At 37.3% G+C, this 66,525-nt stretch overlaps 3 protein-coding genes across 10 annotated transcripts; 2 read left to right on the top strand and 1 right to left on the bottom strand.

The window, feature by feature from the left end:
• Positions 1-21,816: 21,816 nt before the first annotated feature.
• Positions 21,817-23,772, bottom strand: LOC129361347 (ladderlectin-like). Of its 2 annotated transcripts, XM_055032149.1 has the most exons (8): positions 23,684-23,772; positions 23,509-23,599; positions 23,322-23,360; positions 23,205-23,240; positions 22,701-22,807; positions 22,482-22,616; positions 22,296-22,397; positions 21,817-22,071 (listed from the first exon to the last, which is right to left on the bottom strand). In XM_055032149.1, exons 2-7 carry the CDS (start codon positions 23,561-23,563, stop codon positions 22,311-22,313), a joined length of 459 nt encoding a protein of 152 aa, XP_054888124.1. In that variant the 5' UTR covers positions 23,564-23,599; positions 23,684-23,772; the 3' UTR covers positions 21,817-22,071; positions 22,296-22,310. The 2 variants fall into 2 exon arrangements, with proteins under 2 accessions (XP_054888124.1, XP_054888125.1); XM_055032150.1 differs by lacking the exon at positions 23,205-23,240.
• Positions 23,773-25,292: 1,520 nt separating this feature from the next.
• LOC129361337 (ladderlectin-like) lies at positions 25,293-27,307 on the top strand. Of its 2 annotated transcripts, XM_055032133.1 has the most exons (8): positions 25,293-25,403; positions 25,488-25,578; positions 25,730-25,768; positions 25,850-25,885; positions 26,294-26,400; positions 26,483-26,617; positions 26,702-26,804; positions 27,028-27,307. In XM_055032133.1, the coding sequence occupies exons 2-8, from the start codon at positions 25,524-25,526 to the stop codon at positions 27,093-27,095; spliced, it is 543 nt and encodes a 180-aa protein (XP_054888108.1). In that variant the 5' UTR covers positions 25,293-25,403; positions 25,488-25,523; the 3' UTR covers positions 27,096-27,307. The 2 variants fall into 2 exon arrangements, with proteins under 2 accessions (XP_054888108.1, XP_054888109.1); XM_055032134.1 differs by lacking the exon at positions 25,850-25,885 and having other exon boundaries at positions 25,294-25,403.
• Positions 27,308-30,064: 2,757 nt separating this feature from the next.
• LOC129361134 (alsin-like) lies at positions 30,065-58,854 on the top strand. Of its 6 annotated transcripts, none has more exons than XM_055031833.1 (42): positions 30,065-30,333; positions 31,758-31,961; positions 33,084-33,244; positions 33,587-33,796; positions 34,870-35,060; positions 35,139-35,171; positions 36,028-36,228; positions 36,538-36,662; positions 36,770-37,008; positions 37,099-37,186; positions 38,537-38,703; positions 40,173-40,329; positions 40,761-40,857; positions 41,069-41,146; positions 42,072-42,296; positions 43,255-43,426; positions 43,510-43,705; positions 44,570-44,635; positions 44,814-44,973; positions 45,115-45,246; positions 46,265-46,393; positions 46,556-46,579; positions 48,113-48,183; positions 49,415-49,468; positions 49,602-49,668; positions 49,765-49,946; positions 50,126-50,191; positions 50,628-50,726; positions 50,858-51,022; positions 51,185-51,296; positions 51,452-51,529; positions 51,607-51,737; positions 52,059-52,211; positions 53,050-53,164; positions 53,254-53,411; positions 54,217-54,318; positions 54,392-54,571; positions 55,214-55,259; positions 55,417-55,478; positions 56,272-56,421; positions 56,494-56,590; positions 57,359-58,854. In XM_055031833.1, exons 2-42 carry the CDS (start codon positions 31,942-31,944, stop codon positions 57,395-57,397), a joined length of 4,998 nt encoding a protein of 1,665 aa, XP_054887808.1. In that variant the 5' UTR covers positions 30,065-30,333; positions 31,758-31,941; the 3' UTR covers positions 57,398-58,854. The 6 variants fall into 6 exon arrangements, with proteins under 6 accessions (XP_054887808.1, XP_054887807.1, XP_054887811.1 ...); XM_055031832.1 differs by having other exon boundaries at positions 38,534-38,703; XM_055031836.1 differs by lacking the exon at positions 49,415-49,468 and having other exon boundaries at positions 30,066-30,333.
• The last annotated feature ends 7,671 nt before the right edge of the window (positions 58,855-66,525 follow it).

Here is a 66,525-nt window from a genome sequence, read left to right as displayed (position 1 = left end):
ATGATCAAATCTTCAAGTTGGATTTTAAAGGTACTAAACATTTGGCTACTTGGAAGCAAAATCCAAGGTGCAAAGTTTTGGATTTTGAGTTTTATTTTACGTACCCAAAAATGTCCATGTCGTATTCTCGGCACATTAAAGACTATGGACCATTAGAGTCTCCTCCTGCTGCTGTGCACAAAGTCTCTCTCTGTGTGTCTAGGAAATGCATAGGAAAAAATGAAGAAACCTGAAGAGATTCTAGTATTTTAAGCTGCAGATATGAACAGGCACCTCATGCAGTCGGGCGGTTAAGTGTTTCACTGCGAACAATCCAGCGCAGCACCCTTCATTATTGTGGGAATTGAGAGCAACAACAGGCAAAAGCAGCTGTAATTTAGTGTAGCAGCTTGATCAATCAGACCAAAGGACGACCCAGTGTGGGAGGGTGGGGTTGCATGGTGGCCCCTGCTGCATTTGGTCCTTTTCTGCCCTGAGTGGGATGAAAGGAGGTGGGGGTTTGGGCTGCAGTGGGGGGAAGGGACAGGAAGAAGAGAGAGGTCAAAGAGGGCAGGGGGAGAAGGAAAAGAAGTAGGAGGAGAGGTTCAGCCAAAAGGAGAGTTTCTGCTCTGAATCTGGTTAAAAAAAGACACCAGACATAAAAGTTATACAGATATTCGTTATTAAAACAAGACGTGGATTTGATTTTCATAGTTTTTTTTTGCAAGGTGATGTCATTTTTTAGCCAATTAGATCACATTCAAAGCTGTTTAACATATAAAACTAAATGAGATCTCTGACCAGCATGAATTTATCTTATATCTGATCCAGTTATTCCCATTTGGTATCAGTGCTGTAATGTGAAAGAACTACGTTATTAATCTTATCTCACTCACTCATTTCAAGCTCAGCGCTTCTGTTTGCAGAGCTGATCACAGCTGTATAACAATTAAAGGCTGGAGTTGGTGAAGATATTGAGCTGTCATGTCGCCACTCCACCCACCAATTCCTACCAACTTACTTTTTTTTATAGCTGTGAGAATTTTACTTCCAGGGCTTTGTGTCCTTTTTCTTTTCCTTCATGTTTGTCTGTTACATAAAATATCCATAAAATACATCAAATTTTGTGTTTGTAATATGATAAAATATGTAAAAAGTTCAAGATGTATGAATATTCAGATTATTGGTGTGGCTGGAACAATGAAGACTTTGGTTAAGTTATAGAGATTTGGGATTAGTTGCAGAAAAATTTGCATAATAGATCGGTCCACTATAGAATAATCAGTAGTAATGAAGTTGTAATGTTTCTCCAGACTGATGAATCTTTTTTTCACAGCTATTATGAAAGATAAAAATAGGAGGTGTTAAACTTTAGGAGCTAACCTAAAATTTAGCGCTAAATACCTGATATTAACTAGCAAATATCAGGTATTAGGAAATGTTTACATCTGACATCCAATCTCATTTTTTTATTTTTGTCTTAACCAAATGTACATAATTTTACTTATTTAATTAAAGAAGGAGGCAAAAACGCCTTCTAGTCAAAGGAAAAGGAATCCACCTAACGGTTGGATGTATCCCCTTTGGTTGAGATAACGTCAGAGAAACTGTTCTTATAGCCCTTCTGAAGACAGTCAGGAAACTTCTTATGTTCAGCTGTGAGATGTTTGATGTGTTTCTTTCATGTTCAGCTTTGACTCTTTCCATTTCTTTCCATTTCTTAATTCCCAGCCACTCTTTGTGGAGTTCATTAGTATTTTTTGGGTAACTCTTGTGTTGCAGGTCTTGTTCTTTAATGTCTTTTGCAGATGTTTCTCACATTTTTCTCAAGCACCCTCTGACACATGGTGGGAGTTGTGCTGGATTCTGAGGTGCTGAACTAGCCAAGCCCTGTTGCACCAACGCATTCCAAAGCCATGACACCTCCACCTCCGTGCTTCTCTTGGAATGTCTGCTGTCCAAATATTTTACTTTACAACTCCAAAGAGCATTATTCCAGATCTCCTGGTCTTTGCTTTTGTTCTAGCAGTCAAACCTTAATCTGGTTTTTGTGTTTTTTGTAGAGAGCAATGCCTAATTTAGAAAATCTTGATTACATTTTAGGGTTTTAGCTGGATGGACAGCCAGAGCTGGAAATGATGGCCTTTGTTTTCTCCACATAGAGATGACTGTCATTACAGTGGAATGGCTGATTTCAAATCTAGCAAGAGAATCAGTTCTCTTTGCTAGAATCAGTTCTCTTTGCTAGATTCATAAGCTGTTAATGTCTTCTTCCTAAAGGAGAAGTGAGCTCCCCAGACAGTTATTTTGATCACATCAGGTTCATGATAGAAAAAATCCTTATTTGGCATTTTGAAAGATTTTAAACCCCAGTTACTCTGGTGAGCCTCAACTGTAAAAGTGATGCATCAGTTTTTTTATGTTAATTATTAATTATTAAAGGTGAGCTGTTTTGATTCCTTGAACAGGTCGGGATATGTTTATGGGCAGAACAAAACATGTCCATTACATTTTTTTTGCACATAATGAGATTTTAATCTGCTAATTTCTGCTTATTTTGAGCTGTTCAAAGGCATTTTGTCACTTTGAATCCAAGTAAGCTGCTGCTGGCCACGCACCCCAACTCAACATTTACACTCACATGTGAAAATGGCTGCAAACAGATGAGCAATTATGCAACCGTACATCTTTGAAAAGCAGAAGTGGAGCCTCGTGCTCAACCAACAAGAATGCAGCAAGTGGTCTCCAAATTGTAAGTCAACAAAAAAAAAAAAACTTGTCTTTTCCAGCAGCCATTGTACAGCCCATACAGCAGTAAAACCAGGTGACCAAACGTACTAGAGCTCTGCGTGGGTTGCTAGGTATCGGGCAGGACTTCAGCACCAGCCGATTTGTGGTGATACATTCGAGAGATTTTTTTAAATCCAGACACCAAAAAAAAACATTAAACTTGCCGCCAAAAAACGACAGGGCAATTTTTAAAGCATTTGGATTGTTTTTAGACCCAAATAGAATTTTGTATAATAATACTTTAAAAATAAAAGGTATTTTTTTCTTTTGAATGTTAGGTTATATTACAAGAATTTCCCAGTATTACCATTATAATTGATATAAAACATTTATCTTCCTAAGCAGAAAGATAAAGAATGAGGCAGGTGACCTCATTCTTTCACATTCTTGTATTTATTAGTCCCTCCTTTCAATTTACTTTCAATTTACTTAGAGGTAATGTTTCCATGTTACAGCTATGCAGTGAATGTGGAGCCCCTAAATCTCCAGCAGGAAAGTCTGGGAAGCTTTACAGTAAACTAAACCGCGCCTGCAGCTTGGATTTCGTCCAACTTGAAATGCATCAATTTCCTGGATATTATAAACAGTCGCTTTAAGCTGTGCCATTTATTAAGAGCATACAATGTAAACCTATGTCAAACCAAAATCATGTTCCCAATCATCTTAACCGTTGAAGCTTTTCTGTGAAAAAAAATGTGTTTATGGAGAAGACAAATGTTTTGCTTTAGGAACCAGAAGAGCGAACACAGCCGACTTTTACGGCAATTGATTATAATTTAGCTCTGTAATGTGAGGATTTGTTGGAGCTCAGTGATAAATGATGACAAATCTTCCCAATGAAGCTGCCATGAGAGCCATTCCACATAAGCTTTATCCAAACACAGACTTTTGGCCACCGAGTGAGCAGCTGCAGCAGAGATTGTTGTGCTTCTGTCCCTGCCTCCTCTCGGCTTTCTGCGGCGTAAAACCCAGCAGTTAGCAGCCACACCGGGTCAAATGGGACGCACTCCATCACGACTAACTATAGCTGTTTGTTTGTGTGCGCTCATATGTTTGTGGATAGTGTCTGCAGCGGTCAAGGAGCTGTGGGCAGTTCCAGCGGGACTCCAGACAGTCGGTCACTGTTTGCTCTCAAGTCTGCAGCAGAGAGGAAAAGAGGGAGAGAAAGAAAAGAAATGGGTTAGGCCGGCAAGCGAGCTCAAAGCAGAACACGATGAGATGCATGCCGCCAAAAAGGATTCTGATGGTTTGGACCGTGCTTTTACTGCACTGGATTGTGACCACTATGTGAAGCATTTGAGCTGTCATGTGAAACCCAACACTGAACAACTATTTAAATGTTGAGCTGATGTGGAAAAACACAGTTTAGTTTGGTTAGGGAGATTTTCAGCTTACAGGACATGTTGGCTCACCAAGTTGGTCTAACCAGAATCTTAAGTGTTTCTGACAAACACTCTGAACGTTGATGATTCATAGATTCATAAGCAAAAGGTTTTATGACAATTGTAAAAAAGCAGCTACAGTTTCATATCCTCATGCTTTGTGTAGCAGCAGTTGCTCTTGTTTTAGGAAAAGACTAAAGTCATTTCCAAAGAGCTTGAATGTTAAGGTGGGTGTTCATGGGTTCACTACTGTAAACATGAAGTCATTCAGTGTGTGTTTATGTGCAAAATCTGTGGGTGTGGTACAAAGACATAATTTTGGGAGGTGTTTATACATTTTCAGTGTTATAAAACCTGTACGTCTCCTTGCTTTACTATCAGATGTAAGATTTTGGGAAGCTTAACGTTTGCTTTGCACATTTTGGCGCTGATGTCTGGCAACTGTTCAAGTAAAACAGAAAAATACGAACATTAGGGATCCTGGGTTATGCTGCCTTATAAGTTTTCACACTCCTTTTTTCTCATGTTAAAACTACAAACTTAAATGCATTTTATTAAGATTTTATGTGATTAAACCAACACATGGTGTCAGATTTCTTTAGAAAAGCATCTTAACTGTGGTGTCCATTTTTGTTCAAACAACTTTACTTCAGAAGTCTCTTAGTTGGTAAATAGTCAAATTGTGTCATTTATTTCAATCCAGGGGAAGAAATTGGAAAAAGTGTAGCAAACTCACCAAACTATGGATATAGACCTGGCTGCCAGTCAGGATAATTTGAAGGTTTTCAGTTTCACATTATGTTGGATTGTCAACACAAGACTTATTGTGGACTGTTTTATTGGAGCTCACTAATTGAACACTTGTGGATGTAAAATCAGTTTTTGTTCGAGATGGATCTAGGATGTCAATAATATGAGCCTGTGAACGATGAGTTAGACATCATTTTGTATTTCCGAGTGGTTTGACAAAAGCATTTACTGTGTCTATAGTTGTTATTGTATCTTCAATTGGAAAACATGATTGGAATCTTAGCTTTCCAATGATGTACATAGAAGGGGTATAGCAAAGTAAACATGCAACATTGTTATGTCTTCTGGACAGAGAAGAGCACCATCAATTAGGCATTCCATAGATTTGACATATTTGATGAAAGCCACTGTATTTTTTGGCTTTGTGGACAATATTTTGGACATTTCCAAAATCCCATAGTACCCATGATGATAGCAGTAAAATGCAATGGGACATCCAGCTGTGGTTGAACTGGGAAATCCCAACTTTCCAATGGCAAAAATCAAGTAGAATGCCCTTCAAAGTCAAATTTCCCAATGGGAAACTTGGAACAACTCCGACAAGAACCAGTTGTGACTCATATGGTGGAATTTACGTTTCAATATGGCCACTCTTCACATGAACAGTAGCAAAATGTGGCTTTGATTTGAGATTTATGAGTGTGTCACCAATGCAATTATAAAATGAACAAATTAAAAGTTTGTTTATTGAAAGTAAAGTGTAAAATTGCAAATAATGTTTATGGGTGTTGAAATCCTGACTTCTTAATTAGAAAGCTGCTAGGTCTGACGTCAAATCCAGCTCCAAATTCCTACTTTCCAGGCAACTGGAACGCACCATTAGTCAGAGTTGATGGAAGGATGGGTGGAGCTATTGAGAGTGAAATCCTGGAAGAAAACCATTTCTGCAAAAATTCTCAAAGTTCACTTTGAAGAAGGGAGATTACCCTAACAATGCAGCCAGTCAGGTGCAGCGAGTCAAATGCAGAGTGCAGCTGGATGTCTGCTGCCCAAATCATTAGGGTACGCTTGATTTATTCAACAGTGTTAGAAAGATCACATGTGAAGCTGCAGTACAGCAGAAATCCTCTGTCCTAACTGGCTTGCAGGCTTCACCTCATTATTGTGTTTAAATGGCCTGTAGTCCAGGCAGAAATCTAATTAAGAATCTGTGGTAAGCCTGGAAAATTGTTCACAGACGCTCACCATCAAATCTAAAGGAGATTGAGCCAATTTGTAAAGAACAGTCGACAAAATGTCACCATCTAGATGCTCAAAGCTGGTAGAAACATATCAGAGAAGCAACTGCAACTGCAGTCGCTGAAAAAATGGTTTTGAATGCAAATTATTCACTAATTTGGTGCCTTTTGAAGGCATTTATTTAGACAGGATTTTATTTAAGGGTATCATAGTATGATTTTTAAAATTCTTGGTGCATGAATCCATTTTGCAGAGCATTGCATTAAGATTCCACATCTGTGTTAAGAACTCAGTTTAAGTTGAGTGACTTCTCAATGTGTAACTAAATTAAAAACTTTCAGAGTTTCTAAAAAACTCAAAATGAACTCGGTAAGTTCTGCAGGCTAAAAACTCTTACTATAAAGAGAAACCACATTGAAGCAGCAGTCACAGTAACTACATGGTGGAAAACAGAAATAGATCACACAGCTGAAGGGGTTGTTCTGTGCTATAACATGGTGGAAACCCACTGGGCTGCTTGTGAACTGGGCTCCAGTTCAGAAGGTTAACTTGCAAAATGTGGATCCGTTCCACAGGATTAGATCGTATAGTTTGAGTTGTCTCTCACCTAGTTTCCTTGTGTTACTGTGAATGTGTCACGGGGAGGTGTGTGTGTGTGTGTGTGGATATGGAAAGCCAGAGGTATGTGTGGGACATGCTGCTGAGCGGTGGGGGAGGGGAGATCCCTGTAAGGAGTCAGCAGAGACGGCGAGCGAGAGAGAGGAATGTGGGCAGCTGGTTTGTGTCTGTCATTGCAACACAGAGAGTCTACAGTACTGAACTACATACACACACACCGTGATGAAAGAGCGATTTATTTGGACCTGCAGAGTGTGTGTTCGGGCCAGTAGGGCAGGCTCCAGGAAGCTCGGAGGCTGATATCTCAACTACTTCGACAAGAAGTCCAAATTGTCGACTTGCTAAGACCAGTACGTTACATTACAAAAATATGTTGTTGCACCTGGAAGAGGAGACGCAAACCAATTAAATATGGTCAAAGTTAGGAGGACCGAGGAACAGATTAACTTTGGTGACGCAAGTCAACTTGTGTCCAATTGTTCTCATTGGACTTTAAAAACATGAAGACATTAGTTTCCCCCAAAAAAATCTAGCTAATCTGTGTTTTTGTGTTAAAAAAATGTTCTAATTTGACAGAAAATCCTGGAAATAAATCATCATCAACAAAGCAAACACTGCACTAGTCTTTCTGTAGGGTATGTATGCATAATCTTTAGCAAATATTGTTTGCTAAAGATCAATGATGTTTTATTGTATATTAATCTTAACTTGTTTTTGCTATAACTGTTACTGGTGTATATATATTAAATAAAATAAACAATGCTCAGCCTGGCAGGACAGGAAGTAAAGCCTGATGGCCCGCCAGGCTTATTATACAATGGGGGAAACTGCTGATGATCAACCTGCTAAAGCTGCATTATGTTAAGATTATAACCTTGATTGGAATTATTATTGAAATCTCAAAGTAATTTAAAAACACCGTACAATGTTTTTAGGTCTTGCGGGAGGGACAGGAGAAGAACACTTCCAATTAGGTTTTCCACAAATCTGACATCTACAACTCTTTAAGAAAATGATATAATCTGACTCACAACAACAACAATCCTTTTTTGGATTAATGCAGTATTTTTAAGTTGATAAATCTAAACATTTGATCATTTAAATGTAATGGTTAAAGAACGGGATTCAAAATGTTTTGTTTATAGGCACAAAATGGAAGGAAGTTGATTTGAAACCCAAATAAACACGAGTGAACTGACAAAAACAACCATAAACAACCATTATGTCATTTTGGTTGCTAGCCACTTTACCACCTAACCACTTCGTACTTTTGCAATTTTGGTTGCTTTGTCCCATACTCTCTGTATCTGCTTTGATAGCTCGTGATTTAGATCCTTTTCTACTGTAATCCACTGTAAGAAAATATAAGATATGAATCACTCCAATAAATAATGTACATCAGCATAAAGTCAAATAAAGTGTTGGTTTGATTAAGATTTTAAATGTTTTGTAATTTAAACATATTTTATGTTTTGTTGTTCTTGTATATGTAAATTTTGCCTTCATCAAATTACGTGTCTACCAGGGAAATAAGTTTAATGTCAGCTGGTAATTATGGTTTGTTTTAAGGTACAAAATGAATGAAGATTGAGGATAAAAATGCGAGATTACAACATTTAGGGCAGTTAAATTTTGGTAGCAGCCATAACATTGTTTTAATCCAATCAAAATGAAACTTTTATTGGTTGGAACATTTATGGTTTGCCAGATAATGATCTGTGGACGTTAGCTAAAGTCATTCACCATTCCCTGATGGTTCTAGTTATCTGGATGGATGAAAAAAAATACTGCCGCTATTTTTTTAAATAAAATTAGCTTACGAGCAGACCATTAAAACCCATTTAAGATTTATACCTTTTGGTATTTGTTGCAGCACAAGCCCTGCTTTTACATATAAAGGGAGATAAATATCAGCAGGATAAAGGATCAGGATACATTTCCAACAAAATTTCCCTTTTGACCAAATAGTGCATTAAAGTGTGCAGGACATTATTACGTTAAGAGTAATGGGAAATAAACCCCTAAGCTTATTGTTTCCTGCTCTTTTAAACAATAGTGTCCATTTCCAAGCTGAATGATTTTATCTGATACTCACTGTCATTCTGTTCTCTGATCTTTGACCAACCGTCCATGTTAATAAGATACTCAAATACTGCTGGCCATTTCTGCCACAGATGTTACACTTTTAACAGCTGCTTATAATTTCACATTATTATGTACAGCTGCTCTCATTAGGATGTCCTGAAAGCTTCCAGTTGGCAGCAAACAGCCTGTAGGGCTCTACACTCCCCAGATTTCATTCTGTGTAAAGTGAAAATGATGTATTCATTTGTAAATATGTTCCTTTTTCACACCACAGGTTTCTTGTTTGAACAGGGCTTTTGACTCAAACATGGGAAATAAATCCAGTGCTATTGTCAGCAGCCATGTATTTACTTTACAGCGTTCACAAAAGAGCTGAGGCCTTGTCCAGTAATTCACCACCTCCCTGGTGAAATATCCTTTCAAAAAATGACTGTGAAACCGGATGGCATTACCTTCAGGCTGCCATCTGAAAAACTCTTTCATTATGAAGACATCCAGGACATTTGGGCCAATTTTCTCTATTTGTGATAGAACTATTAAAACCAGGCTGGCACAACAAGAGGATTTCAGATGTCTGCTTAAGCAAAACAAAATTTTGTAGGTTTTTATACTTCCATTTGTGTCTCAACTGCTTCTGAAAACAGCCCAAGTTTTGAGCCACAATTAGGGCATTCAGGCATCACTGAGCAACCCAAGCAGAACTCCAGCACATTTGGTCAGCTTGGGTTTTACTGCTCTATGCAATGGCTTCTGGAGAAGACAAATATTTTGTTGAGTTACCATCCGGAAACTACTAGCTGAACTCTGGTTGGTTGTACAGGAGGCTCTACTTCTTCTTTTCAATTGTACAGTTGTATAATTGCGCATCTGTTTGAAGACATTTTCATGGAATGTGAATGTTGAGTTGGGGGGCGTGGCCAGCAGCAGCTTTTTTGGATTTAAAGTGACAAGACGTCCTAAAACATCTCATTCTTAAAGGAGCTGACTAAAATCTTACTATCTAAGAATGATTTTGAACAAAACAATTTAATGAAAATATTTTGTGTAGCATACAGACCAATCCTAACATGATCAAGGAAGCAAAAAAGGTGACAGTGGTGTGTTTGCTGTGTTGCCTTACAGCCAGAAGCTCTTGGGTGTCAATCCTGTTTTGAGGTTTTCCTTTGTTTAGGTTTACATTTAGCAAAACTGATTTTTCTTTTTGTTGTTGTTGCTGCCCAACTGAACGCTGGTAAACTTCAGCACCTTGAACGAGCTCCGCTTAGGAATTTTTACAACACTACCTCCAACATTTGCTGAGACACATTCTTTAAAGCACAAATGCCAACTTCATGGCAACACTGTGGAGAAGTAAAGACATCTGCAAAATGAGAACTAGTTTACCTTTAAGGCATGAAAATGTACACAGTATCCGTCTTGTGGATGTTGGGCATCAAGCTAAAACACTTTTTGTCTCCTTATGTGGTGAAACATCATGTTGTGTTGAAACACATTCATCAGACAGAGGTGATGATTCAGTTAACTTGCTTTAGAGGTTGGGAGTAGTTACTGATCCTCAGCACAGAGCTCTGATATTGATACTGTGTACCAGATGGCAGGGATGTAAACAGTTTGTGCTCTGGGTGGCGTAGATCACTTCAGACCTGCCACACTGATGACAACATGTGTGGCAGCAAGCCGACGACGATCTGCCTTCTGTTGGTGGACTGAGCTGTAAAACCAGGGGGACAGTTTGTTGTTTTCAGAAGCATGCAACACCAACCTTTTCACAATTGTCCTACACAAATGTATTAGTGGCATTGTAGGTAGAACAAAAGGAATAAATGTCTGACTATAACTCTGGCATTTTTTTTAAATTGATCTCAGGCGTTTTCTAGAAAAAAGCAGAACAATTTTGAGCTTCAAAATGAGCTCCTAAAATTTTGAAATTAAAAGGAAAAAATTTACGGAAAATCTAGGATTTTTTTGTTTGAAAAGTCAAAGATTTTCAACTTTCGAAAATTTTCTGAATTTCAAAACTTTAAAATTTTTGACTTTTGAAACTTTTTCTGAAATATTTTTGAGAATAATTCAAAAAAGTGAATTTTTTTTCTAACAATTTTTTTACTTTTAAAATTCAGAAATTTCCAAGTTTTTTCTTGAAAATTTATGATCAATCTCAAAATTTCAGTTATTTGGTTGGGGGGCAAATTTTGTTGCAAACTTCAACTTTTGAAGCTTAGAAATTGTCTGGATTTTTCTAAAAAAAAATTCTGATTAAGCTAAAAAAAATAGTTTTTTTCATAGCAAATCTTTGACTTTTTAAGCTCACAAATTTCAAAATCTTTTTATGTCAAAATTTTTAGATTAACCCTTTTTTGTCTTACATGTCTCTAACGAGCCACTGCACAAGCAACATTGTGTTTCAGCAGAATTTTATGTGATCAAACAATCTCAAGTGGAACATCTGGGAGGTGGAAGAAAAATGTTTTTTTTTTGTTATTTTAATAATTAATGAAATAACATGTATCATTTAATATTTAATACAAACCTTTGATGCAATAAGAGCTCCATCCTTGGAGTATGTTTCTACCAACTTTGCTCATTTAGAGTTTGGACATTTGTGTTTATTTTGCACAACAGGCAAACTTCAGTCAGCCACAGATATTTAATTAAATTAGAGCAAGACTTTAACTAGACCTTTGAAACCATCTGTCTGTTTCAACGTCTTAAATGTTCTCTTCCAGGATTACCCAGCATTTAGTTTTATCTACCTTCCCATAAACTCTTCCCCGCAGCATAAAACCTTCACCACCATGTTTTATTGTTAAGCCCGCGTTTTCATTTAGTGTTAATTTTCTGCCAAAAAAAGTTGCATTTTGGTGTCATCCGATCACCACACCCTTTTCCACATTTGTTGTGTCCGCTGCATGGCTTGGGGCAAGCTGCAAACAGGAGGTCTTATGTCTTTATTTCAATAATGGCTTCCTTGGTACTTTTCCAAAAAAAAAGCCCAGTTGTCATGGCAACCAATTCTCTCACCTGAGCTATCAATCTCTTCAGGACGTCTAAAGTTTCCATGGGCCTCTTGGCTGCTTCTCTAATTGATGCTTTTCTTGTCCAACCTGCCAGTTTAGGTGGACGAACTTGTTTTGATAGCAGTTTTCTTCCAGTAGGGCCCTGAATTTATTGGGCCTGTCACAGTAAATCAATTAATTGCGTGATAAATTTCCATTTCTTTTGAAATCTGTAGATATTTCCTTTGTTTTGCTCTCATTTAAGATGAGCTGATGTTTCCCACACCATCTGACTGCAGTCATCTGAGTATATTTTACAGTGTTTATGTTAACGAACCGGTGCAGATCATCAGTGATGTGCATACTAAAGTTGAAGCTCTGCAGGGATTTGGTGTCTCCTGCTGTCCCTGTTGTCTAACCTCCTGTCTTTGGTCTTGCTGATGTTACTGTGGGGGAAATGGTTCACATTCAGAGTAGTTATATTTACTCTATTACATTCATTTGGGTAACTTTTTGGAAAGAAAATACTTTGTTACGCAGTACTTTTTACTTTTGCTTGAGTAATTTTATTATGAAGTATTTCTACTCTTATTTCTGGATTTTCTACCCATGAAAAGCAAACTTTGTTAAATTAAAACAATGAATCTAGCAAAGAGAACTGAGGCACACATTTGTGTTGAAGCTTAATGAGTTTTTCATTCAAAGAAACTCATTTGGAAAAAAAATATTTTTGCCTGATTTTGTTATTTTTTGTAAGTTATGTGAATTAGTCATTTTCGTCCTTACAACACCCAAATCTCCATTTAACTTTATATTTTGATCCATTTGATGAAGTAATTGTTTCATTGTAAGCTCTACACTTTATTCTTGTCTCTGTAGCATTTTGAGATTTCTTTGAAATATAAGGTGCGTTACAAATAAAATTCATTATTATTAATTTTTTAATATTAAAACAGTGATCATTGATCAGTTACTCAGTACTTTTCACCAAATATTTCTGCAGCTGGATGGCTGCTTTATTGCAGTAGTTCTACTCTTAGTTGAGTTTACTTTTTGGGAACTCGATCCACCTCTTCACTTTGAGTTCAAACCTCCTTATTTTTTCCTGTTTTGGTCAGGAAGTGAACAGCCCAGATCAAGAGAGAGGTGTCAACAGGATTGCTGGCTGTTGTGACTTCCTACAAATCTGCAGATCTGTCAGCATAAACAGCCGAGGAGTCTCATGCTGAACTGGTTTGTCTGGTTTAAGCAGCAGAATGGAAATGCGTCTTCCCTGAGGCAGGGAAGGAGAAACTCTCACAGCAGCAGCAGAAGCAGCAGCAGCAGCGTGTTAGCATAAAAGCTGCCTGAGCATGCAACTTCTCCTAACAACTGATACTATCTCAGTTCATTTTTCTGCTTGTGGAGGAATGCAAATCCCAAGCAGAAGAAAGGCTGAACTCTCAAAGGAAGGTGAAGGACTATTAGATTTCAGGTGATGAGACATTTCTGCCTCCTGTAGGAGAGACTGTTATGCTAATATTCCTACAAGAGAGCCCCATCCTATAAGTTTTACATAAACACACTAAAAAAAAGTTTTAGAGCTGCCACTACAAAAATGAAAATAAATATTTTCTATTGAAATTAACCACTTAAAATCAGACATGATGGCTTAAAATAATGTAATTATAGTTTATTTAGGTAAAAATTCAACATTGCATGATGAGCATATTTCACTGGAGTTTGGTGTTTGTTAGTTAGTTAGTTAGTTAGTTAGTTAGTTAGTTAGTTAGTTAGTTAGTTAGTTAGTTAGTTAGTTAGTGTCTGGAAAATTTGCAGAATGTAATGTAACAAATCAGAAGGCACTGTGCCTAAGAGTGATAAAAGTGATTCATTATGAGAAAATAAAAGTAAATAAAAAGCAAGCACATGAAAATATAATCTATGAATAATCTACAAAAGAGTGCAGAGAAAATTAAGATTTGAGTTTCTCAGTTACCGTTGTATGTAATGTACAATGGCTGCTGGAAAAGGCAAGACTTTATTGTTGACTTTCCATCATTGGCTGCATTCTTGTTGGTTGAACAGGAGTCTCCAATTCTGCTTTTCAAAGATGTACAATTGTATAGTTGCACATCTGTTTGTAGAAATTTTCATGTGCGAGAGTAAATGAATGTTAAAATGATTATCTAAGAGTGATTTTGTGGACTTGCTGGGGCGCATTTGAGTATTTTTTTGCTGCATAACGTGCATTTACATTTAATCCTCCATTTTCTGTCCTCTGAAATGTTCCATGTTTTATCCATATGTTGATATTTGTTCCTTTTAGTTTGAGTCCCAAAATCCTTAGAGTTTGAAGCCCTTTTCCAAACTGATTGATGCGCCTGACTTTGTTTCTCATCTGCGCTTAAATATTTTGAAATCAAATAAAAGAGAGAAAGGAAGTAAAGGAACGAGGAACAAAAACACTTAATTCTCTTTTTTCCATCCTTGATCCTGACTTAGCTGAGATTTCATATTTTTGAGAGTTTTTAAGGCAGCGTTTGATCCCTGTTTGCAATTTGCTGCACTGGTTTTACTGGTTACATTCTAACAGTGTGGATGCAGGAGAATGTGATGTGCCAGTGCATGTGGTTAAACAATGGCAAGAATGATGACCACATAAGATTACATCAAAGGAAAGCAATGTGAAATATCCCAAAAAAAAATGGACTTGGAGTTCTCTTTGTTAATCAGCTAGAAGGAAAATTCTGAAAACAAAAAGATGTGGCTGCAGAGGAGGTTTAAAGTGAGTTAAATGGTGGGGCAAATCCGTTATTTTCCCCAGTATACACAATGTCCTGGTGTTTTACTTACCCTCCCCCACAGAGCACACAAAAGTCTTTGAGGTGACGTGCTAATTGATGCAAAGTAATGGAAGAGGAGAACTCACAATGGCTGCCCCACTAAGCTTTACATAAACTTATTTCTCTGTTACGGCAACAAAACCTATGAAAAAGTATGTTCTCTTTTTTTTTTTGGTAATATTTAGTGTAACCAAACCGAGGAGAAATCCAGGGAGAAGTTTGACGAACAGGAGGAGGAGGGGAAGTAGGAGATGAAGAAGGGGTTGACCTCCTGTGGGTCTGGGGTCCCCACACCCAGCTGTGGTCGTCACCTCACACTGCAGGATACACACTCACACACACGCACACACACTCACCACAGCGATCGCTGCTCTGTGGGAGTTTGACCTGAGCCAGATGGCCACCACTCTCCACCTTTTATGACTCTCCTTTTTCCTGTCATGTTATCTCACTAAACTAAAATATTTCACACCTCAAAAAAAAAAAGAAGAAAAAGAAAAGAACCAAAGATTCAGAATACACTTTTCTGGATCCATGTCAAGACACCGCTAGTCTTTCATTGCAGTGTGAAGGAGGTGAGCAACACTAAATCAATTATCTATCAGTTAACATGCTGCTTTTATGGATGCCTGTGATTAACAGAGAGTAAATAAATCAAACATGTCAACTCCAGCAGCCAGGAGCAAAGTGGTGACTGACAGGGTTTTTTTTACAATTTGCCTAAGTTATATTGAGCTGGTCACAGTTTTAACTCATTTTATCAAAAATAGGAAGAAAGAACAGATTACAGTCATCTTCATCATTTTGTCTCATCAGAGGTGGATAGAGCAGCCAAAAATTATGCTCAAGTAAGAAAAGCAATAAAAAATGTTAAAAGTAGGGTTTAAAAAAATTATTCAAGTAAAAAAAAAAGTATTTGGTAAAAAAGGATATTCAAGTACTTCGTAAAATCTCATAAATTTTGTAGGGTTATGACCCGCAATCTCATGAAAGGTGCTGACATAAAATGGAAGGTTAAAGTTGACCTACCCCACCAATATTATGCCACCGAGGAGGTAACAAACCCATAACTACCATGACGTTACAGTGTAATGAAGCAATGGTACAAAACCAAAGCGAGCAGCTCCACCAGTGTATAATTTGGCAGTAAACAGATAAAAATTACATTAATTTTGACCACTCAAAGCGCTTTACACTAGAGTCACATTCACCCATTCGCACACACATTCATACACCGACCGGTAGGCAATTTGGGGTTAAGTGCCTTGCCCAGAGGCACATCAACATGTGGCAGGAGGAAGCTGGAATCGAACACACAACCTTCCGATTGCAAGACGACAACTCTGCCACACAACTGCAGTCGCCCACTGTATGCAAAATTCTAATCTATATTGTTAGAAATTTCAGGTATTTTTAATTACGTCTAGCTGACTTCTGTGTATAAATCCCTCAGAAAAGATTATAGTTGCTGATTTTTAAGATAATTTATTTATGTCGGTCAAGATTAGCATAATCTGATTCTAAATAGTCAAGCGATATTTATTAAACAGTCAAGTGACATTTATAAAGTCACTTAAGTCAGGTTTTTAAAAATCATAAGTGACAATTATTGATCCAGCTTTCGATTCTTTAGAGTTTCGATGACACCCGTTAGACAAAATCAAAATGCCACCAGTTTTTTGGTAGTTATGCCAGAAAGATTTTTTTTTTCTGTCCCACTATCACAAATGTAAACATATGGAGTTTGTTAAACTCTACAGGGACTAACCAGACCCAAGTGCTATTGAATAGATGAGGTTAAGTTTTTATGACCCGCAATCTCATGAAAGGTGCTGACATAAAATGGAAGGTTAAAGTTGACCTACCCCACCAATATTATGCCACCGAGGAGGTAACAAACCCATAACTACCATGACGTTACAGTGTAATGAAGCAATGGTACAAAACCAAAGAGAGCAGCTCCACCAGTGGAGTCCAGTGTATAATTTGGCAGTAAACAGATAAAAATTACATTAATTTGATTGATAATGTATTATTTTAGTGTTTAGACTAAACCTCCAGGGCCTCATAAAAAGCTACGGTGGGCCGGATCTGGCCCACGGGCCTCGAATTTGACACATGCGCACTAGATGATCCTCCACTAGACATGTGATCTGACAAATACTTTGATATTAATGCAGATAATAACATTAACAATGTGACATTTGTCATATAAATATTGCTGTTAGTTGTTATTCATTTATGTTTGTTCTGCAATCCCAACTTCATGCATCTAAAAGCTCACAATTTTGGCTACTTGAATGGTGTAAAATTAGAAAGTGTTTTCTTTTGTTCAATAAAAGGCATTCCAAAGCATATTGCCAAATTACGGCAGAACAATTCACCAAAGAAAAAGTCAGTATTCATCAGTTAATATATACAATTCAGGCTTAAATCCAATAGAAAACCTTTGAGGTGATTAGCTTTTTTAAGTACCTCGCCAATAAAAGTAAGAGGAAACATTAAATGAAGCACAAGTGTGCTAAACCTTTGGATTTAATAGCAATTTTCACAACTGCCATCCGATTTATTTAAATTTTGTAATTATTTTTCACTTAGTATTGCTCTGAGGAATAAACTCTGCTTTAAACCCCATGACAGCTGAACGTTTTCCACCAAGAAGTCAGTTAGTCACTGAGATGCACTAATTTAATTTATTTTATATGCTATTATTAGTTTAATTAAATATTTAGAGCAGATATTTGTTTGGTTTACTGAAGAGTAAACCAAACATGTGTTTAGTAAACACACAAATGTTTGTGTGTTTACTAAACACACAAACATCCTTAAAATACACAAACATTTACTAAGCCAGGAGCATGAGCCACAGCACACAAACCCACTTATTCTATAGATTTCCTACATGATACATAATTCAGATGCTTCTTAAAGCCATCTGACTTAAACTATTTAGTCTCAAATGAGTCTCTGGTATCCATATTTTTATTAATACATGCTATGCTCTCAAGGCTCCTCCATGAAAGGCAGCTTTTTGTGTTTTCTGGTGAGTGCGATCATGCCAAATTATCCAGTGCCTAAAATATTCTTTATCAAGCTCCAGACATGTGTTTTCAATGTTCTTTAAATATACTGCCTTTGCACACACATATTCTCACACAAAAACACACACGTGCAAGTATGATGCCAGATAGTTAAAAGAAAGCCCCTCCCTTTAGTCTGTGAGTCACAGTTCAGCATATCTCCATTTTGTTTTCTCAGTATTAGGTGTCAGAGAAATTTAACAGACATTTACTACGTTAAGTCATGAAGCTTATTTGCTAAAATATTAAACTATTACTGAAGATATTTTCACAAAGAATCAGAAAAGGCTTTACCAAACAGTCACAGTAATAATTCTTGGAACAGAATATTTGCACAACGTAAGATATCAAGCATCAATCATTCAAAAAACATGAATGAAGGACTTTTCCCTGAAGGAACGAATGTTCGTGTGAGCGCAGGACGCTGTGGTCAGTAAGCCACTCTTGCTGCGTCTCTGTGGCCTGGCTGTAACCCTGCATGGGCTTACCCACCCACACATGCACACACGCAGCCTCTGCAGCCTTGTAAACCCGGGTTGTGTTGTTTCCAGCAGCAGTAATATTTTACGAGAGCTTGGTAGGAGAAATACAGGCTGCTCAGGTCACGACATGAGGTTACAAGTGTGTCTGCTTTTGAGGGTTCTATCGAATTTGGGGTTTTGTTGTTGGTTTTCTTCAGATGCCAAGTTACTATATGTGCAAACATTTAAAGTTTGGCATACTCCAGATATTTTGTTTTTGAGAATGAGAGGCTTTATTGTATTCCTTTAAAACTGTTTTGAAAAGTTCTTCAGGCTTCATGAAGGAGAGAGAGGTTCAATGGGCAGATGAACAGCATCTGTAAGTCATGTCTTTGATAAAAAAAAATAAACACAGCACTTACAAGATGCATTGTTTTACTTAATTTATCATATTACATTAAATTAAATTAAACCTTTTATTTTAACCAGATTAAAACCCATTAAGATCAAGAATTTGACAAAAAAAGTGTTGTTGTAACACTAATAATGTAGAAACACAAGCACTGTTGACAAGATTTCCTTTCTTGTTCTTTGCATTTCTGTAGGCTAATAAAGCCTACAATGCTATTATTACAGATAGATAGCTTAGTTATGATACATGAAATATGTTAGATATTACTTTTAGCTAAATTAGCTAATAGCTAACTTAACATAAAATAGACATGTCAGCGATTAGCTGGTTTAGCTACAGGCTTATCGCTAACTTACCATATGTTATGGTAATTTTGATCTAGTATAAAGAGTGGTTCATTCTCTTTGTCCTCAGAAGTTGGATTTAATGAATTACCAGTGGAAAATATACTAAAACTACCAGATCTAGGACATAAAAACAGCTTTTGTATTTAAAATGGTGCTGCAGTAGCCAATATAAACTATGTACTGTAAGGACCTCTGATGGTTTGTGTCTCTCTAAACAAGAGGAACACACAGTGCTCTTTCTTGTATTTTAGCTTGTAAAGTTAAGAACAATGATTAATAGCTTGTATTGCTTGTAGCACCACTACAACATTTGGCAAATACAGCTGTTTTCTAAGATATTACCAAGACGTCTGTAACAGCTTTCGTGGTAGCTATTAGCCCTTAGCCGATTAGCCTATATTTAACTGACTGTACATGATAGCCATGAGATTGTAAGGAGTTAACAAATAACGAACGTCTGTCATTAGAAATTTCACCTATCTAGTTTTATTGGTGCTAAAAATCTCAAACTGTATTTTTCTTGATATTTCAGAAAATTCAACCAAACGAGGGCAAGGTTTACTAAGCCTTGATGATTCAACTTTTTAATGAAAGCCCTTGATAATGGTCAGGTGTTGGCAAAAGTGAGTGAAACTGGAGCCAAGTCTAAGGAAATCATTTAAAAAGTCCTAACCCTTTAGAGACATTATTATTAAATAACCTTAAATGGTTATAAAACACTCTTCTAACTTGGGATGGTGCAAGATTCTTGCACACTATGTCAGATTTTAGACAAATGGCAACCAATGCTATTAATGACTACATAATTTCCATCTGTTAATCTCACGCAGCCCTCAGTTTCATTCAAACTGAGTGGTTAAAACTTGTTCCAGACTTTTCTCCTGCTTATTTCTTTCCATTCTTCTCAACAGTGATGGTACATATTTATGAATTCAGGTCCTACACATTTATCAGGCTCAAAACACTCTAGTTTTAGAATCTACTGATCCAACTGGTTTGTACAAATATGATCAGCTCTCGATTTTTAGTTTACACTCAAAGACAATGTTAAAATTTGAGATGACCACACCCACCGTAACTGAAAGCATTCACGTTGAATATGAGATGACCTGGAAAAAAAGAAGTGAAATGAGATCCGATCAGTAGCTCCTGCCAGCAGCTGTGCTCTTTTAATGTTTAATGTTTGGATCCAACACAAGAAAAATATTAAATGTTCCTTGTCTGAAATACCAGCCGTTGCTAATTTTTTTTCCCTCTCTCTGTTTTAAGAGTTGTTGTAAAAGTCTGTGCCAAAACCTGCTGGATGCCTGTATGTAGAAAACACTAAAATTGCAAATAAGAGCAAATCACGAACATGGGTAAATAGAAAAAGAATGGGGAAAAACAAAATAAGAGACAGCCACCGTGTGTGGATGCAGGAGAGATTAACCTGTTTCTTCCTTAATGTTAAAAAAGTACTCAGTTAAGCATTTATTATAGCATAGGCTGTCTTTGTTAAAGTGCGTAAAATAAAGTATTTCAGCACACCACAAAATTTTAATGTTTGACAACATCCTGCATCATAACTCTATCGCTGCCATTGCAACAAACCAAACCGCCTGAAAACCGGCTAAAAACTGAACTTAATTGTCCTAATTATCTGATCCACAAAGTGCTGTAAGAGCAGTAAAACCCGAATGTTCATGTGAAGAATGACTTCAAACGATTGGACGTCAGATTAGCTCAAAGCCGATCTTCAGTAATCACAAGGTCATAAGGTCACGGCACCAGCTGTAACTCTTCTGTGTACGTCTCAGGTCCAGCAGGTCGACTTCACGACCCATTTAGGTTCTCTGTATTTATTCTAAAAAGAGGAAATCAAGTTGGAAATCAACTGTCCAGCAGCTTCTGCCCCATAGTTACTAATGGAAACAGAAAAAGGAAGAGGAGCTGTTAGCTACCATCAAGAGCAACGTTTAGAAAAACAACTTATTGACTAAATGAAATAAATTTAAAAAATAAATACATTTTGACAAACTTTACATCTGTATGATTATTAAAAGAAAGCCCTGTTACATGCAGCTTCCTCAGGAGAAATAAATGCACTTGGGTCATGTGACATCATCTAAGATGGTGGCCGTGCCACCAATGCTTGAGGTGTTTACAAGTCTGACGTGATATGCTATAGTAACATGGTAAAGTTCACAGTATTTCCATTGTTTAAACTTAATTAATCCCTCTGATAATTATATGTACTTTGCAACTCTGTGTGTTTTTGTCCTGAACCCACTAAGTTAGTGTGTCCTTAATGGTGGATCGAAAAACCATTGAAAAATTAACTTGATCACCAAATGGATTATTATAGAGCTGAAGGAATAATTTTGATTATTTTAAATAATACTGCAAAAGATTCTCTGCAGATGGTGGTTAACATTAATTAATTGGGCTTTCGTTATTGTTTTTCATTACAGTGGATCAGTTTATTTAACATTTCATAAATATATAAGATGTTTTGTTTATTTCACTTAATATTTCTTGTAAAAAAAAATGGAAACATTGGCATTAATTTTCATAAATTTTTTAAGTTAACTTGGTCATGCTGGTGGTTTATGAATCTTAAAAATGATAATACTCTTACTGAATCACGTCATTGGTAAAGTTATTTGTTTAAGATTTGAAATTAAAGGTTTTGGACTTGAGACTTCCACCTTTGGTCTTTAAGGTTTTCACCTGAGACTTGTGGATGGACTTAAGAGTTACCTGTGCCTAAACTCTGAAAGTTTTTGTCTTAATTTTACAGTTTTTGTACCTGCATACAAAACGTGTGTAAGTATTGATGGAAAAGCATCAATAAAGACAATTCAATGTTTTTTTTTAAATCTTTTTTTTTAATGCTCAAATTGTGTTACTACAATTAGTATTGTGTGTGCATACATTACCAAAAAGGATTTAGTTAAAGCACAATGATTTTGACATAAAATTATTAATGCAGATCAACAGAAACAAAACCAGATTTTCATTTGCTTGTTTGTTTCAACATCTTGGGGAGCCGTGGAGTCATCAGTCTCTCTTGACACATACATATGGGCGAGTGTTGGTACAGTGATAGGTCCTCCAGCACCCAGTTGCTGTGAAGACCAGAAGGAGATGTCAGAAAACCAAACAGCAGAAAAACTCTAAAATAATCATTAATGCCTTTTAAAACTAACAAACTGATGTTAGTTTTACAGTAAACTAAAACTGGCCTAAGACAATTGATCGATTATGACATAAAAGAATGTACATTATCAAAGTAAACTGAGTCCTTGAATCTTCTCAGAAACGGAAAATCGTCCTGCATAATTTAATTTACCGTCAAAATTTATTGTTACACAGCGGTGTCCGCTATAAGGCTGTCCAGAACACCAGTTTGCATCCAGAAATTGCTTCCATCACTCCACAACCAAACAGAGCTCTGGAAACAATAATATTACAGATGATATATTTTATTCAATAGTCTATTGAAAAAGCTACAAAAAGTATCTGTACTGATTGATACCTGTTGTGCATTAGTGCCTCCAATCCACGTCTCTACATTGGAACTTGTTGAATCGAGTATCAGCCTGTGGATGAACTGGTATTCCTCATAACTATGGATTGATGCAAGGTTTGCCTGCACGCCCAAGCAGTTTTTCTGCAGAAGACATAGAGGTAGTGTTTAGTATCAGATAACTAATAGTGTACAAGAAAATTGGTGATAAAAGGGACGGGAGATCACCTCAGCTTGAGCCCAAGTTGTATATGTTGAAAAGTACCGATAGCATCGACCGTTGAACAGAGACCAGCCCCAAGAACAAGACTGCACAGTCATGACCTGGGGGTCTCCTGACAACACACAGGAAAACTCTCTGGTCAACACAGAGGACCCAAAAAATTTACTCTTGTAAATATCTACTTCTATTTACCCTAACAGTGAAAGTAAAAAGTAGCCATGCAAGAAATTACTCCAGAAAGAGTCAGTCAATTTTCAAACAAAGATTTTTGAATGAAAAGAATGCACTCATTTGTCAAAACAACAACTGAAATAATAATAATGATAGAAATAATCTGATAACACCAGGCACTCTCATCTTTTATCTTAATCTATTGAAACATTTACATTATTATCACTACAATATGTTTTCTCAAATTGAATGAAATTATTGTAAGAATTCAGAATATGATGAGCGGTATTTATCGATAAATGTATCAATAAATTACAAACAAAATGTATCAGATTCACCATCTGGAACAGTTTCCATAGCCTGAGGCTGAAGGTCTTCATTGGAGAAAAATTCTGGTTTGTTAATATTTATAAAAATATATTTAGTTATATAAAAATATCTTAAGATTTACTGACCGGCATTTTCCAAGTGTCCATCTTGTCCTTCAGGAACAACTGTGAGTTTAACAAAGCTTTTAGTATCAAATTTACATTACTGTGTTTATCTTGTGTACCCAGCATTGTGAACAACTGAATAATATTCAGTGAAGCTGTTCTGAAATCAAATAGCATCTATCATTTCTTATATTGGAGACATACTTACCAGCAGCTTGGTTCAGAGCCAAGAAGGCAAAAAGAAGCAAAGTCAGAGTCTTCATTGTGGAAAAGATGCTGATTGAAAACTAAATCACCGTCTGCAAAGATAAAGAAAGTATGCATTCAGGAAATCACTGTGTAAATTAATAAATGGATATGCTGGTAAAGTGACTTCCAACAACCTGACAGCAGATGTATTTTCTCTTCTTCAGCTTGGTGTCTGTAGCCTTGGGTTTAGTGTTTAGAAGGATTGCAAACCATCTCTTATATACTGTTGCCTCTGGTTCCTCAACCAGGAACTTGGTACGCGTATTTAGACACATGTCCTTGGCACATTCTTATCTTTTAAATGCCCAGTGATAAAAGTTTACCAACTTAATGTGGTTTTGACTGTAAAATTCCTTGTCTCAATGTCCACCACCTAGTAATTATTCACTACATTTTCGATGATTTATGTTCATTTGTAACTATATTTCTGTTCCTGTGTACATAAAACATACGGAAGAGTCTGTGAAATTAAGTTTCTTTTCCCCTAATACTTTGGGTTTTACTTTGGTTTGTCAAAATTAATTAATTGGGCTTTAATTAATTTTGACAAATTAATTTTTTAATTTTGACAAATTAAAAAATTCATTTTCTTAATTAATGAGGTAAGAACATAAATTCTTACTTTTAAGAATTTATGTTGTTTTTGCATTGCTGTATTAAGTTTAATGAATACAGCAATGCATTAAACAAAATACAATAAATAACCACCTGCTCTTGACAGTTGGTGGCAAAAAGTCAAAGGTCTGAGTGACTGGAAATAAGTTTACTGTAAGTTCCACTTGAAAGCTACAATCAGGCCATAATCCACCTGCTCTTGGTGGTTATCTTTGCTCTTTCCAATCTTGTATAAGCTGCACCGCTCTATCCGGAATACTCCTCTCACTGAACAAGCAGCCGTTGAAGAGAGTAAATGAAGGTCATTTCATCAAACCTATAACCTGAAAACTATAATCTAATCAGACCATAATCTAAATGGTCATTCTTGCACCCTTGAATGGAGTCCAATTACACTGTCGGTCATAATTCAAAATAGTGCAAGGTCTGAGTGACTGGAAATAAGTTCACTGCAAGTTCCAGTTGAAAGCTACAATCTTACACAAGATTGGAAAGAGCAAAGATAACCACCAACTGTCAAGTGTTGTAAGGTTGCTTTTACAGTCTCTACTGTAATATCATTAGATTATGGCCTGATTAGATTGTAGCTTTCAAGTGGAACTTACAGTAAACTTATTTCCAGTCACTCAGACCTTTGACTTTTTGCCACCAACTGTCAAGAGCAGGTGGTTATTTATTGTATTTTGTTTAATGCATTGCTGTATTCATTAAACTTAATACAGCAATGCAAAAACAACATAAATTCTTAAAAGTAAGAATTTATGTTCTTACCTCATTAATTAAGAAAATGAATTTTTTAATTTGTCAAAATTAAAAAATTAATTTGTCAAAATTAATTAAAGCCCAATTAATTAATTTTGACAAACCAAAGTAAAACCCAAAGTATTAGGGGAAAAGAAACTTAATTTCACAGACTCTTCCGTATGTTTTATGTACACAGGAACAGAAATATAGTTACAAATGAACATAAATCATCGAAAATGTAGTGAATAATTACTAGGTGGTGGACATTGAGACAAGGAATTTTACAGTCAAAACCACATTAAGTTGGTAAACTTTTATCACTGGGCATTTAAAAGATAAGAATGTGCCAAGGACATGTGTCTAAATACGCGTACCAAGTTCCTGGTTGAGGAACCAGAGGCAACAGTATATAAGAGATGGTTTGCAATCCTTCTAAACACTAAACCCAAGGCTACAGACACCAAGCTGAAGAAGAGAAAATACATCTGCTGTCAGGTTGTTGGAAGTCACTTTACCAGCATATCCATTTATTAATTTACACAGTGATTTCCTGAATGCATACTTTCTTTATCTTTGCAGACGGTGATTTAGTTTTCAATCAGCATCTTTTCCACAATGAAGACTCTGACTTTGCTTCTTTTTGCCTTCTTGGCTCTGAACCAAGCTGCTGGTAAGTATGTCTCCAATATAAGAAATGATAGATGCTATTTGATTTCAGAACAGCTTCACTGAATATTATTCAGTTGTTCACAATGCTGGGTACAAACAAGATAACACACAGTAATGTAAATTTGATACTAAAAGCTTTGTTAAACTCACAGTTGTTCCTGAAGGACAAGATGGACACTTGGAAAATGCAGGTCAGTAAATCTTAAGATATTTTTATATAACTAAATATATTTTTATAAATATTAACAAACCAGAATTTTTCTCCAATGAAGACCTTCAGCCTCAGGCTATGGAAACTGTTCCAGATGGTGAATCTGATACATTTTGTTTGTAATTTATTGATACATTTATCGATAAATACCGCTCATCATATTCTGAATTTTACAATAATTTCAGTCAATTTGAGAAAACATATTGTAGTGATAATAATGTAAATGTTTCAATAGATTAAGATAAAAGATGAGAGTGCCTGGTGTTATCAGATTATTTCTATCATTATTATTATTTCAGTTGTTGTTTTGACAAATGAGTGCATTCTTTTCATTCAAAAATCTTTGTTTGAAAATTGACTGACTCTTTCTGGAGTAATTTCTTGCATGGCTACTTTTTACTTTCACTGTTAGGGTAAATAGAAGTAGATATATTTACAAGAGTAGATTTTTTGGGTCCTCTGCCCGGCTCTGTGTTGACCAGAGAGTTTTCCTGTGTGTTGTCAGGAGACCCCCAGGTCATGACTGTGCAGTCTTGTTCTTGGGGCTGGTCTCTGTTCAACGGTCGATGCTATCGGTACTTTTCAACATATACAACTTGGGCTCAAGCTGAGGTGATCCCGTCCCTTTTATCACCAATTTTCTTGTACACTATTAGTTATCTGATACTAAACACTACCTCTATGTCTTCTGCAGAAAAACTGCTTGGGCGTGCAGGCAAACCTTGCATCAATCCATAGTTATGAGGAATACCAGTTCATCCACAGGCTGATACTCGATTCAACAAGTTCCAATGTAGAGACGTGGATTGGAGGCACTAATGCACAACAGGTATCAATCAGTACAGATACTTTTTGTAGCTTTTTCAATAGACTATTGAATGAAATATATCATCTGTAATATTATTGTTTCCAGAGCTCTGTTTGGTTGTGGAGTGATGGAAGCAATTTTCTGGATGCAAACTGGTGTTCTGGACAGCCTTATAGCGGACACCGCTGTGTAACAATAAATTTTGACGGTAAATTAAATTATGCAGGACGATTTTCCGTTTCTGAGAAGATTCAAGGACTCAGTTTACTTTGATAATGTACATTCTTTTATGTCATAATCGATCAATTGTCTTAGGCCAGTTTTAGTTACTGTAAAACTAACATCAGTTTGTTAGTTTTAAAAGGCATTAATGATTATTTTAGAGTTTTTCTGCTGTTTGGTTTTCTGACATCTCCTTCTGGTGTTCACAGCAACTGGGTGCTGGAGGACCTATCACTGTACCAACACTCGTCCATATGTATGTGTCAAGAGAGACTGATGACTCCACGGCTCCCCAAGATGTTGAAACAAACAAGCAAATGAAAATCTGGTTTTGTTTCTGTTGATCTGCATTAATAATTTTATGTCAAAAACATTATGTTTTAATTAAATCCTCTTTGGCTTTGCTTTAAAATCTTTACATATACAGCTAATGCATGCAAACACCGTACTAAATGGAGTGACACAATTTGAGCAATAAAAAAAGATAAAAAAAAACATGATTGTTTTTATTTGAATTAGACTACTTGCTTTATTTTTTTTGCCTTTACAAAATGTTAAACTCAGATTTCAAACAAGATTATTTCATTTTCATCATATCATTCTTTTTGTGTAAAACATTTATTTTATCACTTAAATTATACATCAGTTTTCACAAACTTAAGTGTAGAATCAAGACAAAAACTAACAGAAATTACACTCAATTAACTCCTAACTCCATCCACCAAAATAACTGGTTATGAAGATATTAATTTAATTAAAAACCATATTTGAATAATTTCACAATTGGTGTTATTAATAGCATGAAGAACATTTTTAAGATTCATGAACTACTTCATTTATTGTTTGTTTCATTCCACTAGAATAACTATCAAGAGGAAATTAGCATTAAAAAAATTCTTAAATTTCGTAACACTGATGACACATTTTTGCAAGCAATGAATTTTGTGTTGGACGAAAAAATGCAGACTTTACGTAAGGACGTAAATAGTACCCAAAGTGGGTGGTGCGAAGTGCAGATGTGCCCGGACAGCTCCAGGTCCATCACTCCACAACCAAACAGAACTCTGGAAACAATAATATTACAGATTATACATGTCCAAAAATGTCCACACAATATAGCAGTCGGTGATGTATTGATGAACCGAGCAGTTATTTGAGACTTACACAGCCATATGCAAAAAAAAGATAAATTATGTTGTCACTTAAGTGTAATATTGCAAAATAATTTTCTGCTCTTCACTGCCCTTGCCACTTTCCCTGAACGCCCAGCCACAATTATGGTGGACCGCGAAGGATACATCGAACCCATCCTTCAAATCTGATGAAGAGAGGGAGGCATTTGAAGGAGTCTTCAAATTCAGACATCCTTCGTTGCCGTGCTATGATGTAATCAATATACAAATCTGTCCTTCGAAGGATGCAGTCCCTGAAATCAAACACGGCTATTGTTTACATCAGGAAAATTCATACATGTGCACAATGTTGAGATAAAAAGACACAAGCTGTGTCCAGACACTGCTTCAATTCCCACAAGTCTGAACTGGAAGTGATTTGCTCCATATGAGTAGGCAAGCACATGCTCAATGCATAATGGACCAACAAAACAAAACATATGGACTCTCTTGACCAGTGTGTGAGAGAAAGATGTTAGGATCAACTGGTATGAGTTCACAGAAGAGTGATGTCACTAAGTAGTCTTTTACCATTCGTAGCTGTGCTGCTGTGGTAGAACAGTTATGTTAACAGAATTAAACTGGATATGTAGATATTAATTTAGTGCAGTGAGCCACAGTAAAAGGAAAAATAACACATTTTACCTTCTGAAAACCAATGTGGCTGGTCCTAAAATAGTGGACTAGTCTTCATATTGGTAAAAATACAAACTGAGTGTCATTTTTAAAAAAATAAAAGAAACCAAAAGCATCTTTATCATAGTAACTAATCTTTATAACAGTCTATAAGACAAACCTCAAGAGTTAAGAAAAATTACTGATGATATTATGATTTATTATTTGTTGACAGACAAGATTTTTAGGACAAACGCCTATTTCCACAGAACAATTTGCAGGAGCATTACATCAGAGGATCACCATCTGAGGCATGACTCCAACCATCACATCTTTTCCCAGTGACTCTCTGTGGAAGTCATTTCTTTACACGTTCCTCAGTAAACTTTTAAACATATTCGCCTCGTTTGTCTTCACTTTGAAAAACATGTCGGTTAAATATCACCAATTACATTTGTCCTATTTAAGCAGATACTGTTATGCTTCCATAAATCTTGTCATTTTACCATTATCTCATCTATTCCAGCTTGACATTAAACCTGGAAAAAACAATGAACATCAAATACTTCCACTTCTATCCTTTGTTTTATTTTTCCAACCATCAATCATTTTGATAAAAATGATTTTAAAAATGCCTTAACTCTTATTCATTTAGTTTTGATTACCCATTCATTGAGTCAGATCTTTATAGTTTAGCATTGAATGACAAGTATATACAAGTATTTCCTTCTATTTCCTCCTGTTTAGAGTCACAAATATGTTGTGTCCTGTCTGGACGCTTTGCAGCTCAAATGAGTGAGACCTCTGCTGTTCAGATGCATGCATTGCCAGTCGATTGTGAAAAGCAAATAAATAATTCTCATGGATGATTATCTAATTTATTATTATACATGATACACTTTACAAAAAATCATTAAATGTTCAAAAATCTACTATTGGTATGGAAAATCTATATTTGTGGTTCAATTTCCAGGATAAAGTATAAAATTTTACAGCTGAAATGTATTTTTTTTATTACAAGTCATAAAAAATATCTAAAATATAACAAAATTGTTTTATCAGACTTTCAGGAATAAACCTTATTAAATTACACAGTATAAGAATTTCTAAACAATGTTTATCACAACACAGTAAGAGGTAAAATGGTAAAGTTTTGTTTATGATACTGAAATTAAAGGATAATTTTTAGGTGAAAAAAGTAGCATTAAATCATTTATTTATATATAATTGTTCATAAATCAAAAATGTGTAAATTAAGCTTTAAAAATAAGGCAGAAAACAAATTCAAAACTTTCTATTATAATTTTTATTTAAACTTTATATTCTTGCCTGGTCCAATGCATTAACATCACAGTTCCTGAAATTGAATCAGAGTATGCCCTCTTTAGTAGAATAGAATATCTGTACAACTGACGGCAGTAATAATGCCATCGGAGTGGGACCTCTTTCCAACACCATCGCTTTTCTGTCACAGTCTCATCAACGGCAGTTACAGGTGTGTCGTCACCGCGATGTTTGTCCCTGCGCGGATTCCATCGCACAGTTTTCCGTCCCTCCCAGCAACATCAAGTCTACTTCTGCTTTCTGAACTCCTGCAGTGATTTAATCACTGTAAACCCATTAGCTCGTCGTATCAGCGGTGCCAGTCACGCCGGAATAAAAGGACTTTCCGAAAGGCGCCGCGTCAAACAGCTTCTTCACGTCCAGCCGAGTTTGATGGAGTCGCTGGTAAGTTTAATTAGCTGGTTTAGCTTCGGTAGCTGCGCTAGCCGCTCAGTTTGAATCGCTATTCGACTGCACTGTATATTGACAGAAGCGGCTCACTTTCTGTGAGAGTAGAGAACAAGTGGACTGAAGGAGAAAATGTTTATTTCTGCTGTCAAGCCTTAATACGCATGTCTGTCAGCAAGTTCTGAGTGTGAATGACTTTACCAGTAAATAAATAAATCAAGCTGTTGTAATCAATCAGTGGTTTGTTTACGGAGCATCCTGCATGAAGATAGGAGAGAGGACGATCATAAATCTGTTCTCTGTGTAGAGTTTGGAAGGACAAAGACAGACTATTATTAATTCAGCAACTATTTACAAGCTATTGCAAGGAGGGTATTTAATGTATTTGGATTTTGCTAAAATAATAATAAAAATGATAAATCTGGTATGTAATTTAGTCCTCTTTACCTTTGCACTTAAAAAAGGTACACAAACTCCACCTTCAGTCAACATCAGTATCAAAACAAACTTCACAATAACTTTTAGTAGTGGGTTAGTCGGTACAGGAAAGTTTGACCATTTTGAAAACAACATGGCGGCATCATGCTGTGGGGATATGCTGTGTTCCAGTTGTACTCAGAACTGGGACATTCTGACGTCCCAGTCACCTGGAAAAATCACCTGCAAGTCAAATTTCCCACCAGGAACTGGGGAGCTACCCTGACTATCCCAGATATGTTTGTGTTTCAATATGGCTGCTCTTCAGATCAAAATAGTAAGATTTATTTGGAAGCATGGTTATTTTAGCAGACACATGTAAGGAAAATAAAATAAATGCTATATGTAGAGCCTGCAGCTCTAATTAAAATGGTTGCTTATGGAAAGTGAAACTGAAAAGTATGTTTGTAAGAAGTACTGCAAACAATGTCTATGTTGAAATTCCGACACGTTAAATAGTTGTGGAAAAGTGATCTTCTTCTGTTTGTTTAATTGCAGTTAGAAAGCAACTTTTTGGTACGTTGCTGCCATTTTAAGGTACCCGACCAAAAAATAACATTTTAAACTAGAAATTTTGTCAGTTTAGAAAACCTCCTGAATAATGAAGCATGGTGATGGCAGCATAATGCTGTGGGGATAGTTGTCTTTATTGGTGTCAGCTTTACAAGATACGAGGAATTTGGTGTTCACACACAGTGTCCATTCAGTTTGGTGGAGCTTTAGCTTTGTTGCTAAGAATTGTGGGTAAATATTTTAGCATTCAGATGTTCTAAGGTGGTTGACAATAACCCCAAAAGACTTGTGCGTCTTTTGCAAGGTGCTGAATATGATCCAGTAGAACCTCAAAAGTTATTGGTAGGGACTCTGTAAGCGAGATGTGTAAAAGTTAAAAACTAATTAATGATTTATTTTGACAGTGTCTTAATCTCTTATCTGTTGAGCAGAAGTTCAACAAACAAGAACTTGGATCCAAATGAGTAGAAGAGGCATCAACTCAGGACGGAGGAGGCTCCTCTCTTTATGTCAGCTGAATAGAATCAGAAGAGACAACAGATGAGTTTTGAATAAAATGTTCATAAATAAAACATATATTTATTTACGATGCTGGAGCTCTGAGAGCATGAAGTGATGGAGAAACAAGAAGGAAGGTGAGCAAACCATGACAATCTGTTTCCACTAGAAATCACCCTTTTTAAAATTTGGATGTTGGGCTTCAGTTTTAGTCTCATAGAGCTACTTTTAACTAGGTTTGTGTATTAATGTTGGTTCACAACAAACGCAAGCCTTTTGCTTCTATATTTCTGCCTGTTAAAGTGAAAAATATTGTATAATTAACAGGGCGTCAATGCAACCTTAAAAAGTGTTAAAATCATCGACCTAAAATTAAGACCTTAAAAAAAACTTTAATCCCTTATAGAAAACCTGTGTTGGTCTTAAATAAGATAACCACTGGTCTTAAATTTTGTTGTATTTTGTTTTACCTTGAACATTCTGTATAGTTAATTTTTCTTGTTGGACTTTTCTGGTAAATATTGTGTTCTCAAGGTGTTTGTAGAGGCAAACGCTAACTAGCTGTTAACATACTCTTGCTAGCTTGCTAGTCAATCATGACTAAATATAAATTTATCGCCAGTTGGCCAATGTTCTGTGTAAAAAAACTTGGCAGTACTACTGTATAAAATATAATCTTTTTGTACATTTCCCGATAATCTATGAAATGTTTTGCATTTATTTTACAGAGAAATTAAATGTTTTATGCTATGACTAGTAACATGTTTGATATTTTCATTTTAAACAGGCTTTTTGCTATATTTTATTCTTAGACATAATATTAGTTTATCCCTTGAGTTTAGTAGCTTCTAAATTAAGCTTAAAATCCTTAAGAGAGTTTAAAGTTATTTTCTCTTTCAGCTAAAATGATCAACATGGCTCAGTTTTTTTTTTTTTGCAATATATTGAGAATAATTAATACATTTCTTGTTTACAGGACTGTGTTTTATGTTTACTAGGATTCAGAAGTATAGCGACCGTTTGAGTTTTAAATCCGTTTTCTCTTTCAAGTGTGTTAGCATGTCTGGGCGTGCAGATCCCATATAAGCCTTTGTAACTTTAGGGATGAACGAGATGGTATGCAACCTCTCGCTTCAATCTTTTCACTTTCTGATGGCTTTCTCTTTCTTTTTGCCTGTCTTTTATTTAATAACCAACTGCGACATTTGTTCTAACTTGCGTTTGTGCTCAGTTAAATGTTGTTGTTTCTGTGCTGGCAGCCCTGCGGATCAGAGAGGCCTCCAGCCTCCAGACAGAGGCCTCCTCCATGTCTGGCCTTCAGGGGGAGGAACCCAGCAGCTCTGCCCAGAGACAGTGCTGCTGTCCAGGCCTGTAATGCACGTCTCCCTGGGGGAAAACCACGGCATCCTCCTGGCACAGGGTGCGTTTTTAATGTTTACTTTACTACTTAGGGACTCGTCTTGGAGTGCTGCCAAGATCTTGTTTTTGATTTCTAACAAGCTTTTTGGACACTTGAGAACGGCGAGACTTAACATCAATACAGTGTAAAGCTGATCTGGATGGATTATTATTATTATTTTTTTAGATGACTGGAATAAGTTTTAGTTGACAATTATTTCCGTAATTGATTAATCACGATTAGTCACAAACTCGATTAATTCGATGAATCATTTCAGTCGTGAAAGCAGCTCGTATAAATTGTGCATTGTGTTGAACCAGTTGCTCCTCTGTTCTGCAGTGACCAGATTGGTGTTTTTTCCAGGGGGTCTGGTGTTCTCGTTCGGGGAGCTTTCCTGGAGGGGGGTGAGCGTCCCGGTGTCGGCTCCGGTGCTGGAGGCCTCTCTGCTGGGGAGGACGCTGGTCCATGTGGCCGCTGGGGGCTTCCACTGCGCCGCGATAAGCGAGCAGGGCGGCGTTTACATGTGGGGGGAGAACACTGCAGGACAGTGTGGGCAGACAGACAGAGCCTCAGGTTTGTTTATTTCATCATGTCAGACCCATTGTTGGTATAAATGTGTGCTTTAAAGGGGCAGCATAACGTAAAATCAATGTTATTTTATATTTAAATCATGTTATAATGTTGTTCTTTCATGCATGTTTGAGGAATCCCTAAATCTTTTCCAAAACTCCTTTTTGGAGTCTCAGTCGAGCTTCCTCAGCTCCTCCAGACTAGCAGCAGCAGCAATTGGCAAACACCTGGTGAAACTGCAAGCCCTCTCAGTCCAAAGCTCCTGAGAACTGTTGCCAATGGCATAATGGAAAGGCATTGCTGTGATGACATACTGAAAGCATAGTGCTTGAAAGAGCAGGAGCTTCTTAAAGAGACAGAGGCTTCAATTTACAAAGTAAAATGTCTTTTAAATATGTAGACTTGTCAGAATAAATAATCTTACTGGATGATAAATAGTTCCATAAGTTATTGCAATAAAAGATAATGTTGTTTTGAGACAATTTTCAAGTAATATTTTGAAGTTAATTCAAATTTGCTCTCAAAGATTAAGTTTAATTTTATAAATGAAACTGCACAATGTCTAAATAAAGTGCAACTACAAAAAATAAATAAAAAGCAATAACAAACAAAATAATCCTTCAAAAAAATATGAATTATCCAAATGGAAATTATTTGGCTCATTTTCATTTATAATGCAATTAATAGCTTATTACGACAATCCTAGATATAAACAGCATTTTTAATGAAGATAACATAGTTATTTTGATAAAAAGTGGCATCATGCGTCTTGAAAATATAATTTAATTAAAAGGCTCTTGGCCTTGCATAATTTATTCTGTTTGTACGCTCTTATAGACTCTCGATGCGTCATTAAACTTTGAGTCCTAGCTGCTCGGGCTGTCGTTAAATATTAAAAAAAAAAAAAAAACACGGAAAAAGTAACAAACTGTAAAAATCCACACATCATCTAAAGCTGGTCCTCGAAATACTCAAAACACTGATTTCATGACAGGAGTTGACTTTAAAAAGTTTAATTTGATTGCTATATTTCTGTTTATTGAGGCAATAATGAAGTGAAGACTTCTCTGTGACAGTCCCTGAGCCGTGTCCTGTCACCGTGGTGGACAGCGAGGTCGTTCCTCCTGTGGTTGTTCGGGTCGTGAGCCTCGCTTGTGGACGGGAGCACAGCCTGGCTTTGTCAGCCCAAAACGAGCTGTGGGCCTGGGGGAGCGGCTGCCAGCTGGGCCTAGTCACCAACACCTTCCCTGTGTGGAAACCTCAGAAGGTATCCTCTAGGCTGAATATCAGTTCCTCTTCTATTGGATTTGATTAATCAGACTCTCATTGTTATCCGTTTGTGAAGGTTGAACATCTGGCAGGCAGACATGTGATTCAGGTCAGAAATATGTTTGCTGTTTTTGTGTGATGTATATAAAATGGTTTTCTGTCTCTGAGGTGTTTTCAGACCAGATAGTCCAGTAGAATCGGTTCGATTGGGAACCAAACTGCAGCATTTATGTTTTCAGCTGCTACAGTTTGGTTTCACACTACACCTCCCAGCCTGTGGTGGCGCTGCACCAAGAACATAAAAACCTCTGAGGAAGACACTGAGCACATCTTATTTATTCACAAAATTTAAACAAAAATTAATATATACATTTGAACCGCTAGATTTTTAGGCAGTTTGTTTTTGGTCCATGTCAGAGTTCAATTGTGGATTCACTAGAGTTCTGTTAGCCGGACCAAACCAGGCCGGACTTAAACAAGGAAAATCTAGTTCACTTAAAAGCCGGGGACTCAGTTCGGTTGATGTGTGGCTTGAACCTGAAATCCCTTTAAAAGCAGGAACAGAACTATAGCACAATGCATTGTGGGTAAATTCAACCTAAACAGCCCTGTGAGTCTAGTGGAAAAAATGGCTCTTGGTTTTTAACCAAGCACAAAAGATAAGTCCTGCAGCCGCTCAAATCTGACGCTACTCCATATTTGTTTACATTATGTGAAGAAGTTGCACTCTGTGTCTTCTTCAGAGAATTTTTTGTCGTTTCCTTCAGTGGTTCATGCTGCAGCGCCACCACAGGCGACGAGGGGAACAAGTTTTTCAATTAGTTTGGATCATTTAACAACGCAGTGTGAAACCAAATCAGACCATCTGAAGATGTAGCAAATGTTGCAAACTTTTGGTCCCCAATCTGGTAGTCTACTGGACTACCAGGTGTAAACCCTTAATGTTTCTGTTTCATCTCTTGTAGGTGGCATGTGGTGCCTACCACAGCCTGGCACTTGTACGCAGTTTACTTGCTCAGGACTTTAGCGCTCAGAGTACCCCGAAAATCAGGGAGCGGGGTCGATCGCCTCAGTGCCCGTTGGCAGACAGGGAGGAACTGGTTACAGCCGACGACGCGGTCTACTGTCCGCTCGGGGTGGAGCTCTCTGAAGTCACAAGAAGTGAGGTAGAGATGCCATTTTTGTTTGCTGCAAGTTAAAGATAGCAGAAGTCCCTTTGCTTCGCAACAACAATGGGCAATGAACTAATACAACCTGAACAACCTGGTGTTGTATTCATCCATTCATCTTGCTGAGTGCACTGGTGTTTAAAAAAATAAAAAAAAATCTGATTTTCTTCAAAAAGACAGGTAGGTGAATGTTCTAGAGAGGCCTAGTCAAAGCTTGAATGTAGTGGATAATTTGTGTGAGGATGTGAAAAGTGCTGTCATAGTTCTTATCTTTTGTGTGTTTCTCCTCTTTGATGTGCATTCCAGACTCCTTCCCGGAGACGGGTTCCCAGGCCGCGGCTCCATCCGGCTGGAATGTCATCTGGCAGCAGCCGTGGCTCCTCAGCCAGTTTATCTTCATTCTCTGATGACAGCAGATCTAATCCCAAACAGTAACTCTGCATGTCCTCCATCTTCCATATTAAGAAAAAAAGAAGTGGTTTCTGACTGTTGAGATATTTTTCCTTCTGTCTCCTTTTTCTGCTCCCTGAACCGTCAGGAGAAACTTCCCAGCATGCAGCAGGCTGGAGGCTGAGGAAAACAGAGCGGAGTGCGTGTCGCAGACTGACGGCAGCTCAAAAGCTAATCCAGCGTCGGATTGGGCCGCCAACAAGGACGCTGCGTTTTCTGACGAGCTGGAGCTCCAGAGTTTACTTGATAAACTTTTGGTTCAATCGGAGTCACAAAACGCCACGGCGACGGGCGACACCGACTCAGTGAGCAGCCAGACCGGATCAGGTTCGGTTCGGATTTCTTTTTTTCACTCTGTTTGGATCTTGTCTTCTTTCCTGTAATGATTCCTCTTCTCTATTTTAACCTATCATCCAGAGGACAGCTGCATTTCTTCAACTCCGTCTTCAGATTTATTGGCTTCAAGTTACAAAGACGATTCAATTTTCAAGATTCAGACAAACAAGTAAGATGAGCTTCAGCTTAACCAATCACTTTCAGTCTGAGAATATTTAAAACTTCATCTGTTCATTACAAGGTTCCCAGAAGATCAAAGCAGATTAATAAGTTTAGTTGTTGCAGAGCATTTTATTGTTTCCCAGTTAGTTTATTAACCCAGTTAAAAACATTTACTGCTCAGTCTGTGTGATTCCCAAAAGAGAAAAAGTCCAAATGATTCAATTGGATTTCCATTTTAGGCTGAACATAGTAAAACCTTTTACATTGCTAACTTCACTTCTTCAGTTTATTTTTTTCAACATTTTTTGTTCAGTTTTCAAAAATGTTGCTAATATTTCGACTTGTCAGAAGAGATGAACATTTTGCATTCATGTAAATGGGTTTTTTCTATTTCCTCAACTTTTTCTTCGAGCTCCAATTGGTATATTTTATTAATTTATTTACTCTTCATTTAACCAAGTAATTTGATTGAGAACAAATTCTCATTTCAACAATGACCTGTTCAGAAAATATTAAAACATCAAACAACATAATGTCATAAATCAGAGAGAAACATAGAAACGCAGCAATATTCATGCTGATTAACGTTAGGGCAGGTCTGTTATGTCTGTTTTTAATTCAAGCATGAAGTTGTAAATTTATAATAAATCTAAATCAAACTGTTAAAATGAGAAATACTGAACATCTGATGTTATAGTTAGTATTGGTTTTACAAATAATAAAATACTTGATCTTTTATCACATCTGCATTAAATTATTTTCAATAACGTTGAAACAAATTCTTTAAATGACTGAATTCATTTCAAAGAAAGAACCACAGTTACTTGCTGAGCTGCTCACATCAGATCTTGATAAATCTATCAAAGCTTTTTTCTCATTAAAACAACTTTTTCTTATATATTTTCCACTGTTTTCTGGCAATATTACGTCTTTGGAGCTGCTTTGACGGCACCTTTTATGCCAGTCCAACAACAACCTGCTTATCTATGTTTATGGATGTTCAAAAGTCACAAATATTCATGTATCTGAAGTTATAAGGTCTTAAAATGTCTTAAATTAATAAAAATGTAAGTTGGCTTTGTCACAGATCATACATTTTATTGTGGCAGGGCAATTTATTCTTGTAAATTCTGTTGTCTTGTTTCTCGTGATACTTTTCGATCAGGTGAACATTTGAGTCTCTAGGCGGTTGAGGCTACCGCTAAATAGCAGCTAATATACGGTTTCTAGCTAGCCCAAAGGTGCATAATGGTCTTAAAAAGCCTTAAATTGAAGCAGAAGCCCTGTATTTATCAGCAAATGCCTGCTGGAAACAATCCATGCTTCAGTATCTGACCTTTGACCTTGCGTTCAGCAGCGGCGGGGCGTCTGCACCGCTCTCGTCTTCGCCGGTGTGTCTGGAAGAAGTTCGTCTTTGTGTGGAGAGGGAGAGGCAGGCGCTGCTCAGCTGCAGCCTCACAAATGCCCACCAGAAGGGAAACGCGGCGAGCAGCAGACGCTCGCTTCCTGGAACCCCCACCCACGGTACGATCGGACGGGTGTGAACGGGTGGACTGTTTGTTTGGGATATTCGCTTTTTTTTTGGTATGATTTAGATGAAGGGATTAATACCTGAAGCCTTCAGCATTGATACAGGAAGCCAGTGCATCAATTAATTAACTACTAAAACTTTCTATATTTTTGTTTCAGAAATGTAAAAGTAAAGTAGAAAATGTTAATTATTGGGTAATTCAGCTCTATTTGGATTTGGTAGAACTTTGATCTTTTGATGGGGCATAATTATGATTTCGATCTCGTTCTGCTCTCCCATTTCCGTATTTGACGGCGTGTCAACAAACTTTTCTATTCATTCTCTCTCGACAAATTTTACCCCAGTCAGAGATTTTCAACCTGAACAGCTTACAGTTGAGAATAAATGTTTCGACTTACATTTTTAAGTTAAAGAGAAAAACATACGACTTCACATTTGACCAAATGAACCCAGTTCCACTTTTAGTGTTTGCAGTTTATAAATCAGCTGGAAAACAGGGAGGATCATTAGGTTTGATAAAATAAGCAGGGCTGGCAGATCAACTTCCCGTTTTCTGGGTTTTCAGAAGTTTCAGGATCATAAAAATGAAAGTCAGCCAACAGCCTCACTTGTTGATCGGTTCAATAATTTATCAGCTTTTGTTTCTGTGAACGTCCTGTCAGCTGAGGATTTACAACATAACCACAAATAATACAAACTCCTCAAAGCCTTCTGGTTAATGTATTTTGTGAATAAGTGTAGGGCTGAAACCATTAATCGATTAATTATTGACATAATATAGTATAGAAATCGATTAATCATCAAGTGGAGTATGCAGACTCAGACGAGATATTAACCCACAACTGTACAAAAAATATATACATTTTACATTTGAAATGATAAAAAATCTAAATTTGTTTGACCCAAAACTCCTCAATTTTAGCTTCATCTGATTTAAATGGCTAAATAAAAAAGCCTCTTAAGCATCTTTTCCTAACCAATTGTCATGTTTTCCATTTTAGGAAATAAATGTTAATTTTCTTATTTGATACAGGAATTAAGTTATTAGTTTATTTGTATCTTTTAATGTATTTCTAATTTTGCATGAAAAAAGCTTAAGTGACTAAATTAAAAATCAGCAGAAAGTACCTTTATTTTCTCTGACAAATTGTCTGAATAATTGGTGGAATAATATTCAATTGCAGCATTAAATGACTGTTTATTGTTTAGGAAAGTTTTTTTTTTCACAGAAGATTTGCACATTTTGCTATTTTCATTCTTAGAACTGAAAAAAACCAGTCATGATCCATTTCGTCTTCTACTAGATTCCCCCAGAATTTCACTAAAATTGTTCTGGTAAATCTAGAAGAAACCATGACGAGGTTCTGGGGCAAAGCTCAGAACCTCCAGCGTTACAGAACCTGAACACATTTGGATTTATCTCAGTTTTGAGCTCATGTCTGTGTTTTTTCTTCTCATGCAGGGTCGCCACGGAGGCGGCGGCAGGGTGTCTCCGGGTCGCTCGGTGCTGGTGCAGGACCAGATGATTCAGGAGACGGGCTGCCGTCCCTGGAGACAGAAGTCTGGAGCTGGGGACGCGGGTCTGAAGGACAACTGGGACACGGAGACCAGCTGGCCAGGTTTGTTCCACGGCTTTAAAAGCAACCCATTAATCTTCCTTAACCAGGTTTATGAGTTTTACAAAACAGGTTCATCACATTTCTTGTGCAAAAACTAAGACTTCAGTCTGTTCTGCCTATTGTGAGCTCCTGTCAGAATCAACTGAATCAAACTCAAATCAATAAGTGCTGTGCTTTACAGTTACCTAAAGAAGATATTAATAGTTTTTAATCACCATTTTTATTGTCACAATAATATTGAAAAATATTGTGATTAAAATTTTAAATTACATTTCTGAACTTGAGTTGAGACTCAGAGGGAATTACAAAAACGTGCAAAAAGTAAATTTTACATGATAGATCCCCTTTAACACTCTTGTTGCTTATAGTTACATTGATATCCACATTTTTCTCTCACAGCTGCTTTGGTTGTGTTTGCTCTGTGTGTTCAGGCTGCAGCCTTTGTGCATCAAGTCCCTCACAGGGCAGGAAGTGATCAAAGTTGCTGCAGGGTCCCACCATTCGCTGGCGCTCACTGCACAGTGTCAGGTAACCAGATGTAAACAACAACCTGCAGCCAAACCATCCATCAAACCCGTTCTACGTCAGTCTTTCATCTAAAGTGTAATTTGAGCTCAAGATGTTTTGTTTTTTTTGGTTTGTTACATTAATGTGAGCTGATGGATGTTGAGGATTTGAAAAATAAAGTTGTGCCCCGAGAAATAGATGTGTAGAAAGAAATAATTTTTGTGTGTTGCAGGTCTATTCATGGGGAAGCAACCTGTGTGGGCAGCTCGGCCGTGTCGACGGCCCCCTCACTGTCCCTCAGTTAGCAAAGGTTTGGTCATCTGGCTCATCTCCATTGATTCCTTTCTATTACGTCATCTCAATGTTATGCTTTGGTCATTTATTTAGTTACTGAGTTGTTTTTCTACTCTAGTCTAATGTAGCCTATCCATAGAGGCTCAAATACACACATATCTAGTGATATAAAGATAAGTTTCTCTGCAGAGAAACCACATGTTGCAGGCAGCCAGCATAATTCTGACTGTATATTTGATCACTTGGTTTCGTCAGACTTTACTAGATTGTTGGTTTCCTGGTAAGGATTCATCAGATTTCTTAATTTTTAGCTTTTCTTGAACTCACTCAGAGACATTTAACAAAATATAATTGTGGTGTTTAATTATTAGCAAACTGTGAGTATAATTTAGATCTTGTGTGAATTACAGAAAAGTGTTTTGTCATTTGATCATATTCTCCTTAAACTAAAGAACGGTCCAAATAAATCCTTAAAAATCCCAAATTAAAGCTGCAGCATGTTGTGAAGGACCAGCCTGGTTGTAGATGGTTACTCTTTGAACTTTGAGATTTCCACAGCCTTGCAACAAATTCAGCTCCCAAATCCTTGTAGCTCTGGGGCAGGTTGTGCTCTGCTGTCAGAAAAACATTCAAATGTTGAGTTTCTGCCCGGTGACTGCTTTGTGATTGGTTGCTTCTGGTCGGGATCGCTGCATTTCTGCAGAAATTAATAGCAGCTAAGGAAGGAGGTGGAGGAGATCTGTGTTTTCATAGATTATCTGTTTCATAACAAACTTTCATGACAGTTTTAACAAATATGAAAATCCTGTAGCTTTAATTGATTGAGTTTTATCATTTATTTTATGCTGCTGATGAGAATGAAAGTGTGCATCTTGAACAAAAGACAACACATTTTTTGATTTTCATGAATCCACACTCAGTTTCTTGGTTGGTTCCTGCAGCTGTCAGACGGTCTCCGGGTTTGGGATCTGTCGGCCGGTCAGAACCACTCCCTCCTCCTGGCGGATGGCGACTGCGTCCAGCCGGTCCTGTTGTACTGCGGCCAGCAGAGCGAGTCACCGTTGGCGCAGAGCGAGAACCTGCAGAGCCGAAGCTCGAGTCAGAGCTCTCCCCTCAAAGTGAAGAGTTGCACGGCCAGACCGACGCTGCTGCCCTTCTGCATCGAGGTTCGTGGATTCAAGCACAACCCAGCCTGTAATGGGTGGAGCGTTTTTCCTTCTGAACGTATGGAGGAGGAATGAACTGAGAAGTCAGACATGTCTGAGAAAACTGCAGAAATATTTCTAATAAAATGTGTTAAATACAGAACTCATATATTCAGTGTTTGTGTTTCAAGTCTAATCTTTTAATTTATCAGGCCATAAAAAAAAGCTTAAAAAACATCTGGGTCTAATTTTTTAAAATCTGCAGTCAATGATCTGTTTTGGCTACATTTCTGTTCACCACATATTCAGAGACAACAATCAAGTATCAAATAGTATTTCTTTCTTTCTGTAATGTCTGCATTAGGACTGCAACTATCAATTATTACAGTTATTGATTAGTCTGATGATTAATTTATTAATCAGAATTTAAAAAATGGTACAATCTGCAATTTTTTCATCTAAACTCTTAAGTCTTTTTTATACTAAATTGAAAATGCATTAAAAATGCAAATAAATTATCTTATTGCCTAAAATGCAATAATTTCTGCTGGGTTAACATTGAGACAGTGTGAGGCGGATCTGTTTTTAATAATTGGCAGAATTTGAACCAGGTGAAGCTAAAACTTTACTTGAAGAAGTTTTGATTAAACATATAGACTAAGATTTTTTTTAACTTAAATGCAAAATATAAATATTTTTGTACAGTTTTGACTGAATCACAGCTCTGAGTGTGTTGTTGTTTTAGCAAATCTCCTTTTTTCGAGTCTTTGCTTCAGTTAATAATTAATCAATTACTAAATGTTTTTTTTGTTCTCTTATCCAGTTATCCAGTTTGTAAATTTGTTAGTCTGTAGCTAAATTTGTTTTACTAACATCACTAAATTGATTAGTTGATTATTTCAATACTCGATTAATCACAGTTAATCCGATTAATCGTTTAGTTTCTCGTCTGCTTATTCCTCCATCTGTCTGTGTGCAGATGAGTTACATCAGCAGCGTGAGCGGCGGCGGCCGGCTGTGCGCGGCGTTGACGGATCACAATGTGATGGGTTTCATCGCGGCCATCCACGACCTGGCCTCCAGCGAGAGGCGGTTCTCCTGCTGGACGAACGACGTCCGGAGGGTCGTCATCGCACCGCTGCGTAAAAAGGGTGAGAACTTTTTGCTGCTTCAACCTGAGATCAAACTTGAATCCAGGAACAGCAGAGGATCTGATGTGGTTTCGTTCCCTCAGAGACGGCGTGTCAGACGTTGGGGGATCCATGCACGCACCTCTTCTTTTTACTTTGTGACGGTTTTATTCAGCTGAGCAAGCTGATTGGTCGGCACGCCACGGCGCTTAGCTACTTCCTGCATAACGCCCAGAGCCGTGATGTAACTTCCTTTCCTCTGCTGACACACTCTGAACATTTTCTGGAGACGTATAAAAAGTAAGAATTTTATTAAGCCAAACTGATGAACAAATGCTGACTTTAACTGCTAGTTTCATTTTTTTATTTAGTGTTTATGCAGTTGCTGATCACACAGAAAGAGAAATAAGTTTTGAAGGGGATATTTTATGCAAAATTCACATTTTGCATGTTTTTATGTTTCACTGCTTTTAAAAACAACCAGAACTCAAAACACCACCCAGTTTTTTTGGCAATAAGTTTGTAGTTTTTGGAATTTGTAAAATGAGACGATTCAAAAACCTCCCAAATGTTGAGTCACATTTGACAGACGCCTAGCCCATCCTCGTTACCTAGCAACCCAAGCGGATCTCTAGCACATTTGGTCAGCTGGTTTTACCGCTGCTGTACAATGGCTGCTGGAAAAGACAACAGCTTTGTTGTTGACTTACTATACAGAAACCACTTGCTTGATTACTGTTGGTTGTACAGGAGGCTCCACTTCTGTTTTTCAAAGCTGTACTATTGCATATTTATGCATCTGTTTGCAGTCATTTTCATGTCTGAGTGTAGACTTTGATTTTGGGGGGCGTGGCTTATTTGGATTTAAAGTGACTCGGGTTCAAAAGAGCCAAAACTGAACAAATTAAAATCTCATTATCTGAGAATGGTTTTGTGTAAAAAAAGTGTGATGAACACGTTTTGTTAAACCCACAGACCTAACCAACAGGTCACAGTAGGATTTCACACATCTTTAGCCAAGGTTCCAGTAATTATAGTTAAATAAATAGTTTAAATAAATACCTTTTAGTATAAAAATGGATAAAGATTTGTTCCTGACTGTGCTCTGCTCCCTCCATCTGTTTTGCTAATCAACGTGAAATCTGTCTCTGTGCTTGCCTTCAGGTATTGTTCTGCAGTCGGCGACTTTCAAGTAATGGGTGGATTCCAGTCACTTCATAAACTCTCACTGTAGGCTCTTTTTTTACTTTAACTGTTCTCATGGGAGGAGACCAACTTCCCCTGCTTGCCTTGCTGAAAACACTCTGAGTCTTCTCTTTGTTTAACCAAAATTTGCTAAAAAAAAATCACTCTTGCTGCTTGTTTCTGATGCTGTAAAAACGTAAAGTTGTTGCGTTTCTCCCTGCAGGGAGTGCTTGTGCGGCCAGCAGGCTGCTCTCTCCCAGCTGTGTGGATCAGACCAGTCTGACAGCAAGGAGATTGATCTGGTTTCAATGTTCTACCAGCCTCTGCAGCAGCTCCACCATTACAGCAGAGTGCTGCTCAAAATGGCTACATGCTATGACGTGGTGAGCACAAAGCCAATTTCTCTCAGTTTTACTACTTATTTTTATTATTCTTTCAATTTTATGTTTCAGCTTTCCCCCATAATCCATTAACTACAGGTTTATTTACTGGAGGGTGTGTTGAAAGCCTGTTTCTCTCCCCAGCTCACTGAGGAGTATCAGTCTCTGCAGCAGGGCTGCAGTCACTACGACGCTCTCTCTTCGTCTCTCCTGAGGAAGAAGAAGGAGGCTGAAACCACACAGCTGTTCTGGAAAACTCATTCTGGCAAAACTACTGTGAGAACAACGCCTTATCAGTGACCTCCTTTTTTCCTTGTCTGCTTTTGTTGGGAGTAGATATAACTCTTTGGAAACTTGTTCTGCTAAAGAGATTTTTCCAAAGCACTCAGTATTTTTGTGCTTAAACTTTTACTATTATCTGCAGGTTGAATCAGATGTGAATTGACGTTGTCACTTTTTTTGCATTGTATAAAAAACAAATTACGTTTCTCATATCAGTTTAAATTGAACCTTTTATGCAAACGTTAAGCCACCGGGAACTCTGCCGTCACCTAGCAACCCCAGCCAAGCACAGCCTTGTTGCCTAGCAACAGGAGTTCCAATCGGAACTCTAGGAGTCAGCTGGTTTTACAAAATAACTTTATTGGCAGTAGATAAGTTTACATAAAGGAACTTCTACGTTATGGTATAAACATAATTTATTTAAATGAATAATAAAATAAAATATTATTATTATTATATTATTATTATACAGCTGGAAAAAAATGAAGAGTCCGCTGCACTGAACCTCGTCGAAAACCTCCTGATTATTCCACCAATTATTGATCTCTGAACTTTTCCTGAGTTGAAACATTAGTGTTGTTGTTTCCAAATTAACATGAATTTGTTTTCTTTGCGTTATTTGAGTTCTGAAAGCACTGCAGCTTTTTTGTTATTTTAACCGTTTCTCATTTTCCTCTAATAAATACCAAATCGTTGCTTGGAATTACAGAGACATTCATTTAAAGTGGTCTGTTAATTTTTTCCAGAGCTGAATATTTTACAGCTTTACAATGGCTGCTGGAAAAGACGAGTGTTTTGTTGTTCACTTACCAGAAACCACTTGTTGCCTTCTTGTTGGTTGGGCAGGAGGTTCTACTTCTGCTTTTCAAAGACACATGGTGTGTGTCCCGTTATATCTGACTGAAAATAAGACGTACAGCATTTCAGAAAAAGAACATCACACATCTGTGGTAGTTTGATGGTCCAGGTCTGCCTTTACGCTTTAGCCAATAGGCAATGTTTGTTTTTTCAGGAGAGTCTGCGTCTGCCTCAGCGCCGTGTCGTTTGTGAGAGCAGCAACAGATCTCTGACTCCTCAATACGCTGGCCGCTTCTCCAATCACTGGTTTATCCTGTTCAACGATATCCTGGTGCACACACAGGTACCCAAAGTTATTTCGGTTGAAATGAAATAAGAATGCATTTATTGTCATAATGTTTTACTGATTTTAGGTTTTGAAACAGGCCGGTGTGTTTGTAGCTGACATTTTCAGCCGTCCTCCATTGTCTTTAGATTGTCTTCATTGTGTCTTTCATTCACTCAGGGATCTCTTCCCTCTCAGAGCTTTGTAAGTATGATAAAGTAGCATCTTAGTTTGATGTCCCACCCACCAGTTTACACTCAGAAGGTTCTGATACGGGGCAATCAATAAATGTGAGCCTTGGACGTCACAAAGTTTGCGAAAACGTTTTTCTCCCATCCAGAAACCTGCGTTTGAAGGTTTCAGGTTTATTTTTAAAAGTTGGACAATAGATATTGGTGAAAATGTACATTTAAATACATGATACTTTAGGCAAGTGGCTAATTTTCCTCTAGTTCCTTAAATATGTTCATGTAATCATTGACATTTTCATTTGATTGTGTCGTGTTCATCTAATTTAAAGAACCACGTCTGAAAAAAATGACCTTGATTTATAATTGTGGAGTTTTATTTCTCAGTCTTTACCAATGTGAGTTGTTACAATCTAAATCTTGTTTCTGGACGTCCAGTGTTCACGTTTGTTTTCTGCATGTTGGTTTAGTGGTGGTAAACGGGGGTCTTTGAGCTCTTTTGGGTTTAATGTTTGCATCGCTAGTGAGAGCTGCTCTGCTCATGTTCAGAGGCAAACTAAACTAATAAGACCAACTCCAAACAACGAGGTGGTGCTATAACTTCAGATCGGTCTGCAGCTTGTCCTGCGTTTCCCTCACTGGTTGCTTTCATGTATTGTAGAGACTAACTTTGTCTTCCACTGTCTGGTTTGCTGTGGTGTGTTGATGATGTGGTGGCTTAAAGGAGAAAAATACTAGGCACAATCACTGCAGCCTGATAGTTTCACACTAAATTAAAATCCCTGGAAAATCAGATGAAATGTTACATTTTATCAGAAGTTTGCAGGAACGTTGTAAAACAGAGTTTCAAAATGGAGGATTTACTGTTTTTGACCAGAAAGTAGAAATCTTATTTACAGCATCTCATATTAAAATTAACGGGAAACATGAACTGATAACGCAGAAGTTTATTAAATGAAAAGTGCTTGTTGTCCATAGAGACAACTTAAAGCCTCAGGATAATAAATGTGTCACCTGTTTACGTTTCTGGTGATAAATTTAATGGAAGTGAAGCTGAGAGGGAAAGTTGTTCTCCCACAGATCAGCTTAGTTCCTGGGAAACATTCCTGAAATGATTTTACATCTCAGTTTGTTGTGCTTCGTTTTGAGTTGGAGTTCATTTCACTTCTATCGTTGGTTTTAAATGTTTTTCCATCAAAAAGAGTCGAATTTACAGTTTGAAAACAGTTTTTGTATTTAGTAATCAAGTTTAAATGCATTCTTATCACTGCAGATCCTCTCATTACTGCTTTTCCTGCAGCTTGCTGATTTATTTTCTAGATCCGTTTCTGAGCAGAAGCAAATTTTGTTTAGTGAAACTGAAATGAAGTTTTTTTTATAGAAAGTTTCCCCAATTCGTCAGTTTTTAGAAAAAGCCCTTTTGACGATAACTGACACGTATTTGTTGGTCGTTTTTTGTCTGTCGGGTGATTTTGTAATTTCAGAGTGAGTAATGTTGCTTAACTTGAGAGTTTCAGAAAAGCTGTAGTTTCTGTGCGTTTCTCTGCAGTTCTCCTCATTTCGAATCTATCCTCTGACCTGTTTGTGGGTGAAAACGATAACCGAAGACGGCAGCGGACTGTGAGTTTCTGAAGAAGTTCTGACCAGAAATGTTAAAGTGGATCAATTGTGATGCTGACATTATTGCTCATTAGTGACTGGGGAAGCTCGGGTGAATTTAAAGCCTATTTCTGTTCAATAATGAAACTAAAACCTTTCAAAAAGTTACACAAGGAGAAAAAGATTCTTGGTAGAAGCGTTTTTTCATCAGAGGAAGATGAATTAGTTCCTAAAAACTGAACATCCTTCCTGTAATTGCTTTTATAACCACAATCTGCTGTCCTGTAGATGAACTTCTCACTGTGCAGCATTTAACATTCATGTCTCAACATGAGGCCCAATTCACAAAACTATCTTTTGATAAACTTCACACAAAGAACAATCTGCTTATGACGTAATCACACAGCAACAAGCATATGTGCAAATGGAGATTGTCCCCATTTTAAAGTAGCTACGCATTTAGGGGGAAAACCTTCTCATATTTTTGTTTTGTTGTAAATTTACAGCCACAGAAAATGGAGTGACGTTGTGAAAGTCCAGCGCACAAATTTTGGGAAATTAAAACCGTTTGCTGCAGTTTAGACTTTAGTCAAACAAACTAAAGGCTGCTTTTTCATTAAACAGGTGAAAAATTTAATATAATTACTGTAAACAAAGCACAAATTACATCAGTACATATTTGTATACACTCAGTGTAACAATGTCTTTGCTTTAATCACTGCAGTTTGTGTAGTAATCAATATACATTATGTCAGTATAAATGTTGTGATCCGTTTCCTCTTGCTGATGCTCATTAAGTATTAAATGTTAGTCAGGAAGTTGTGATGTACAGCTTTTAATACAAATTACTCTCAGATTTCTCACCAGCCATTTGCAAATCTGACTTTGGCGTTTTCTGTATTTCCTTTTTTCTGCTGAACGTCGACTGAATTTTGACCAATCCTCTTCGCCCAGTCCGAAACTCTCAAAAGCAAAACCTGTAAGATCAGACAAAAGTCAAAAAACCTTGTAGGTTTCTTCCAAACAAACCGTATAAGTTGAGTGATCTTCTGCTTGCGGTCAATGTTAGATAAAGAAAGATTAATTAATGCTAATATATCACAACAAGCTCGTTAACAACAATGCTGATGTTGTTGCCTAGTTTACATCTTTTACTAGTTAGTTAATGCAGGAATAAACCCAGTCCTTCTTAATTTAAATATAGAAGTTGTGCTCACTGCTGCTTATTTAAAATAAATCTTCATTGTCGCAGTAGAAAGAGGAAAGAGTCAGGCAGCAGCAGAGCGATGGTGCCGGGTCGTCTCAGGTAAGGACGGGTTGTGATCAGAACAGGGAGCAGAAATGTCAGCGTTTTAGTAATAAACTTTTTTAAAAAGGTCACAAATGGAAGCATTGGAATATCCTTCAGGGAAATTAATATTTTATTGTACCTTTCCCAGTTATACGATCAAAATAATATGTCCAGAGGAGAGTTTCACCCTGGTGGCCTCAACGCCACAAGAAAAGGTACATTTTTGGTTCATCTTAGTATTATCACTCTGTAATCAGGTTTTTTTTTACCTTGTGGCGGCTCTTTATTTTGACCCTTCCGTCTCTCTGTAGAACAAGTGGCTGCGGTCCCTGAACCAGGCCGTGGATCTGGTGCTGGGAGGTGCAGCTCAGGGGTCATCGCCAGGGGTCACGGCCGCAGTGTGCCGCAAGGCGTCGTACAAGTTCACCTCAGATGAGCGATTCAAAGACGCTCAGTACACCGGCGGCTGGATGGCAGGACGGGTCCATGGCAGGTCGGACCGCTGAGCGCCAGCTGCTGCAGATCCTTAAAAAGTTTCATAAGAAAAGATCTATAATTGAGATTCTCAGTTTCTCTTTTAGTCTGAACATTTTTTATTGTTGTTTACATGAGTTGGTGACGCTTTGAAGTGCTGAAAAGCTGAAAGTGTAATTTGCACATTTTCTTTTTCAGAGGAACCATGAAGTGGCCGGACGGTCGAGTGTACAAGGGAAACTTCAAGGGAGGACTGGAGGATGGGTCTGTATGAATCTGGACCAGTCTTTGTCAAGCTGTGATCCCCGGACCACTGGTGGTCTGCAGACCACGCCCCCTGTGGATAGCTTACGATTGTGTTTAAAAATGTTAATGAATAAACGATTAAAGCCTTTTAGTGACATTGGAGTTGCAGAACTTGTGTTTTTTAACACAACGATTGGAGATCTCAGTTTGTGGCTGTGTGACGGCGAGCAGCGCCGCGCCCTGCGCTGACCAACTGCACCTGCAGTAACATTATTTATGTTGAGCTATCCACTGGCTGCCAGTCCACTCTAGTCTATTTTGTTAAATGGGGAAAGTGAAGGTTTAAGAAACACTGATGTAGATGAGACCTAAAACCAGTTTGGACAGGAAATAGTGGCATAAACTTAAAATTTAACTTTTCTACAAATGAACCATATTTTTGCCTTTTCCCCAGTTATGGAGAGTGTGTAATGCCAAACAAAGTACAGGACAAACCCGACTTGTACCAAGGACAGTGGAAGGAGGGGAAGATCCACGGCTTTGGCAAGTACAGGTCAGTACGGCGTTTTATGGAGACACTTTTATTCAAACGGAATCAAAGAAATCAGAACCGTCGTATCGGTATCAGATCTGTGACGTCTTAGCTTAGAGCGCCCCCTTGTGTGTGCTCTGGGTGGCACTCAGGTACGGCAGTGGAGAGGTATACGACGGCTGTTTCTGTGACGGCCGACGCCACGGTTACGGCATGCTGAGCTCCGGCAAACTGGCCCGCGCGTCTTCAGGCCTTTTCATCGGCCAATGGGTTCAGGACAAGAAGACGGGGTACGGAGTCCACGACGACATCATGAGGTAAAAATTAAACCTTTCTCTCTGGTTTTTTCACATTGGCTTTTTTTTCTAATTATCCGTCACCATAAAAAAATGTCTGTCAATAAATTATCATTCTGTAGAAAAGTTTCTGAAACAATCTTTAATTTAATTTAATCGTTACATCTCCTTTTTGTTTCTCAGAGGAGAGAAGTACATGGGCTTCTGGCTGGACGACCAGCGGCACGGCAGCGCTGTGGTCCTCACCCAGTGTGGAGTTTATTTTGAAGGGTCATTCAAAGAAAACAAGATGAGTGTAAGTACAGCCGTCAGTCGGCTCACAAGGATAACTGTGATTTGTTTTAATGTCAAATATAAGTTACAGTCTGTCTGTAATTGAGCAGCCAGAGACACTATAAACCAGACTTGTTACGTTCTTACTGGTTTTGATGGTTTTATGTAATCCGACAGGGTTCAGGCCTGTTGGTGTCAGACGATGACACAGTTTTTCACGGGGAGTTCAGTGACGACTGGACCGTCAATGGGAAGGTAAAAAACACGCCGCTTTGCTCAGGAGGCTTTCCTCAGATGAACTGATTGCTCTTCTTCTTCTTCTGTCTCTGCAGGGAGTTTTGACGCTTGCAAATGGCGACCGTCTGGACGGCCAGTTCAGTGGCGAGTGGAGCACCAGTCTGAAGGTCGTAGGAACGTACGCCAAAACAGCGATGGATGACAACCAGGAGAAATATGAGCCACCGTGAGTATTTACTTCCTCATAGAAATGCAAGCAATTAATCTACTTACAATTGATTATCAGTTAAAAAAGGTTCTTTTAGTCTGACCACCATCCAGCAGAGGGCGCTACTGGCCATCCTTAAATGGCGCCATTGGATGCAGGATTAAAGATGGTGGCTGTTCCTGAACAGGAAAGAGAAACGAACGTCATGTGACGTTCGCTCGGGGGTTCGGGCCGCCGGCCCAGACCGGCACAGACCGGCACAGACCGGCCCAGACCGGCACAGACCGGCCCAGACCGTGACGTTCGTCCTGAAGTCTGAATGTGTTTGCGTGTCGACAGACTGGGTCAGTACGTGGTGCCTGCAGCTCAGAGGTGGATCTGCGTGTTTGACGAATGTTGGAGTCGACTCGGCTGTGACGCCGCCGGCCGAGGAGAACGGACCGCAGCCTGGGAAACCATTGCTGTTACCATATCAACAGCTCGACGCCAGAGGTAGGCGCAGAACCGCAAGACGGAGGAAACATTTGGCAATAAGTCAGGATTCCTGCAGAATCGAGAATTTGTTTTCTTCCTGACTTTAACCTCTGCTTCGTTTCCGAAATCTTCCATCCATCTTTATATTCATCGACACCTGCAGTCTGCAACTTTTACAACCCAAAGAGCCAAATTCCCCTCAATCCAGCAAAAATAAAACTTCTTTACAGACCAAACTTTTCTAAAAATGCAAACTTATAATTTTCAATAAATGTCAACAATAAGTTTACCTTCATTTTTTAAAAATAAGTGGAAAAAACAACAATGAATGTATATTTTTCACAGAATATTTGTGAAAAAATCTGAAACAAAGAAATAATTAGTATGCAATTTCAAAAGTTGCACTGTCAAAAATTAACACCCATAATTTGTCTTATAAGAAAAAAAATAGAGGTTCAAAAATATTTTTCACCTCATTTGTCCAATTTAATGACAATAAGAAGAAATTTTAAAAATATGGAGCTGAAATAATTAATCGGTTATTAACATAACTAATTTAGTAAACAATTATTAACTGTAGTTTATAGACAGAAAAGAAAAAAACACATTCAGAGGATTAATGTGACTTATTTCTGTGTAAAAAAAGGTTAAAGTTGTTAAATAAAATATGTAGAATACAGACTTTTTAAAATCTGATTAATTGATTAGTAGATGATCAATCACTAAAATAATATAAGTGTGTGTGTGTGTGTGTGTGTGTGTGTGTGTGTGTGTGTGTGTGTGTGTGTGTGTGTGTGTGTGTGTGTGTGTGTGTGTGTGTTTGTGTGTGTTTGTGTGTGTGTATGTGTGTGTGTAGCCCAGACCTCAGTAAATCTCACACCAAAGTTCTGGAGAGTTTGGAGTTCATCCCTCAGTACGGCGAGGCGGTCACCACTGCGAACTACGACAACGTCAGACGATACCTCATTAAGGTCGATTCTCCCACCTGAGCGTTGATCTGCGCAGCTCCTCCAGAGTCACTGCAGGACGGATGAATCATCTGTGTGTGTGACGGTTTCAGGCCTGCGAGACGCCCCACCACCCTCTGGGCTGGCTGGTGGAGACGCTGGTGACGGCGTACAGGATGACGTACGTCGGCGTGGGATCGAACCGCCGGCTGCTCCGGCAGGCGGTGCTGGAGCTGCAGGCCTACCTCGCTCACTTCTACAGCATCGTCAGGTACATTTATTCACCACGAAGAAGAAGAAGAGAGGGAGGCATATTCCTTTAAGAACCTGAGATCTATTGATCACATTAAAGGATTCAAAATGGCTGACCTGCTATGATTCCTTAAACAGCTATGAGCCACCAAACATGTTGATTTCATAATATAATTCTGAAATAATGAAGTTGTAGTGCAGTCAGTTCTGCTTTTTTTTTTCTTCGTTCTTTTCAGAATGATTTTACAATTTTATGTTTTTTGGGCTCTGTCACTTTAAATTCAAATAAGCTGCAGCTGGCCACGCCCCCAACTTCACGTTTACACTCACACCTTACATGGCTGCAAACAAATGCATAATTATATTGCTGTACATCTTTGAAAAGCATTAGCAGAGCCTCCTGCACAACCAAGAAGAAGTGGTTTCTGAATGGCTAGTCAACAGCAAAACACTGGTCTTTTGCAGCAGCCATTGTATCCCACATGCAGTAGTAAAATCAGCTCTCTAAATGTGCTAGAGTGCCACTTGGGTTGCTAGGCAACAAGGCAGCGTGACTCAATGATCAGGAGATTTTTGAAACGGCTCATCAAAGAGACGCCAAAAGTATCAGCTTATTGCTAAAAACGTCTGGATGTTTGTTGTTTTTAAGAGCGGAGTCGTTTTCATAGCAGTTCAAACTCAAACGTTAAAATTATGAATGTTGTGTAATTGGTTCCCTTTAAAGGACAGAAATCTGGGCTTTCTTTGCTCATCGTGCGGCAAAAACGAAACCGATAATCAGAGTGTAACTTTGGCTGCTCACCAATATCTGTTGCTGTCTGCAGGTTCCTGTTTCCAGGGTTACCAGATGATGGCGGCGTCGTCCCAGACGCTCCTGACATCAGTCCGTGTAAAACCCGACGAAACTCACACAAAGTGGATCAGGGGTCAGAGTTCGCACAAGGAAATGGGATAACTGTCGATGATGTCATTGTAAGTGGTGTTTCATTTCTCCTGCAGTGTGTTGGTGGTGAGCTGCTCCTCGCTGCTCCTCCCTCTGCTGCTGCCTCGACTCTACCCGCCGCTCTTCACCCTCTACTGCCTGCAGCAGGAGCCGGAGGAGGCCCAGTACTGGGAGCGCATCCTGCGGCTCAACAAGCAGCCAGACCAGGCGCTGCTCAGCTTCCTGGGAGTTCAGGAGTCAGTCTGCAACACACACACACACACACACACACGCACACACACACACGCACGCACACACACACTATACCGCTCTGTCGCTCCACAGCATAAACTGCCTCATGAAGAAGAAAGTCATAAATCAGGGTTGGTAAAGGTGCTAAAAATCCTTGTAAAAACTTGAATTCAATTCAATGTTTTCAAGGTTTGGAAAGTGCTTGATTTCTGAATAATGTCCTTGAAAGTCCTTGATATTCAGAAACCAGAAATTACTCAAGTAAGAGTAAAACAGTATTTGGTAAAAAAAAGTCTATTTAAGCACTCAGTAACTGATCAAAATGATCAATCGTTTAATATGTAAAAATTAAGAGGAAATTTTTTGTATTTTAACAACAAAAATGACACAATTCAAATAACAGAAAATAAAATCAGTTTCTTTTCATAAAAATGAGTTAAATTTGTGTTTTGCTCTCAGACCAGTCAGGTGTGTGAAACATGTTAAAACATTTAATATTTTAATTCACCTTGTCGGTGCTGTTCAGTGTATATAACAGTAATACAAAAAATAAAAACTTTTTTTAGTTCATTTTTATCATCTTTTTACAGAAGTTGAATTATAACTCTAATTATATTATTTTTGTGAATTTTTGTTTCCTGTTGTAGGAAGTTTTGGCCTCACTGGATGTCGATTCTGGGGGAGAGAAAGGAGGTCAGGATGTTTCATATTCAGCTTTCACAAATCATTTTTAAATCACGTAGTAACCATGAAACGCATTGAAGTTTCTTATTGTGATTTTGAAAAGTTTAAAGTCCCTATAAAATGTATTTAAACGTTGTTTTTTTTCTTTATTTTATGGCGTTTGCAGATCGTTTCCAGCAGTAAAGACGCCTGTTTCATTTCTGCTGTTGAGACTCTTCAACAAATCAGGTGCCACAAAATAAACGCAACGCAAAGAATCGGCTCAGGTTGAATTACAACGGAGATGTCCAAACTTTTTCACACATTTCGCCAAAAAACAGGCGACCTATAGAAATGAAGCAGCTGCAGATCTACTGTAGATTTGAAATTTAATTTCTACCAAAATCGCTGAAATTTTTAGATTAATCTCAGAAATTTTCTAGAAAAGATTTTCAGAGCAAACTTTGACATTTTTGTAAAAAGGTTTCTGGTCTGAATTTAAAATATTAAAAAAAATTTTTTGGGGGCGGGGGGGGGTTTAAAGCAAATTTTCAACTTTCCAAACTCAGAAATTTTAATGTTTTTTGTGGAATATTTCTGAGATTATTCTCAAAATTAATTTTTTTGTTTTATCAAATCTTCAACGTTTGAAGCTCAGAAATTTTCTTAATTTTTTAAAAAAATTTCTAAATTTTTTGCAAAAATGTTTTACTTTTTTCTTTACAATTTCTCACACTTCACTTGCTATATTTAATCAACTTTAAGAAAGGATAAAATCTTAGTTAGCTTTTCAGAGAAAGTCTCCTGGCTTTAAAATTTGGTTATAAAAAGACAAATACTTTGTGTTGTACTTTACATTGTCCTGTGTCTAAAAAATATGATGGTTTTAGCCCTGATTACAAACTAAAAGTCTCCATCTGCATCTAAGGGTCAAGTTTGTATAATTTAGGGCCTCACAGAATCAGTCCAAGGACCACAAATGGCCCTCGGACCACACTTTGGACAAAAAGCTCCATATTTAATGAGCATGTTCTGCACGCAGCACCACGTTCACGCCGTCGGATAAACTGTTGGTGATTCAGAGAACGTTTGAGGAGCTGACGCTGGAGGTGAAGCCCTTCCTGGCCGGGGACTTCCTGTGGTGCATGGACGACCTGTTCCCCCTCTTCCTCTACGTGGTGCTGAGAGCCAGGTGCAGATTCACCAGCTGCCCGGTTCGGGTGTTTCTGGGCCGTTTCTGCAGCTCACGCTCTTGTTTCTGCAGGGTCCGGAACCTGGGAGCTGAAGTCAGCCTGATCGAAGACCTGATGGATCCCAACCTCCAGCATGGAGAGATGGGCCTCATGTTCACCACACTGAAGGTGGGAAAGTCCAACGATCATCAAAACGCAGATCATACTGGAGCTGGAAACACTTGAAAATGCTTGAATTGATATTTTCACACTATTGATAAAGAGAAAAACATTTTCTCCTCGACTTGATAGCAGGTTAAATTTGGTTCAATTTTAATTCAGTCAGAATCACTAAAATTATTTTTATTTTCCAGCAAGAACATTTTTCAGATATTTAATTGTGTATTGTGTTAAAGCATTTAATTTCAGTAGGATTAGATGCTTAAATGCATTGCTTCATACATATGAATAAAAAATAGTATGTAGGTATTAAACAATGTTATAGAATTTTATTGGTTTAGGGTTAATGTTTGGTTTTTGGGGCCAGTCAGGTGGGAATGAGAGACTTTCCAAAACATAACATTTTGATATGTTGTAATTTACCTTTTCTCTGCTGTGAGACAATATTATTAATACCAGTAATAATTATTAACACCATAATAAATGATAAGAGTGAATTGAAAATGTCTTGTTTTAGTTAATTCATATTGATTTTATCTCCATAATGTGATGTTTGAACATGCTTGGAAACTTCAGACCCTGTTATTATTGTCATGCATGCCTTCTTGTTTTTCCCATTTTGAGGAGTTACTGAGACAAATGGGCTTCTGTGTCACATCACATTTATACTCCATGGAAACAGGAACTCATATGTTGCTAATGAAAAAGTTTCAAGTTTTTTTTCTTGTCTTTATATTCTGGACAAAAACACATTTTGACTCACTTTTCTTCCTGTAGGCTTGCTTCATCCAGATCCAACAGGAATCCACTACATAACCAGTGATTCAGCCCCAGTTTGATGGAACAGAACCAGTATTATCTCCCAGTTTCCAGCTGCTGCAGCCAGGCAGAGCTGACCACGTCCGGTTTGCCCGCCGGTCACAACAGTTGGCAGAACGACGCGACACAGCGCCCTCTGCTGTTGGCTCCTGGTAACACCTGTTCATATACACTGATGTTCAGAATAGAAAAGGAATATTTATTATTCCACAGAAGGGAAATGCATGTGCAACAGCAGAACAAAATGTTGCAAAAGTGTTGAAAATATATAGATAAAAAACAAAAATAATACACAGTAAAAACTGTGTATTATTATACATAATCCTGTATAATCTGTATAAGATTACAGATAGAAATGTTGCACTCATAATCCGAGGGGTGTGCATCGTAATGTGCATGTGTACTGAACTTTAAAAAGAAACAGATTGAGATGTTATTAAAAACAGTAAATTATGATGCAAATAAATGGCAGTATGTACATAAACACCTCGGTACTTTGATGGCTTTAGAGTCCGACTGCTGCTGGGAGGTTCTGGATTTAAACATGTTGGATTATGATTCAAAAGTTGGAGCTGCTGTGTGTTTCCCTTTTCTCAGTTTTTATATTTAAACTTCAGGCAAAAGGAAACCACTTCTTCACTTCCTGATTTATTCAAGCACTTATGAAGTTAATTTAAATGTTTTTTCTAACACTTTACTAACACATTTCTCTTGAAAAGAGCAAAAGGTTTAATAAATGTAATAGACTGTTATTACTACTAGAGCAGCTACATACACAGGAAAGGGAATAAATCCTGTTTTTACTGAATTTTTTTTTGAGTAAATTTAATTTTTTTTTAAATGTCAAATCGCTTTGGATGCATGAATGCAGTTCAGTGTTTTACTAAACGTCTGTTTGTGGTTTTCATGAGTGTTTGAAACAACTAACAGCCTGCTCAATGTCTCTTACAGTGTCAGCACTGAACATAATGCAATATAATATATTTTAATTGGAAAGAAACATTTAACTAGAGCAAATATTTATTTAATAACAGATGCTATAAAGATTGACTAAATCATTATTTGATGCCAGGAAATGTTCTAGAAAGCGATGAAGCATCAATGAACCATCAAGGGTCTTTTGCAGTGAGAATACTGTAATCATTTATTTATCTGAGAGGTACTTTGATGTTTTTATTTTCTTTAAAATAAAATCCTGCATTGCAGTGAACATTTCAGCCCATTGTTTTGTACTGGTTGCTTTTGTTTTCACAAACTGTCGCATCTTTACACGCCAACATCCTTTTTCATCACTTGAATGGAACTAAATGATTATTTTTCTAATTACGTTTGTATATTTTTTTAACTTCATAGCTTTATAAAAGACTGATCATCTGCACTGAATGTTTAGTTTGATGGTTGTGTATTTAAAACTGGATAAAAAAGGGGTAATAAACTTATTTTGGTTCCTGGAATGTGTCCTCACTCATTTGTTTTGTCTTTATTGTCTCTGAGTCATGAGTTTTTCAACAATGATCTGTAGTTCAGCCATTTCTACAACATACCCACGACCAGATCCGGTTAAGGACTCTTCAAAATAAAAGGCTTCCTCTTTCCAAAATAAGTCGTGCTTGGCGCTTAAATGCGTTTTATTTAACTTTTTAAATTATTATTCACAATCGTCACATTCAGAGAATAATCATGTAAATTAAAAACAAGAACGGCAGGAGAATCGGAAGGAAAGAACGGACAAATAAAATTTATCAAATAAAATCTGTATTTTAGATGAAAATTTTAAAGACAAAGGAATGATTCAAGTCTCTTACACTTTGAATTGTTTTTCAATAGAGTGAAATAGAAGCCTACATATACACACACCTCCTTAACATTGTGATATTGTTTTAGAAATAATTTTGGAGAATCAACTTAATATTTAAAGGCTGTGCCAAGTTAAATTTAGGATTACTACATAGAGCTGTTTACGTGACATAAAAAGATAATATATATTTGTATTTCAACCTGTGCTTTGCTCTTTTCGTTTGTGAGTGTGAAGCTTTCAGATTTACTTTATTTAAATCTTATTTTTTTAGCTTTTCAGCTCGTCTACAGATTTTGTCTGAGTCATGGCACCAAGTGGCCACAGGAGGGAGCCAGTGGTGCAGGTCAGTTAGAGTGTTGCTGTAAACACATTTTCAGTAAAAATCTTTCTACTAGTTGTGGCCGATGATCCAAATGTCCAATGTATGATTCACCAGACAAAAAACTTTCCTCCATTGATTCATCTCAGTCTCCAGAGAATCTGTGAAGTGAACTGATTAAATAAATGTAGTAAAACTAAAGATTTCTGAAGTACTAAAGCAATGTTAAGAAAAGTATTTATTGTATACATTTTTTCTTGTAATTTTCTTAGAGCATGAAAATTGTACTTTGGAAACGCCCAACTTCAAAATCAGAGATATAATAAGACCTCAGAAAGTCGCCTGCATCTGACCGATAATGGCGTAACAAACACCTATTTACTGGCTCATTTACTCTTTCCAGGCTGCGTGACAATTTGTCTGAAGCAGACGCAGTTCAGTGAAACACTGGAGGATGTCTGCCGTGTTTAGGAAATAACCAAAAGCTGCTGGCTCCTGTTTAGGAAAGATCTGAACAATGGAGACAAGTGGACAGCCACACAAAACACTTCTGAAAAAATGAGAATAAAGGAAAGAAAGCAATCATTGCATCAATTAGAAGAATTAAGATGAACATTTAATTCTTCAACTGGACGTTAGTGAACTGACTTAACACTAAAACAAAGTCATTTTTATCTCACATAAATTATGATTTCATCCATTTCTGTTTGTTAGAGTTTAAGACAGAAAATCTGGGTTTTTATTTGGATAAAGAAAAATTATATGTTAAAAAGAGACAAAATGAAAGGCAGAAAACTAATAAATGTGGAGTGGTAATAACATACAGCATAACAACTTAAATCTTATGCTTCATGGTATATTCTCATGAAATGGCAACTACACTGATTTTGATCAGTCATTTTAATTCCTACTTAATAAAACAATTATATTTTCTAAAATTATGTCTGTATGAGTAAAATTTAGAGGAGTAAAACTTCTTGGTCCTTTAAAAAAAGGATTCCAGGTGTATCTTCACCGTGTCTGATTTGTTTTGGTTCCCACAGCGTTTCCCATCTGGGTGGAAAACTTTCTTTAGCCTCCAGAGTTTGAACTGCAAATAAACACATCAGAAACTCAGGATTTCCATAAAATCACCTCAGCTGCTCCTGCTGAGTTTGTCAATGGAAATAAAGTTTTACTTCAGAATCATAAATTCAAGCTAAAGAACAAGCCCAGAGAATGATACTGTTTTGTTTTTTTACAGTATCTATCTATCTATCTATCTATCTATCTATCTATCTATCTATCTATCTATCTATCTATCTATCTATCTATCTATCTATCTATATATATATATATATATATATATTCTGACATTAATCTCACAATTTTTCTGGAATAAATTTTTGAATTTTCAAGCTCAGAGATGTCCATTTTCTTTCTAAAGTTTTCTGTAGCAAAGTTTTGATATGTACATTTTCTTGTTTTTTTCTACAAAATTTTCTAGATCTGAAAATTTTAAAAAAAATTCATCAAATTTTCTACTTTTCAAACCTTAGGGTTTCATTTTTAGATTAATCTAAAATTTTAGTTTTTTTTTGTATTACTTTTTAAACTTAAAGTCTATTTTTTATAGAATAGTTTTAAACTTAGAAATGTGTGTAGTCCAGAAATCTTTTTAGATTAATTTAAAAATCTTAAAACTTTATTCTTGTTATTTTATGTTTTTATTAAAAAATTTCTCAGTGTGGCTTTAGTACTCTGTCATACTTTTGTTATTGATGAATAAAAAGCTGAATTTGAAAGCTTTTCTTTGGATAATCTCAGATTAGGCCACCAGTTTGTCAGATTCTCTGAATGTTTTATTAGAGATGCCCCTGAACATGTAAGGCGAGGAGGAAGCCACTGCAGTACGACTTCATTTCTGTGAAAACGGCCGGCTGAGGACTTCCAGGGACGACTGAACTCAATAATTTATGCTCTGTGTCGCCGCGAGGATCTTCTGAGAAGCAGCTTCTCACGACATCCTCTGGAAAACAGGAGTTAAGAGGAGCAGGAATCCAGATTCCTGAGGACGGCCTCGGCAGCGAAGGCTCTTCTTCACATCCTGGTGAGGAATGTCAGATTCAGTCCGCACAGCGACACCCAGACTAATAACCAGGATAAATATCACCTCAGAGTGCTGCTGTGACACGCTGAAGCCTTTTCTGATCAAACAGTTTATTAGCTCCTTCACAAATTCTTCACTTGTTTCTTTAAACTTATATATGAATATAAACATGTAGCAGGGTTTTAATTTAACAATGTTATTGTTGTGAACTTTGTCAAAATTGGTTCATTTGTTATTCAAATTCATTTTGTTTAGTCAAAAGGTATTTTCTGCTGACGTTTATTGGTGCATCAGTTTTGTCACGTTGCTTTTGACAGTTGGTGGTTATCGTAGCAACACCATGAAACCTTCACTGACCCACTTCAGGAGTTCAAACCATCATCATGCTTTGTTCTAAAATGAAAAATTGCAACAGTTCTTACAGTTGCAGCTGACTCGATCTGCCAAACGAGACCTTTTGACGAACCTGTTCCCCTCCTCGCCTGTGGTGGCGCTGCACCAAGAACCACTGAGAGAAACGACAGTAAAACCTCTTCCTTAAGCTTCGTTGTTCTTTTAGTTACTGTTTATGTAACTTGTTGTGGATATTATTGTGAATTAAAAAAGTAAGAAAAAGAAATGTAAACAAAAATGGAGCAGTGTTCGATTTTAGCGGTTGTAGGATTTGTCTTTTGTCATTGAGAAAATAAAAAAAACCTGAGCCATTTCTCCCTCTAGTCCGAGACTCACTTGTTTGTTTTGGTTGTATTTACCCAGAATGCCTTGCGCGATAGTTCACGTTCTGCTTTTGGAGTGATATCCGGTCCGGTTGCATTCAAACCGCATTAGAGTTCACTTCTTTGGTCCGGATGAAAGATTGACCAAAGCGTGTTCACACTTCACACTTTCGCATTTTTAAAAAACTTGGGGCATTTTGGACGCTCCTCGACTTTGCAGAAATGTCGCTAATGTTTGTATTGAGCAGAAGGTTTTAGTCAGGCTGAGGTTCGTACCGTTGGCCTGCAAAGTGCTGACCCAGTTCTCCTGCTCTGGTTGGCATCGCCTGCAAACGGCGGCCGGCTGCACAGAGACGCTTTCACTGCGCTGCAAAACACTCGCTGGCCAAGACTGTGAAACGTGACTGTGTTTGAAGTGAGGAGTGAGTGAGGCTGCAGAAACAAGCTGCAGTATTTCTGCTGCTCCAAGTGTGTGTGTGAGAGAGAGAGAGAGATGTCAGGAGCAGGACTCTATCCAGAGCTTTTCTCCAAAATAAACACTCAAGCGCGTACGCTAAATCTAACAGATGTTAAAAATAAGCCTCTTTCTACGTCATGTGTCTTTGAGACGCAGATGGAGAAAGTATCTCTGTGGAAAATGTTCTTGTTTTTCTTTGTGTGGGTGTGTGTGTGAATCCATTGATAGAGGTCTTTGCCTCCATAAAGTATGGAAAAAGTTAAATTAGACCCTATCTTTCAACATTTTTGGTCAAGTTGCACAAAATTCATTTACTGCAACATTTCATTTCTGTTATAAAGCTCCTGTTTTTGCAGAATATTGAATTTAAACTTACTAAATATTTTGTAAGCTAAATATTATTACATTTTTTGTATATTTTGCAGCTAAATATTGAGATGAAATAAATAATTACAAATTTAATGTTTTATAAATTAGTAATTAAATTAATTCTTTTATTGATTACTTTCAATAATTAAAAATTATTTTTGTTAAAATAATAGATGGTGATGTTTGAGGATCTACAGAGCTAACTGCTAATTTAGAAATAATTACTCATTATTACTAAATTAATCAATTAGTAACTATTACTAAATGATTAATTTAGTAATTAGTATTAATTACTAAATAATAATAATTAGTAATAATAATTACTTAGTATTTATTATTACTAAGTAATTGCTACATTATTTAGTATATAATTATTTAGTAAATAATAGTTGTCAGGCTGTTAGCAGGTAAGATCTCCTGTAGCAGTCTGTATCACAGCAAATTCGAATACGCATCTGACTGAAGACACTTGAACATTTAGATAAGTAATTAATTTAGTTAAATATGTAATTTGCAAGCTTGGTATTTAGATTGTACGCTAAATATTTAGCTATGACATTTATAAATGTATCAATAACATGGTGAAAAAGTGACTTTGAAAAATGAACACCTTTTCTTTTTCTTTCTCTAACTTAAAAAGTATTGCTGTAATTTATTTTTTGCTGTGTAGCTTTTCAAAAGACTACTTCATTTTGCTCTGTTAATTCATTTGATTTTGATTTCATAACGAAGTTTCATTCAAACTTGTTGATGAAATGTTGAGGAAGTGCTGAGTCGCCCAGTCCAGATTACATCTGCATCCACGCTAACGCAGATTAAAGCGCTCCGGATTGTGCAGCAGGGTTGTGAGTCCGTCGGGTTTCAGATGACGACACCAGGAGCACGACAAGATCCTCCAAGAATCTCTGAAACTTTACCTGCAGCTAAACCAGACGGGTCAAGTTTCTCTCCTTCTAACGTTTGATAACTCTGCTAATCTAGTGACATTTATACACACATTTTCCTGTGCAGAAATAGATTCATTTAATATAACGAATGTGGAAAAAGTGTGAATACTTTCTGGATGGATTGTAGCTCCAGAATATTTCCCCAAACTCTTGGAAATCATTAAGATGTTTTGGGAAAATATGAAATGAACATTTTTTGTGTGGTTTTATTACTGAATCCTGAACTTTGACCTTCACAGATGTGAGTGAGTCCTTAAGATATTGTCCCATGTTATTTTTGGGTAATTTCATTTATCTATTTCAAAAACAGAAGGATAAACTAATGATAGCTAAATAACAATAATCTAGTAATAATAGTAACACAGAAAGAATTATTGTGTATATAGGAGTAATTTGTGGAAGACGTTCTCTGCTGAATAGGTGCAGCTTTGGGCGTTTTCCTCTCTAAGTGGAGCCACACATGGACCTCTGTCCTTCGCGGTGCCTTCAAGGCTGGTGGGAGTTAACACGCTGGAAGAGAAGAAGAAGCCTTGTTTGAAAAGACTCACACTTTTCTGTGCGGTTTCACACAGACTTATGTTGTTTACGTCAAACTTGTAAACGCAGACATCAAATATTTCCTTCCTTCCATTGAATTAATCTCTAAGGTTTCAGCTGTGTTTTGCCTCCGTTAACTACTGTTTACTCTCCGGTGCTGCAGTCATTGAAGTGCATGATTTAGCTGTACAAGGTGTGCTCGGCCCATAATTACTGCAGCAGGTACTGCAGGGTGTAAACATTATGAATTAGGTCAGTCATTTTCTCAGGTTACAGACTGTTTACAGTGGAGAATAAACAGAAGATTACAGTTTGCTTTTTAAATTAACTCTGGAGTAAATCCTTCTCTCAGTAGTTTTATTTAAGCTGCAAATAAAACTAAACATCCACAGTCAGTTCAACTTGGCTTAAATTAAATTAAATTTCACAGAGGTGTGAAGAGTATCCAAAAGTTGAACTCTTCAAAAATATTTTTACTAAACTAAAAGCAAAAAGCAGCAATTACTCGAGTAGAAAAGTATTTGGTAAAAACGATTACTGAAGAACTCCTTAACTGATCAAAAACATCAATAACTTCATATTTAAAAATTACATGATCAGACTAAAATATCAAGTTTTGTGGAAATTTTAGTACTTTAAATACCAAAATGACAACAAAATCAGGCAAAAGAAAAGAAAATCAAAATCAATTTCAATTTGGATTTTATGTTCTGTGGGATGGAAATTATGTTAGGACTTTAAAAATCTTGTTGTTTTCAATCTATTAAAAAGGGAGGACAACAATATATTACTAGTCTCATTGGTGTCATTATTTATGAAAATTCAATGAAAATTATTGAATAAACTCAAAAGGTTCCTAAACTTGCATTTGTTATGTCTACATTCAAAAACATTATTTTTCTGTGTTTTTTTTCTCTCTTTTTTGCCAAAGTTATTAAGGAGGTCGAAGGAGCCACTTGGTTCATTTGGTGTTTGAATAATTAAAATATGCAGTTAGAACCGTTTTTACACGGGGTTTCCTCCACAAACATCAAGAGTTAGAACCGTTTTTACACGGGGTTTCCTCCACAAACATCAGGGGATCGCTTTACATGTCCGTCAAAAAGTTAACGTCTTGGTGTCATCTATGTTGGTCTGTCTCATAAAATCCAAATAAAATACATGTAGTTCTGCAGTGATAACATGACCAAATGTGAAAAAATACAAATTCACTCTCTGCTCTTGTCGGGTATGCTGATCTGATAGCTCCTCTAAATGTCGCGGACCTATTAAGGCGCATGCGCACGCATGCGTACTCACTGCATGTAGGTTATTCTGATAGGGTATGCTAATCGGACAGAACGCCGGCCTCCAGTTTCACCAGTTACTGTAAGTGAGTAATTGGCCAGTTAGCAGAGCAGCCTATAGAATTTGATCTAATAAAACAATAAAAATGATTTTATTTTTCCTCTTTTATTCCTTATCAATTGTGTTCATAAAGTCAACAAGCTGTCATATTCGTCATTTGATTATGAATCAACTGTTTCGACAAGTTCGTCTGTTTTCCTTTTTTCTTCCCTGTTGGAGTTTTTTTTATTTTATTTATTTATATTTTTTCCTCTAAGCAAAGTCTTTGGTTCAGTTGCTAAGCAACCGCTGCTCTGTCTCTCCCGGCTCCCAGCATCCAGCAAGCTGGGAGCCGGGAGAGATGCTGGGAGCCGGGAGAGATGCTGGGAGCCGGGAGAGATGCTGGGAGCCGGGAGAGAGTAAAAACAAAAACATGTTCACCCTTTACATTAGATAAAAATTTGTCCTTCATGGTCAGGCTGCTGCTTTTAAAGTTTTGTATCAATATCCTGCTGAAGGAACCATTGATGACTCATTTTAATTTGTTTTATTTGATTTTAATTTAAA

The sequence above is a fragment of the Poeciliopsis prolifica genome, unplaced genomic scaffold, assembly GCF_027474105.1.
Source record: "Poeciliopsis prolifica strain line A6 unplaced genomic scaffold, Auburn_PproV2 SCAFFOLD007, whole genome shotgun sequence".
Taxonomy (NCBI): Eukaryota; Metazoa; Chordata; class Actinopteri; order Cyprinodontiformes; family Poeciliidae; genus Poeciliopsis; species Poeciliopsis prolifica.
Note: the sequence above shows the minus strand (reverse complement) of the source record. Positions and strands in the feature narration are given on the sequence as shown.

What these genes read in the sequence shown, in the direction of transcription:
- LOC129361337 (XM_055032133.1), top strand. Translation starts at nt 25,524, where the DNA reads ATGAAGACTCTGACTTTGCTTCTTTTTGCCTTCTTGGCTCTGAACCAA. An exon ending in CAACTTGGGCTCAAGCTGAG is followed by an intron (nt 26,401 to 26,482) that starts GTGATCCCGTCC and finishes TGTCTTCTGCAG; the next exon opens with AAAAACTGCTTGGGCGTGCA. An exon ending in GAGGCACTAATGCACAACAG is followed by an intron (nt 26,618 to 26,701) that starts GTATCAATCAGT and finishes TATTGTTTCCAG; the next exon opens with AGCTCTGTTTGGTTGTGGAG.
- LOC129361134 (XM_055031832.1), top strand. Translation starts at nt 31,942, where the DNA reads ATGGAGAAACAAGAAGGAAG. An exon ending in ATGGTGCCGGGTCGTCTCAG is followed by an intron (nt 49,469 to 49,601) that starts GTAAGGACGGGT and finishes TACCTTTCCCAG; the next exon opens with TTATACGATCAAAATAATAT. An exon ending in GTCCACGACGACATCATGAG is followed by an intron (nt 51,023 to 51,184) that starts GTAAAAATTAAA and finishes TTTGTTTCTCAG; the next exon opens with AGGAGAGAAGTACATGGGCT.
- LOC129361347 (XM_055032149.1), bottom strand. Translation starts at nt 23,563, where the DNA reads ATGAAGACTCTGACTTTGCTTCTTTTTGCCTTCTTGGCTCTGAACCAA. An exon ending in GGCTCTGAACCAAGCTGCTG is followed by an intron (nt 23,361 to 23,508) that starts GTAAGTATGTCT and finishes TTAAACTCACAG; the next exon opens with TTGTTCCTGAAGGACAAGAT. An exon ending in CAACTTGGGCTCAAGCTGAG is followed by an intron (nt 22,617 to 22,700) that starts GTGATCTCCCGT and finishes TGTCTTCTGCAG; the next exon opens with AAAAACTGCTTGGGCGTGCA.